The 72,089-nt window shown below is 42.7% G+C and overlaps 1 protein-coding gene across 1 annotated transcript; it reads left to right on the forward strand.

Moving 5' to 3' along the window:
* Nucleotides 1-30,431: 30,431 nt before the first annotated feature.
* Nucleotides 30,432-58,100, forward strand: RND3 (Rho family GTPase 3). Its single transcript, XM_020808900.3, has 5 exons — nt 30,432-30,810; nt 32,030-32,117; nt 46,555-46,664; nt 51,231-51,365; nt 56,117-58,100. Exons 1-5 carry the CDS (start codon nt 30,661-30,663, stop codon nt 56,366-56,368), a joined length of 735 nt encoding a protein of 244 aa, XP_020664559.1. The 5' UTR covers nt 30,432-30,660; the 3' UTR covers nt 56,369-58,100.
* Nucleotides 58,101-72,089: the final 13,989 nt, after the last annotated feature.

Consider the following 72,089-nt stretch of genomic DNA (forward strand, 5'->3'; position numbering starts at 1 on the left):
TTAGAGTGCTCACCACCTCCCAAATTGGCTCCATTGCCATATTGCTCTACCAGTTAAGATGTTTTTCCTGATATTCAGCCTAAATGTTGCTTCCTGTAGCTTGAGCCCATTGTTACGTGTTTTGTTCCCTGGGATGATCGGGAACAGATCCTGTATAACTATCTTCCAAGTAGTTGAAAAGTACTATCATACGATATCGTACCTCCTCTTAGTCTCATTTTCTCAAGGCTAAATAAGCCCAGTTCTTTCAGTCTTTCCTCAGAGGGCTTGGTTTCCAGTCTCCTGATGATTCTTGTCTCTCTTCTCTGAACTTGCTCCAGTCTGTTGGCATCCTTCTTAAAGTGTTGTGTCCAGAAATGGACACAGTACTCGAGATGTGGTCTAACCAGTGCTGACTAGAGGGGGACTGGTAGCTCACAGGATTTGAGACTATACTTCTATCAATGTATCCTAAAGTAGCATTTGCCTTTTTTGCAGCCACGTCACACTGTTGTCTCATATTCAGCTTTTGATCTTGAAGAATTCCAAGATCTTTCTCACTTGCAGAATTGCTGAGCTAGGTATCCCCCATCTTGTAACTGTGCATTTGAGTTTTTTCTAGGTGTAGAACTTTGCATTTATCCCATTTACATTTCATTTTGTTGTCATCAGACCAGGGCTCAAGCTTATCAAGATCTTTTTGAATTTTGTTTCCGTCTTTCAAGGTATTACCTAATCCACACAATTTGGTGTTGTCCACAAATTTCACAAGGATTCCCTGCACTCCCTCATCTAAGCCATTAATAAAAATGATGACGAGCACTGGACCCAGTCATGTAGTATCCGACTTGTTACCTTCTCCCAGTTTGAAAGAGCCATTGATAAGCACTCTCTGAATACAATTCCATAACCAACTGTGTATCCACATGACAGTTGTTCCATTTAGCCCAAACCTAGTTATCTTACTAATCAGAATATCATGGGGCATTTGGTCAATTATTGTTGTTGAATTAGTCCGCAACAATGCTCCATTACTGAGAGATCTTGCCCAAATTGATGCCAAAGGAACTCCCACAGTAGTAGACTTTCCGCTCATGATAAAAGGAGATTATTTCCTCAAAACTGACTGCAAGTTCAACACCTAGTTAACACTCCACCCTTGAAGTCCAAGGTTCACATATCACTCTGATCTCCAGCAGAATGCAGCCTCTAGCTTCTTTTTAGGCCTCTAAGGAACACCTGTTCCAGACATGCTAATGTGCTGGCTTTTGGCTTAGATCAGTAGATGTTTATTATTAAAACAAAGATAATTGGGCAATGGAACAAATTACCTAGTGCAATAGATGAGTCATTTTCCTTCAAGAGTTCCAGAAAGAGTTGCTGGGGGTGGCGAGCCCCCTGTGACTCTAAACAACACTTAAAGCCATCAATTCATTCTCCCATATTTTGCTTCACAAATGAGAGGATGATTTTACATGCTCAGAGTTGTTGTGCAAGTTGGTACATGCTTCATACTTCTTCAGATTCTTTGCAAGCCTGAAGCTATGTTTTTATTTTGTTTTTTAATGATAAAAATATGTAAAGGCAGTCAAGTCTACAGTAAATTTTGAAAAAGAACCTGATGGTGTAATGTAGAATTTTGTTTTCTGCTCTTGTACCAAGCAAGGGCCCTCAAGTACAGCCTGGTTTTCCTGTCCAATTCTGACCATCGGATAAGTAGACTGTCACTGGGCAAACTTAAACACAACAATAGGAAACTCTCTGCATAAATCAAAATGTACAAAACAAGCCATGCGGAAAGTTAGGCTTTCAGTGGAATTTGGGGAAAGTCTTGAAATGGTGTCATGACGCCTTTTATCTTTCATCTGTTCCAAAAAATATTGGAACTACAACAGCGGAAAACGTACAACTTTCAGATAATTTCTAGCCATATTTGATACATGTGTCCTCTAATCCACTTTACCAAAGACCCTCCCTGAATTCCCATCTCCATGTACCTATGCTATCTTACACCTGTATCACCGTGAAAGTCCTACTCATCTCATTGATAAAGGCAAAGATTGGTGTCACTATTTCAGGGTAAAACAATTCTTTCTGTGAGCTAAGTAAGGTTGGCGGGGATGGTTGTTAGAAAGGATAACTTGAAACTTCCACTTTGCTAGAATTTGTCTTTTACCCCTCCTCTTCCCTTACTTACTGTACTCTTCCTTCTCCCCCAATGTTCGCTGTGAAATATCTCACACTGTAAGATCCTAACATTTTCTGCATTTCATCAAAAGGAAATCACACTGACTAGCAATTCTTGGAACCCCAAAAATTTAGTAAATTGAGCATAACTTTTTATCTGTGTCATACCGCCAACCTACGGCCAAAATCCTGTTGCTTAGCATCGGACGTTGTACAAGATTTGGCCCACAAGATCAGTGGAGATTGGGTGGGTCAACACCTCTGCAAGATCTGTTGATTCAAATGAGCCAACTCTAAATATTACTTACTATGCTAAAGTAAGTTGCAGTTAATGTAAGCCAATTTGAACAAATAAAACTAATGGAAGAGTTAACTCCTATTGTTTAACATAGGAAGTTGCCCCCATTCATTTGATGGGTCTACTCTAGTGAAATTTGCTACAAGAAGCAACAGGATTTTTGCCAATATATTGCAGTACGTACAAGATTGGAATTCTCTAATTTCAATCTTGTCATTAATAATAATTTAAATATCTTTCTGTGATAACGCTGCAAACGGATGATTATCACAGCAGGAGCTTTCCACATCTCTGCTACTTTGCAAATGAGTTTTTATTGTTTTGCAGTTGGTCATTAGATGGTGAGCAAACACTTTGTCCAATTGCAATAGCTCAGTTCTGAAGGTCTGCTCGAACTCTGTAACTGAAACACTAATTGAGCTTCTAATACTGTGCTGTTGTGTAGAGTTTGTAGGTACCCAGTGTAGTGTAGTGGGTAGAGTGACAGAATACATCTTAGGCCTGGGTCTGAATCCCTGCTTAGTCATAGGAACTCATTGGCAAAGCCACGCCTTAAATGTCACACTTACCTTGAAAGCCCTGTTAGGGTTTCTATAAGTCAATTCCAACCTGACACCACATAACAACATGTAGAGTTTGACCCTTAGTGTGCGCCTGTCCTTTGTTCTGTGAGGAGAAGAAGGATGAGTTGGTGGTGGCAGAGATGTACTCATGCTCTCATTTTTAAAAAATACCTAAGTTCATATTTTCCTGCATCTGGACTGCAGCCCTAACAATATGTCCTGATCAGGACAAGAGTATGGATTGACTACAAAATGCTTCAAGTTTAGGCAGTCCTGCATAAAATTGTTGGTATATTTTTTTCCTTAACTTGCTCAAAATTGTGTTGCCTGCCAATGATCTGTAAATCACCTGGTTCAATTATGTCTCGAAAGAACAGATATAAACACCAAAAACAACATATAAATCCTGGTCAAACACAAAGCTTCAACCTGGTTTACTCTGATTTGACCCTCTCTGTTTTTTGTGTGGAAGCTCCTCTTACAGTAAGGAACATCAAAATGCTCTTTAGACACAATCCACAGCATTTTTACCCTAAAATAAGTCAGAGTATCAATCAGAGACTAATGCTCTGTTTGTAGTTTGCAACTCATTTTCTGCACAAGAACAGAAGCTTTCTAGATTTTGGACAAAGAGAGTGGAAGGAGACAAGGCCAACGGGACTATTTGTTTCCAATCAATCCTATTTGCTGTGTGGAAAAAAGAAATCAGGTTTTTAAAAGTTGGCTTTAATCCACTCCTTGTGAAACACTCTATCTCAGGCACATACTGATGCAATGTTGTATGAATTTGTAAAACTGTTGACAGAATGCACTACCCTGTGAATCATTTTCACAAAGAAATTCAAATCATCCCTTAGAAAAAAATTCTGGTTTACACCTTTCTTCCAGTTATTTACGCAAGACCTATGGTCCCCATGGTTACCCAAAGGCAGATGCGCAACTTGCTATGTAGTATAGAGACAAATAGCACATTTTGAATTAAATCTGAGAAATCCACTCATTGTATACTATTTTAATTTGCTATTTGAGGTACCATTCAAACAAAACTAGCTTGCCCACTTTATTAACATACACTGCAGAAAGGCAATGTGTTCTTCTTTTGAGGAAGCACTGATGTTTTACCAAAATGTAATACAATAAATACAATGGGTTCATACATGAACATAAGGAATAAAACAGCAGAAATAACTAAAATTTGTTTGGGAAACATCACAAGTACATAAAATCACGGCTCCAAGTAAACTAAGCGCTTTAACGCAAATAAGACAACAGTGCCAAAAAACCAGCTGTACATCTACCTCATAAATCTAGTGGCATTCATCTGATTTTTCTATATGCCGAATGAGCAAATGTTTTTAAGCATGCAAAATATCTACAGAGAAAATGAGTTCACTGATCCAAGAGATGTCTAACATGGCGCTCCCTTGCACTATTGTGCCCGCAGACACCTCTCTTGGTGCTTCTCAGGTTCCCTGCTCCCTTTTAAAATTTTTATCTTTAAAAAAACAACACCAAACATCTGTTTTAACTGGGCAGGTGACATTTCACAAAAATAATCCACGATCTATATGAATACCTCTGGGCCCCATGTGGACCAACAAAAGCATTCTCAAAAACAGTGGGTGACTGCAGCCTCACATTTTGTTTTGAAATATAATAGTTCAAAAGGGAAAAGTAAGGTAGGGTGGCTGGGAGTGACATACAGGGCTGAGGTGTGTCTATGTGTGTCTGATCTATGATGTGTGTACTTGCGCGTGCATTTTTCTTAGGATGGAGAGAATAGGAGTGTGGCAGGGTAATTTGCTTCTCCTTTTGGGAGCAGGATATTGGCGCAGGGACCTCTGGCAGAGCATCTATCCCCAGCCCAGGGCTCGGGGAGTGTAGGCAATTCAGCCCCCGCCCAGGGCCTGAGGAACTGAGACAAACCCTCTTGCTATGGGACAGCCCAAAGCTTTGCCTTGTTCTCAGGATGGTCAAAGGCAGACCGGGGCAATGACCTCTACATGTCAGAAAGGGAGCAAAAGGCAGTTGGGGAGTAAAGATATCAAAGAGATACTGGAGGCAGAAGGGGGTACTTTGGAGTCAGAGGAGAAAGTAAAGGCTGAGACCTCAGACTGGGAAGTACAGACCAGGTGAGAAAAGGACCCAGGACTGGGGCCCTCAGAGGAGGAGGAGGAGAAGGTGGCAGAGAGTGCTTGGGGAGCTTCCCAGCAAGAACTAGGCCAAGTTTACCCAGCTGATGAGGATGGGAAGGAAGATCTGGTGAGAGGGACTATATAAACAAAAAAGAGTCCTAAACAGAGGAGAGTGCCAAACCCTCCTCCTCCTCCGCACCCATATTATTATTGGGGTGAAAGAAGTAAAAGGCCAGGTCAGTGATGACAGACAGAGGCAGTGCCTGGGAAGCCCCCTTGACCCAAAAAGATTGGGGACCTACTGTAGTCTTTTACATATGAGATTGTTTTTACCCTTCAAGGGCTACAGCCAATAAATCCATGTGTCTGCAAAGTTCTTTGTGACCAAGTTGATTGCGGACATATTCCAGGTGCTAGGCACATTGAACAAAGTCCAAATAAATCCAAGGTAGGCTTGGCAGGGCTTGCTTTTCTCGTAAACACTGATACAACAACGATTGTGGCAGAGTTTAATGTTATGTGAAGAACAAGCATAATGTATACCTTAAAAGGGATGTGGAACATGGAGCCCTGCAGAGGTTGTTATACAACATCTCCCGTCATTCTCATCATTGGTTCTGCTAGCCATTGTAGTCCAGAACATTGATTCTGGAGGCCCACAGGGTCCCCGAGATATTCCTGTATTAAAATATGAACAGTCAGCAAATGTTGGGCTAAGTGTCTCTTCTTCTGTCTCCCAAGAACAGATGTTCTTGATATTTCTGCTGTGATGCCATAGATTGTTTTTAAGCATTAAGATCCGACTGGCAGCATATTCAAAAAGGGAGTATTGAGTTCTTTATCACTGTGAGATTGTAATTGCCTAGGGAACCAGGCCCTACCACTGTGTCAGGATGGCTTTTATACATTTATGATTAATCACAAGGTCATGTCAGGAATTTCATCAGACAAGTCTGACAAAAGGAAAAAGTTGGGACAGAGTCTACGATAGGAAACAAGAATGAATGTGGGAGGAAGGAGGCAACATTCTTTCGCACTTCAATGGGTGGTAAAACACATGGCTTTGCCCTCCCCCACTTCCAACCCATCCCATTTTTTTCTGAATAAAAAAAGTGAGCTCGTTTGCTTTGCAGATTCATGTTCAGATTTTTGCAGGATAAATTCTATATTATCAGAAGCCTAACATTTGGTTTGCAAAACGTAGGGAAGTTTCAGCTGTGTTACTTTGGGAATATATTTTCCATCTTTTCTACTGGCAAAATGAGAGCAACCTAAACTATATCAAACATGTTGTCGGAAAGGAGAGAGGGTCTGTACTCCCCTTGTATTAACATCGCGTTTGATGAGATGGGCATTTGTCCTGCGCAGTTTCTGTGCATTGTGAAGGCAAGTTGGTTCAGTGATGGTCTAACAGAGCCCAAAAAATACCCTGTTTCCCTGAAAAGAAGACCTAACCTGACAATAAGCCCTAGTATGATTTTTCAAGATGCTTGCAATATAAGCCCTACCCCCCAAATAAGCCCCAGTTAAGTGAAACCCCGCCCACCACCATTGTGCAGCAATCAGAAGAAGATGACAGGACTGTATTTGAATAACTGCAGATTGTTGTACATGAAAAAAATAAAACCTCCCCTGAAAATAAACCCTAATGCGTTTTTGAAGCAAAAATTAATATAAGACCCTGTCTTATTTTCCGGGAAACACAGTAACAATAATTCACTTCCCCTGCCCCTCATTCCAGGTCCAGAAAACCACCTTTTGGTCAATAAAAAAACCACTTTCTATTCTTTTATTGACTGTCTCCAAGCTGATTCTACAGAAGAATGCAACCTCCACAGGTTTTGTCAGTCTGAGCATCATGAAAGGATAACAAATGACTTTTTATCTTTTTATCGCCAGAGAACGGAAGGGGGATATTGTGGGATATTTTTTGCCTCATATGCCACAATAATTCAGTTCGTTTTGGATTATGTGCACCTTGAGTTGGATGGCTATTGTTGGGTCAACATTTGCTACTCTACCTCAGGCAGCAAAATTTCTTGGGTTGCCTTGCAACTATTCAGTTTCTGGTCTGGACTGGAAATATGGCCTGACGTCATAAAATAAACTGTGAGTTTGGCAAGCTTAAAGATCTAGCAGTTCATACAGATTTCTGTCTCTGATGTAAATTATATGATGCCAACAAAATATCTTGTGCAGTTTAATGATTGAAATATCCTGCAGTAAGTTTTTAAAAATCTCTCAAACGTGTCTTTAAAGCAAGGGCATAGTTTGACATTTAAAAAAAAAATCAAAGAGCCACTGATTTGTAAAATATAGTCTTAATTGTCAATTAAGTCAATCATACTTACCTCATAAAATTCCTGAAAAATTATTTAGCTTATCTGTACAAGCCATACGTTGCTATAATGTATGGCATGGTGATAGGTTAGTGAAATATCATATATGCATTACAAAATCTCTGATGTTTCTACTGTGTGCATTTTTCAAAAAGAAGACATTTAAGATTTGATTGTAGAGGTGGTTCCGATATGGTGAAGCCAATATAAGGCCTATAGTGTGCCAGTGGGAAGTGCTGTGATAAACTGCGAGCATATGGATCAACTACAAATGCATATGTGTGTATACAGCCAAATTGAATTATTTCCTCACTTTTGTTGACTCTTCAGCTTAGCTTCCATCACAGATTCTAGAAGGGTGTTTTGGAGTTCTAAAATAGGTCTGTAATAGTTAGCATGCACAACACACTGGAAGTCTTAGCTCATGTGCCATCAGGAAATATTAGAGATGCACCAGGGACAGCTTCCAGGACAGCTTCCTTTTCAAACCGGAACGTAGCCCATGAAGACTTCCAGCTAGGCCTTTCTCCAGGTGAGCCACATTTAGATATTTGTAGGTCTGTCAGATTGAACTGCCAAAGTGGAGAATAGGGGATTGAAGTCCAAAAAATCCAAATAAGACATCATTAGGGAATATGTTCAGGGATGTGGTGGCGCTGTGGGCTAAACCGCAGAAGCCTTTGTGTGCTGCAGGGTCAGAAGACCAGTAGTCGTAAGATCGAATCCACGCGACCGAGTGAGCTCCAGTCGCTTGGTCCCAGCTCCTTGCCAACCTAGCAGTTCGAAAGCATGTAAATGCGAGTAGATAAATAGGGACCACCTCGGTGGGAAGGTAAACGGTGTTCCGTGTATAGCCGTGCTGGCCACGTGACAATGGAAACTGTCTCCGGACAAACACTGGCTCTATGGCTTGGAAACGGGGATGAGCACCGCCCCCTAGAGTCGAACATGACTGACTAAAATGTCAAGGGGAACCTTTACCTTTACCTTAGGGAATATGTTCAGATCTTTCAAGCTTTCCAGGGAATTCTGTCAAGTCCTCAGTCTAGTTCATTGTCCAAACTGCATAGACCTTGCTTCCCAAATCTAGTTCAAATTGAAATTCATTGGCATTCTTCTTAATAACAGGTCAACATCTTGTATTTCTTTTCTCATCACTCGTATTATAAAGATTTTCTGAAAAATAAGTGTAATGATCTTGATGCTTATTGGAAGGTTTAAAAGCTGGTCATTACAGAAAATTACAAACACTAATCTGGTATTTTGCAAGTGAATTAAAACTCCTACTTTCCTTCTTTCTCTTGTCTTTTCAAACTCCCAGGTAATAAAATTGTACACTCTTTGCTGAAGCCTATGCCATACATAGTTACCTCTCTAAAAGGAGATTTCAAGTTATGTGTAATCTAAAACGATTCACAGTATTCCCTTTTGTTCATCTAATCTCAAAACTGGTGGTGATGTGGGACTGAAGCCAGAGTGGGAAAATGCCGTCTTCTTTTTTCCTACTTCCACTTGAAGAGCTGCATTACTATGACAACCACTGTACACTTCAGTCGGAAGGCTTTACAACATAAATACTTTTATGCTAAAGTGTTTCCTGAGAGGAAGCTTAGGATAATACAAGACTCATTCTATTATGTAACTTGCTTATTCAAGGTCTTGATTTTAAACAGAAAACTCTTCTGAAAGCATCACACTGAGTATAAAATAAGGTTCAGAAGGAGGAAAAGAGGTAAAAGATCAGCCGTATATTCAGGTGACACCTCACAAAATAGAGGTTGAAAAACAGAGACATATAAAAGGCTGCATGGTGTGGCTTGTCCTCTTAATTATTGTATGAGAAGCCAATACAGCATTCCATAAAGCCAACTCAAAAAAAATAGGGATGTCCCAAACAAAAAATTATAACTACCATTCACACATGTTGAAAAACAGCCCTGACCGCGGTTACTTCTCAGGCGCGTGAGGCTTGGCATCCTTTTTCCTGCAAAACACTGCAAAAAAGTAATTTTGATGTGAGTGTTGCTTTCAAACATTTTATTGTTGAGTTTTGCCAATACATGGACATCAACATGACACTTTAGAAAAGTATTTATGCACCTGTGGATGTGAGTGCATCATAACTGGATTTCTTGCAGTGTTTGCTGCATGTGTATGTATCATTAATGCAGAAGGTGGAAAAATGCTAAAACATAGTACCTGAAATCAATAATAAACTAAGCATGCCTTGATTCCAGAATTAATTATAAAATGTATTCTAGCTAGGCTTGAAATCTGGAAGGACCAAAACGTAGTGGAACAACAGCGCAGCAGTCTTTCCCCCACACCTTATGTCTCAGACTCAACTTGTCAAAATTGTGTAGTTTAGATGTTGAACTAGAATGTACAAAATTTCAGCAATAAAACATTTTGAGCAATCATAGGCTGGTGACTCTTTTACTCTGGCCTACCTCTCAGATAAGAATAAAATGAGGGGGAGGAAGAGTTGGGCACACATCTTTGGGCAGGAGTGAAATGTAACTAATAACACTCGTGTGTAGTCAAGTCAAATTCTGACTCATGTCACCCTTTTCAGTGTTTTCCAGGCAGAGAATACTCAGAAGTAGTTCACCATTCCCTTCTTCTGAGGACATCCTGGGACTGTACAGCTTCCCCAAAGCCACACAGGTTGGCTCCTCTCTGGAGGTACAGTGTCAAACGCCCAACCTGTGGAACTATACTGAGTATCCACCCAGCCTGAAATGTAACTAGTAAATAAAAAAATAATAAGATCTAAATGTTCCCTTGGCCATCTAACAGAACATCAATGGCCATACAATATATTCGCAAAGGCTTTCATGGCCAGGATCCAATGGTTGTTGTGGGTTTTCTGGGCTCTTTGGCCGTGTTCTGAAGGTGGTTCTTCCTAATGTTTCACCAGTCTCTGTGGCTGGCATCTTCAGAGGACAGCACTCGCAAAGCCAACTACACCAGAGCACAGAGTGCTGTCCTCTGAGGATGTCGGCCACAGAGACTGGTGAAACGTTAGGAAGAACAACCTTCAGAACACGGCCAGAGAGCCCGAAAACCCCACAACAACCAATGGCCATTCAGTAAATGGCCATTCGCAATGACCAGATAGGTGGGGTATTAATAATAATAATAATAATAATAATAATAATAATAATAATAATAATAATAATAATAATAATAATAATAATAATAATAATAATAATAATAATCAGCATCAGCATCAGCATCAGCATCAGCATCAGCATCAGCATCAGCAGCATCAGCATCATCATAATAATAATAGGAAATATAAAAAATACAAAGTACATACACACACCTCTCCCTCCCTCCCTCCCACCCTCTCTCAGCATGTTCAGACTTTTTTTTAATCCAAATAGCAAAAGTTAAAAAATAATCTAGTTTCAGGAGAGTAAGGTTACGGTGTAGGAAGGACCTTGGAATCTTATTAAGTGTGTCTCCAAAAGCATCTGAGATATAGCAGCATGCATCTGAATAATTAGGAATATACTCTAAAGGAGTAACATGCACATACCCTTTTTATCAAGTTACTCTCTCCGTGGATTATACACTCAAAATCAAGATGCTCATCCATTTTTATTAAATAAAGAACTTGTTATGCATGCTGTACCTCTTGGAGAGTGGCTTGGGAATTATTTAATACATTTCGGGTGTAAAATCACTACACAAGAGTGAGATTTCTCAGAAGATATGGCCCTGGGCTGTTAGATAAAGTATACAGTTTTCATCAATATCAATATCCCTTATTTTGAGCATCTTCTTGCCTCAGAGGCATATTTCTTTCTACACTAGAAAGACGTGGGCTGCTTCCGAAAATTAGAAATAGCCTTAAGGTGTGTATGATTTTACAGATGGTAGAACACCCTGTACATATAATTGGTTCTTTCTATCAGCAGTGGCAGATTATACATAATGTAAAAGTGATGTATTAGCAGCAGGCTCAAGCACGGCCATTTAATTATATTTCTCTTTGTGATGCCTTAATCTGTTTCAGATAAATACAGCATGGCATTTCACTAACATCCTCATTTGACCAGACTTAGAGCTTATTTGGTTGAAAAACTGCAAGGTCTTACATGGCTATAAGTCATTTAACACACTGGTTCTTAACCTTGAGTTACGCAGGAGTTTTGGACTGCGACTCCCAGAAGCCTTCACCACCAGCTGTGCTGACTGGGGTTTCTGGGAGTTGCAGTTCAAAAGCATCCGAGTAACAAAGGTTAAGAACCACTGATTTAACACATCTATTCTTGACTTCCGCTCATGGAAACCATCATGACGGCTAATCTCACTGGAACTTTTCTCCATGCAAATGACCTCACGTTGGGAGACAATATTTGTCAATAAAAATTTCTCCAAATTTGCAACTCTCTTATTGGAAATAAAAGTAAGTTTTGATTTTATTTTATTTTTTGTTGCATGTAGAAGGAATTGAAACAGACACATTTATCCGTCCCTCTAGACTGCATTTTGAGCACTTCAAAGCAAAGTCTCGTCTGATTCCTTGCGCTGAATCCAAGTTGCTGCCTCTTTTTTTTTCTTTTCTGGGAGACATCTTTACCATCTATGTAATAGTTGCAGGCAAATACAGCATGGTAGCCTCCATTTTAGAAAGAATTTCTTGAGTTTGATCAGTGCAGAGGGGTGAAAATGTAATTTCGGTTCCTTATTTTGAAACGTTCATGAAAATTCACAGGCTATACATGCAAAAGGAGATGACTTGAGGTCTAAATTTTTGAATGAGAGCAAAAAGCAAACGGCGTTCCGTGTCTAGTCACGCTGACCACGTGACCATGGAGGATTGTCTGCGAACAAACACTAGCTCTATGGGTTGGAAACGGAGATGAGCACCACTGCCTAGAGTCAGACATGACTGGACAAAATTGTCAAAAAGCAAAATGGTCAGATATCCCCATTCCTACATAGACAATTAGAAGATTTTCAAAGCAAGTTCATGGGCCGAGACATGATTAATTCAAATGGTAAGATGTTTCAGGTGCTCCAATAGTTTCCTCTGAGTGAGGTTACTGGTGATTAGTATTATTTCCTTTGATGATTTGTGCCATCTGCATGTATTTGCAAATATACAGACTAAGCATAGATGGAGATTTCACTGCTTAAACAACACTCCAAGAAACAAATCAAAACATGATGCTCTACTTATCAGTTTTCTACTTATCAGCTTCTCATACATGCCACCAATTCTTTTTTAAATAATTTTTTATTTTTATAACTATAACATAAACATAAAATACACAAACCAAAATATAATTTAACTGTGCTTCCCACCACCATAGACGGGACCTCTTGCTGTAAACTTCTTCTTCCTCCATCTATATTCTTCTTCTATGGTCCTCTTCTCCAGCACTGCATTGATTCTTGATTTGGAGCTTTCCCTTGTTAACACATATTCCAATAATCTGTCCCATATTTCATAAAAAATATATTTTTTTCAACTCTCCTTTCTTAACCTTTAAATTACAAGTTAGTTTATCATTTATAGCTATATTCCATATTTCATTTTACCATTCACATACCATATTTTCAAATGATAAAAGCAACACCAAAGCACATTCAAAGCAGTAAAGTACAACAATCTATTAAAAACAACAACAACAACACTTGGTCACTAAGAGAAAGCTTGCCTGAAGAGAAAGATCTTTGCCTGTGTATGGAACGACAGCAAAGATGGGGCCAGCCTGGCCTCCTGTGTGTGTGGGGGGGGGGGAGTTTCAAAGTCTCGGAGAGCCAACAAAGAAGGTCCTCTCCCATGTCAGTCACACCTGTGAAAGTGCCAGGATCAAGATGATCTTAATACCCAAGGAGGGTCATAAAGGGAAAGATGGTACTTGAGATATCTTAGACCTAAGCTGTTTAGGGTCTTATAAGTTAGAACCAGCTCTTTGAATTCTGCCTGGAAACAGATTGGTAGCAAATGGGAACTGCTGGGTGATGTGCTCCCTGTCACCAGTCCCTGTTAGCAATCTGGCGGCTGCATTTTGGATCTGCTGAAGTCTCCACAGGCCGAAGGGATCTATGCACATTACAGTAATCCAGCTGGGATGTAACTAAGGCATGTGTCGCCCTGACAAGATCAGCCCTTTCCAGGAACAGGGGCAGCCAGCACACTCATTTTAACTGTGCAAATGCATTCTTGACCACCTGGGCATCCATGCTCAGAGACAATTTCCCTCTCCAGTCCCTTCTAAACTTGAGAAAAGTTAGCCTTTTGAGGAAGTGTTTGTAGAGCTTTCACATTTGTCAATGGAGATGGGGGTATTTGTATATGAATACCCCCACAGAGGTGGACATAACAAGGATCCCCCCCCTTGGGGTTGGACTGTCCATTCACCCTTCCACTGCTGTTGCGGGCTCTCTGCTCCCTTCCTATTGCTTCGGAGCTCACTGTCGACTAGCTACTCCTGGCAGGAGGCAGGATGACGAGCCTCCCTGCCATGTCTAAGAGTGGCTAGGCAACCGGGTGCTACAGAGTGATTGGAAGGGAGCGTGGAGTCTGTGCATGGGTATTCGTATTCAAATATGAATACCCCCATTTCTGTATGTGCTGTCCTCTGAAGATGCCGGCCACAGAGACTGGCAAAACGTTAGGAAGAACAACCTTCAGAACACGGCCAAAGAGCCCGAAAAAACCACAACAACCACCCCGTCTCTATTTGTCAAGCCATATTTTCTTACTAATGTTTAGAATTTTTAAAAAATTCAACTAATGGTTGCAGGTCCTAAAGAAATTCTGGAAGACTCAACCTTATGAGTGTTGGTATCTGGAAGTAATATGCAAAATCCACTCTAAGATCTTTTAAGAGCCATTGAAAGTAGATGGCAACAAATGATCCATTTGTTTACATCATGCCTGTGTGAATGGGCTCATAGCTGAAATCCTGTTGCTTGTCATAGGACAGTACATTGCAACTGGAGTCACACCACTGAACCAATGGAACTTCTGGAGCAGTTGGCTTACCAAATCCATAATGATTTAACAGGCCTACCAAAGTTGAGACTTCCTGTGCTAAGCAACAGGATTTCAGCTACTGATTGGCTACATTATAGATTTAAAAAAAGCTCTCCATTATGCTTCTTTGTTGTTCCATGGTTCTATTATGTACCAATCACTGTTTTCACAATATTGATTCCAACAGGAGTTCGAAAATTAAGCCTGAGATGCATTCAGTTAGGAAATCTCCCTTGCCTCACACTATGTATGCCAAAATAGTACGCATACAATTTTTACCTCATCATATCGGATGGCATGTAGAGTCTTTCTGTGTGAGTGATGTGCACATGCACTTCTGTACAATGAGAACATTGCAAAAGCACTGTTGTTGGAATAGTGTTGTTGTTGTTGTTTAGTCGTTTAGTCGTGTCCGGCTCTTCGTGAGCCCATGGACCAGAGCACGCCAGGCCCTCCTATCTTCCACTGCCTCCTGGAGTTCTGTCAATTTCATGTTGGTTGTTTCGCAGACACTGTCCAGCCATCTCATCCTCTGTCGTCCCCTTCTCCTTTTGCCCTCACATTTTCCTAAAATCAAGGTCTTTTCCAGGGAGTCTTTTCTTCTCATCAGATGGCCAAAGTACTGGAGCCTCAGCTTCAGGATTTGTCCTTCCAGTGAGCACTCAGACTTGATTTCCTTTAGAATTGATAGGTTTGTTCTCCTTGCAGTCCAGGGGACTCTCAAGAGCCTCCTCCAGCACCACAATTCAAAGGCATCAATTCTTCGGCGGTCTGCTTTCTTTATGGTCCAGCTCTCACATCCATACTGTACATCACGACAGGAAAAACCATAGCTTTGACTATGCAGACTTTTGTTGGCAAGGTGATGTCTCTGCTTTTTAAGATGCTGTCAAGTTTTGTCATCGCTTTCCTCCCAAGAAGCAGGCGTCTTTTAATTTCGTAGCTGCTTTCTCCATCTGCAGTGATCATGGAGCCCAAGAAAGTAAAATCTGTCACTGCCTCCATATCTTCCCCTTCTATTTCCCAGGAGGTGATGGGACCAGTGGCCGTGATCTTAGTTTTCTGATGTTGAGCTTCAGACCGTTTTTTGCACTCTCCTCTTTCACCCTCATTACAAGGTTCATTAATTCCTCCTCACTTTCTGCCATCGGAGTGGTATCATCTGCATATCGGAGGTTGTTGATATTTCTTCTGGCAATCTTAATTCCGGTTTGGGATTCCTCCAGTCCAGCCTTCCGCATGATGTATTCTGCATATAAGTTAAATAGGCCTGGGGACAATATGCAGCCTTGTCGTACTCCTTTCCCAATTTTGAACCAATCAGTTGTTCCATATCCAGTTCTAACTGTTGCTTCCTGTCCCACATATAGGTTTCTCAGGATGTAGACAAGGTGGTCAGGCACGCCCATTTCTTTAAGGCCTTGCCACAGTTTGTTGTGGTCCACACAGTCAAAGGCTTTTGCATAGTCAATGAAGTAGAAGTAGATATCTTTCTGGAACTCTCTGGCTTTCTCCATAATCCAGCGCATGTTAGCAATTTGGTCTCTAGTTCCTCTGCCCCTTCGGAATCCAGCTTGTATTTCTGGGAGTTCTCGGTCCACATACTTCTGAAGCCTACCTTGGAGGATCTTGAGCATAACCTTGCTAGCTTGTGAAATGAGTTTGAACAGTAGCAAGATCTTTTATCAGAAGTACTTAGTCAATGTGCAGAAGTCCAAATGTGTGCCCATAAAATGCAAGACAACAAGCCTACCCACAGTCCTACCAAACTTCCTTTTTTTTTTTGCAGTCTTTTATTAACCCACTTGCATATACTGGTAACATAGACCAGGGAATGTCCACCAATAGATGAGAAGCAGTTACAACCTGGTTAAGGCCCATGTTTATCAGGTGACACCTTTTTACTAAGTTCAAAAGAACTCAACTCACCATAAATGGGTAGGGACATTTATTGAGCAAAGGTCTTCTGAAATGCATTTAAAAAAACCAACCAACCTGTAGTTTGAAACAATTTAGAGCCACCTGCAATTGCATTTAGTTTATATGTAGCATCATTCTTTGCATTTTGTCCATATATCACAGCAGAGTCTTGTCAGATAAGGAAAGCAGATATACACAGGGACTCTGAAAGTCATTTGTCATAATGACTTGCATGCCAATTAAGAGACACTTATTTTATTTTGATCGATCGATCCACTGATTGGTTTATATGTATCAGCAGAGCTGAGGGCAGGATATAATCAACAAAATCACTAAAAGAAGCTGATGGAATGTAAACATTTCTCAACACTGGAAACATTTGAAACATTATAATACAGTCTAAAAATTGTGAAGACATGCGGTATCAAATACTGTATATAGGTTTCTGTGCTTTGTACGTTTATGCTTTTCCAGTAAGCCTAATGGCACAAACCACTGAAATGCTCCTCTGGCGGGCACCCACGCAGAGGCCATGCCCCAGCTTCCTTGCCCCTCCTCCTCCAGGTACTGCCTCTGAGGGGGCACCCACTGGAGGACGCAGGACTGGGGAAGCACCAAACACCTGTTCAGCAGAAAAACAAAGCAGCACAAACCACCACTTCAGCAGTTGTGCCCATCTCTAAAAGGAACGATTGCTATTTTTAAACATTAAATGCCTCCTGTCCCAAGGATCCAGAAGGCTTCCCCAGTCAAAAGGGATTCCTAGGGAGCCTCAGGAGTGGGTGGGTTTGACAACAGGAAACTTTTAGTTTGAATGAAAAATAAAAGGTCAGGCTGATGACATAATCAGCTGTAACACAGGCAGAACTGCAAGAACATACCACTCTTTTTCCATCTTGGTAAACAACTTCTGCCACTTCCTTTCAACCCCAATGTTGGCACTACATTGCACCACACTAATGCTGTCCTGCACTACCAGGCAAGGATATAAAGATACCCATTTCCTGATGGGGTTTTATGTGCAACCTCACATGCTGTCTGTAGTTTGAGTTACTTGGAGGCACTTTTCTAGGCTGGGATGATTGTCTATCTATCCAGCACTAACCAATAATTCCTTCCAGTCTTTGAATTCAAAGTGAGTCCCACCTCTCTGCTGAGTGTTCTTTCTCCTCTCTTTTCTCAGTTAGTGGAAGTTGTTTATTTGCTGTTGATCTGTTCAATTGGCTACTAAGTATGTGTGCAGTTAAAAAAAAGCAAGTAAAAACAAGCCTGTAATTTCAAGAAACTGTAAGTAAAGAATTGTTTTTTACTCTTTCTATTATAAATTTCTCAGAGTCAGTTACTAAGACTTTAAATGCCAATTATGGAGAAAGGGGTGGACTCTGGTGAACATGTACCTATTCTCTTCTGTACATCTACTGCACAGCAAAAGGACATTTTACCAGAAATTCAAAACTCTGCAAAATTTTCCACCTAACCAGCAGACCTATGGAATATCTTCTGGCTTCACTCCTAACATAGGCCTTGCATTGTCAATGGCACTTTACATAACTAAATGAGCAATGTTTTCGCAAACTTCAAAAGGCTGTCACAATGGATATTTTTGGTAACTTGCTCTGTAGGTAGCAACATTCTCTTAATTTTTACTAATAACCCCCGTGTAATTAACAAAAATGAAAGTGAAACAGGAAAGATTTGGAAACCATATAGAAAAATGTGCCTCTTTGAATAGGGAATGTTTGGGAACTCTACTGCAGCCTATTATTTCTCATTCCATTTTAACATAAAAATAATTATTTTGTACTCCATCAGGACCACCTCTTTAGCAGTTTCTTTCTCATGAACACAGCTTCAGTTATTCTTCTACCAGATATTTCTGGAGGATCATTCTTATTATCTTTATAAATACATCTATACCAGAAATCTTAAGACTGATGTTCCTTTGTTTATAGATTTTAGGAGAACTAAAATTAAGTTTATAGCTGACGCCCCAGCAGCATTCTTTCTTATGGAACAACCTCAACCCTTTCATTATTTGACTGAAATGATACAGAAGGAAATAAGTGTAATAATGAGCAAGTACAATGTTTTTCTTTCTTTCTTTCTTCTTTCTAAACTGTAGTTTCCACCTGGATGCTTTTGTGACTGGCACTGGGTGGATACAGCCAGAAGTGATTATGCTAATTTTAGATGCAAATCAAGAGGCAGTCAGTCTCATACTACAAGCACTATTATCAGTGAGTTTATTAGATGTATAAAAAATCTTCACACAAATTACCAGGGGCAGTGAGAGGATAGAGGGAAAGCTGGGTCATACAGTCTATTGTATAAACAAGCTATCATCAGTACAAATTATTCCAGCACACAATGGGAGCCTTATGGATGGCTATGTAAAAGGAGATTAACACTGAAAGCACACATGGGCAAAACTGAATTTATCTCATCAACTGAAAAGAAGCCAGTGTTTGGAAAATCCTAATGGCCCTTATATTTCCCACCTTTTCCCAACAATGCATCATATAGGAACTTTACAAAGATTAGTTTTTGATCATTTTAACAAACATATTGAAAATAAACAGTACTGTGTTGCTTTAAGTTCCCATGTTACATTAATGCTGGTTATTGTTAAATGTATATCCTTGTCAAGGTGTGGAGGGGTAAGAAGACCTCTGCGAAATAGACATTGCTGATATGGGTCCTGTGTGTAGAAATATACTGGAATTGTCTATATTATAGCTGATTTATATGGATTGAAAGATCTTGCTAGGCTTGAGAACTGGGCTGTAAACAACAGGATGAAATTTAATAGAGATAAGTGCAAAGTTCTACACCTACAGGAAAAAACCAAAAGCACAGTTACAAGATGGGGGATACTCGGCTCAGTGATACTGTGAGTGAGAAGGATCTTGGAATTGTTGTAGATCACAAGCTGAATATAAACCAACAAGGTAACAATGTGATGCAGCTGCACAAGAAAGGCAGCTGCATTAAGAGAAGTATAACCCCCAAATCCCACAAGGTTCTGGTCCCCCTCTATTCTGCACTGGTTAGGCCTCACCTTGAGTATTGTGTCCATTTCTGGACACCACGCCTCAAGAAAGATGCTAACAAACTGGAACTAATTCAGAGGAGGGCGACAAGGATGGTCAGGGGGCTGGAAACCAAGCCTTATGAGGAAAGCCTGAAAGAACTGGAAATGTTTAGCCTTCAGAAAAGAAGACTGAGGGGAAATATGATAGCACTTTTCAAATACTGTACTTGAAAGGCTGTCATACGGGGGGGGGGGGGGAGGATGTATTCCCGATCAACCCAGAGAGATGGACATGTAATAACAGGCCCAAGTTACCAGAAGCCAGATTTAGGCTGAATATCAGGAAAAACTTAACTGTTAGAGCAGTACATTAATGGAACCAATCACCTTGGTAGATAACGAGTGCTCCAACGCTGGAGGCATTTAAGAGAAAATTGGACAACTGCTTTGGTTTGGATTCCTGCATTGAGCAGGGGGTTGGGCTTGATAGCTCTATAGGCCCCTTCCAACTCAATTAATCTATGATTCTATGCTGCTGTGAAATCCAAGAATCAAGATCATGTTTCAGCCACCTTACACATGAGGACCCTGTCAGCTACATGAAGTAGCAACCCTGATTCAGCACCACAAATGTGTGAATACTAAAGATGGCTATGCCATGATTTAACAAAAAATAAATAAATCCGGGTTTCTCTTTTTCATTTTCATGTTTACCAAAAATAATTTTCCCACACATGAATGATTCATATTAACAAAAGGGGCACACACAAACACTTTGCATTCTTTTCATGTTTCTCTCTTCAGTTTAACTTTTCTTTCACCCACTGTCTGTGAAATCTCCTGGGAAATTATTCATCCAATGATGTTGTGACACCTGCTAGCAGCAGCCAACCAGAATGTCCAGAAGAAGGGGAGTGGGAATTTTGAATCTGTAAAATAGCATGAACTGATCAGAAGGGAACCTCCTCTGCTCTTTCTTTGCTTCAGTTGTTCCTTGTGGGTGTGAGCATCAGGCATCCCATGTTTTAGATCAGTGGTCCTCAACCTTGGTCCTCCAGATGTTCTTGGACTACAACTCCCAGAAGCCTTCACTACCATTTCTGCTGGCCAGGATTTCTGGGAGTTGAAGTCGAAGAACATCTGGAGGCCCATGGTTGGGGACCACTGTTTTAGATTGTTCTGCTTGGCTGCCTGCATCTGTGCCTCCTTCCCATCATAGATCATCTCCTTTCCTGCCCTTATCCCTTGATTTTTGAGATTTTCCCCTCCTAATTCTTTGCATCATTTTTGCTGCTACTGCCAGGCAGGCAGCCTGCCTGTGTCAATGTAAACTTTTGATTGTTCTCCCTGATTCCTTTGGGGATTTTCCCTTCTCTGATCCTTTCCTTTCTTTCTTGGATTATTTTTTTCTGCCTTCCTGTTGCTACCACTGGACTCAGAGAAGACAAGCTAAGAAGAGACAAGGGAAGAGACATTATCAAGCAAGGGAGGGGAGAGAAATCTCCCCATATTCTAGTATTTTTAGTGGAGGGACTTTGATGATATTTTTTGGCTTTATTTGCTTGCTTTCTTGCTTTTCTGGGTTTTTCTGAGATGGGGCTATGTGTATATGTGTGTTTTACTATTTTTTCCCCAGTGTGTTCATTTGGGGAGCTACTTTTCCTGTTTGATTGGTTTTCAAGAATTATTATTTGGTTGATTTTGCTGTGTATTTATTCTGGTAAATGTGTCTGTTTTGGTGGAGGGGTTTCGAGGTTTTTGTTTGTTTGTTTTAACTGCTTGGTGGTTGTTCTGGGTTGTACTGTTGTCTCCTTTTGGAGTACATAGATTGATTCTCTACGGCCTTGCCTCTGCTTCTTCTAGTTCATGATTTCTTTGGGGCTATTTTTATTTTTACTTTTTGAACTGAGACCAGAAAAACACGGATGTGAGAAAATGAAATTAAATGAAATGACCCAAAGAGGCTGTCCTGTTCATGTAAAAAAGTAAAGGACCAGTGCACAAAAAGACACAAAAATGAAAGAGATCCTCCCTGAAAAACCAACCAAACTGCATTATCTAGTCTATTAAGGGCAGTTAATGAGACAAGAGTTTTCTGTTCCTGGTTCAAACTCTTAGTCCAGCACCAAGGCACTGTCACTTCAGCTCCAATCTGTCCTCCTCCAAAATGCAGAAACTGACAACAGGCGATATTAAGAAGGTGACGTACTTAAGTCCGTAACAAATAAACAAAAACCCCACCTCGGCCCCACCCCATGTCCATATGGCATCTTAAAGAACAGTGAAGTGTTTAGTAGACTTTTCTCTCCTGCTGTTGAAAAGAAAAAGGGTGTTTTCTACAATGAGAACGAAGGGGAAGATCCACACCTAGTCCAAAGTCTGATGACAAAACTGTGGTGGCTCACAGGAATGTCCAAACAATTAAAACTCTTACATGTTGTTTCCTCATGCAGCTGCCTCCTTGAAGTGAGCTAAACCACTTTGAGTTAAACCATATGGCTATAAAATGCAAACCAGAAATACCGTAGTTTGATGGTTCCAGTGGAAATGGCAAGTGGCAACTTGTACATGAAATTCAGTATATGGTCAATTTAAAAAATAGCCCCTTCTCCACTTTAAATTTCAATACTTTAAAGCGTTTCAACCTTAAAACACAGTCCAGAAAAATAAGATACCCTTCCTATATATGAACATCCCACATTCCTTAGTATAACCTGGAGCCAACATTATTCTCATGTAAATTACATAACTTTAAAAGGAGGGGAAAATCCTAGACAGATCTGGTAATGCAATGCCTGAAGAATTCATCCCACCCCCCTTCACACTTGTCTGGGCCTTGCTCATGCTAGAATGGAAAACTGAACTACATCCAAGACATGGCGGCGTGCCAAATCAAATATTAGACTGCCGTTCGTTCCTCAACCTGTGTATGCATTCCTGATGCCTTGAAAAATGAACACGCCTTGCACTTGAGATGTATGCTGAAAGTCATCTGTGGAGTCTCAAAGTTTAGATGACTGAAGTAAGATTTGGAACACAGAAGTGGAAGTCTTCTGTTGGCTCTTTGTCCCCCCAAGAAACTTTCTCCCAACTTAGTTAAAAAGAAAATCCCTCTGGAATAATTGCCATGATCCAAAATAAGCCATCATCAAAACATAGGCTGGACTTTCCAAGGAAGACAGAATGGGTTGCGACAGAGGATGATTCCAGATAAGGCTTCTTTTGGAGAATTGCTTGATCGACAGAATTTTACAGGGGGTCTAGCTCAGGTGGGTAGATGGTGGCTTCCTAATGGGCCTTCCTAATGTAGGACCTCTCAGCAATCTTGGCTCTCACAGTCCCTAAAGTTTAAAAAAAAATGAAGACAAAAACAACAACTTTCTCTTCATCCTCTTGTTGTCTCTAACAGGCATGGGGAACAATTCTGCCATGCTTTGAAAAGGACCTCAGCACCCTTGCCCTGATCCTCAACTTATTAATTACTTTTTTGGCCATTAAAGAGTGTATGGGGCCTTTCTAACCTTCCCTTTTTAGTAAAACCATTAAAAAAATTAATAAAAGCCCATTGCTCAACCTCTTTGGCCGTACCTCTTCCTTTTTAGCCCAGCCCCTTTGGGAGTGCAGCCTTGAGACTGCTGGCAGATCCGAAAAATGGTCCTCAGCCCTCCTCCTCCTGATCTAGATCTTATTGTCTTTTCTCTGTAATAATTCTGTGCTTTCCCACCCAGCCAATCATTATCTCTCACCTAGGCCTATCTCACAAGGTTGATCTGAAGGGAATGGAAAATAAGAATAAAGGCAGATTTTTTAAAAATTAAATTTCAGATAGAATCCTTTTTTGATTCTACCATATCAGTATTAAAAATTACAGGTGTTAATCTTCATGCAGTTTCTCAGGCTGAGAAACTTTAACATTGACTAGATTTTCAGGAATGATGCAAGTGATCTTCAGCTTGACCACAAGTTTGGGTATTGTAGTGACTCATAATTTACTGTTTATATTTTTATCTCCAAATGCTGTTTCTTCACAAGAAATATGAAGTGTGGCTCATTGCTCTCATGACTCCATGCAATGATTATTTTCCATTCAAAATGCTTAAATCATCCAAGGATGGAAGAGAAACAACATACTGTACAACACAATCAGGTGAATGACTACACTTTATACACATGGACAGAAACAAGCTGGTGAAACTATATATGCAATAAATGTGCTCACAAGTTAGTAAATATTTCATGAATGTCAAATCCTGAATGGTTAATGCAAGCTACCCACGATACATTGTATACATTACTGAAACAGCAACATTTAGGTTGGCTCGGGCATGTCGTGAGAATGGCTGATGGTTGGATTCCAAAAGATCTCTTGTATGAAGAATTAGTGCAAGGAAAGTGCCCCAGAGGGAGACCACCTCTGCGATACAAAGATATCTGCAAGCGGGATCTGAAGGCCTTAGGAATGGACCTCAACAGGTGGGAAACCTTGACAGCTGAGTGTTCAGCCTGGAGGCAGGTGGTGCATCATGGCCTTTCCCAATTTGAAGAGACACTTGTTCAGCAGGCCGAGGCAAAGAGGCAGTCCCAAACCCAGCAAAATCAAGGAGCTGGACAGGGGACAGATTGTATTTGTCTTCAGTGTGGAAGGAATTGTCACTCTCGAATTGGCCTCCTCAGCCACACTAGACCTCTGTTCAGAGCACATTACCATAGTCTCTCGAGACTGAAGTATGCCTACACACATGATGCGTTGTTTGACCAGTGTTGTAACACAAGACCAAAACCACGATGTGACTGGTAATTACTTGATACGAGGGAAGAATTGTTTGACATGTTTATTTACGGTATTTGTTAGATATTGGTTGCATTTATATCTGGCCTTTCCTCCTCTCCACATTATCCTCACAATAACCAGGTGTGTTAGGTCAGGCAGAAAGAGCTTGACTTGGCCCCAGGTCACCCAATGTTACATACGTAGATGAGCAGGATCATAACCTTGAATCCTCGAAGTCCTCATCCAACACACCAACCACTGTACTCAACTAGATCTCTGAGTAAATATATATAAATATACAACCATAATGATGCATAGAAGTCTCATTGATTGGATTGACATACCAATTAATGCTGTGTTGTGTGTTATATGGAAAACCGAGGGAATTTTCACAAACATACAGAAACTGAAAACAAGGTGAATTTAAGCATGGGGGCTGTCAAAATACATGATACACATCAACACGTTTTTAAAAGAGGTATTCCCCCAAATTATGACAAGCATGCATTTGTCAGAGCATGTGGTTTCCTCATCTCTGTATCTTACATTTAGCATGCATTGATTTATAGTAGGTCAGTGGCATATAAATGCAGGCTTAATTTGCAAATCTGATTGCTGAGGCATGTATCTCTGAGGACATCCCATTGTGGAAAGTAAAACAGCTTTATTTTAGGGAATATACATTCTGCATCATGTTAATTTGACCCCCAGATTCTATCCTATGCTAAAGAGCACACAACAACTATTCACGTTGCTCATTCTTCTTTATTTCCATCAGAAGCAATCCAATGGTGATTCTAAACTAGAAGGAGGGTACTGTTGTTGCCTAGCAGACAGATGCCTTAATGTGTTCACAGTCCTCATGTGCTTTGGGAAGGCTTCTTCATCTCCCTTCTTAATATTGCCAAGGCAAGCCCACTTCGCCAGAGATGCCACCAGTGCTGGACAACATCAAGGTTATGTAATCACAGGACCATATCACCAGCAGGCCACACATTATGAAATTTGTACTTGTGGCCCTGGCCAAATCACATGGAACTATCAATGGCAGGGTCCTAATCATGTTTCTGTCCTGCTGCCTTGCTTCCATATCAGTTTAATTGTTTTCAGTTAAATTTTGTTGTTGTGTTTGTATTTAATCTTGACTTTACAACTATTATGTCCATTGTTTTAAATTGTTCTTCGATGATGTATTTGTTTGAAGTGTGGCCTTGGCTGCCAGATGGGTGGTAAAAAAAGTCAAATAAATAAATAATAAATCTTAGCTAGGTTGTAAGCCTCAAAAAAAAAAAAAAAAAAAAGGTCTTATTTCTGTCTTATGAACAGGAAAGATATATTTTCCGACACACAAAGGGAGCTGGGAGCCACATGCCACATGACAAAAAGCCTTATGACAAAATTACTGTGTCACTTCACAAGAATGTTGAAAATAATTTGACATGCTGTTTCCTTATGCAGTAGCCTCCCTAAAATGAACTAAGTGAACTCAAACTAAAAGGAGGACCATGACACTATTTGATGCCTCTGCTAGCATTGCGCCATGGCCTTGTGCTTTGTTGAACAGAGTGCTCATGTACCTGTATAAGTTCATGTTATATCTGAGAGGAATCTTAAGAGTCACTGTCAGTCTGAACTGGCCTGAATACAAATTTTGCACAAGGTCAGTCACTACATTTGGCAAGAGAAACTCAAATGAGTGTGAAATGAAAAACTTTAAGAACAAATCACTCCAGGACTTAGAAAAGTTATTTTTCTGACAACACTATATGAGAGAACATTTCTAAATTCTGCTTCAAAAGAGGGTATGGGTACAAGATGGTAAAGGAAAGACTCACTGAGAGGTTTTTTTTAATGGATTGTTGGGTCTTTTAGCTTTTAAATGTGTTTTAGCACTGATTTTATTTACTATTTGTAATATATTTCCCTGTTTTAAAAATTGTGTATTTTCTGCTTTTAAATATTGTCTTTTTAATAATATAAGCTGCCCCAAGTCTTTTTTAAGAAGAAAGGCCAGATAAAAATATTTTAAACAAACAAAAATTTGAGGCAGGGCTGATTCAGCTGAGCCATCAAGGTGGCTACCTAAAATCTCTGTACACACTGGCTGTTTCCCAGTGGGCATGGCCACCATTCGCAGGCCCCCAAACCAACAAATATCTAGGATCATTTTTATATATGCTACTTCTCCACACTATATTTTGTGGTTGGCTTGGAAAGTGCCCGATCCTCACCTGGGATGGCACTGGTAAATTACTAGCTAACCATACGCAGGCAGGCACCATAATTAAGAATCAATGGCCAGATTCCTAATAGTATCCATATAAGGTTTGCACCGTTGGCTGTGGCTACTTGTGACTAGCTAATAAGGTAGGCCAAGGCATATCTCAAATCAGGCATGTGACTAAGCACATAACTAGGGTAAAATGAACTGCTGGATAGCTCAGTGGGTTAGACCTCTGGCTGTGGAGCCAAAGGTTGGGAGTTTGATTCCCCACTGGGCCTCCCTGACAGGCGCTAGACTTGATGGTCCATAGGGTCTCTTCCAGCTCTGCAGTACTAAGATGACAGATGATCTAAGATATCTCAGCTTCTCAACAGTTAGTCACTAATAACCATGGCAAATCACACATTATGGTACCTTATACCAGACCTGGGCAAAGTGCGGCCTGAGGGCCACATAAGGCCCGCGAGCCGCTCCCGTCAAGCCCGCGGACAGTTTTGAACATCAAAACCATTTATAGCTTTTTTTTTTCCTAAAGTCGATCAGTTGTTTATCTTTAACATACTGGAAAAACCTCTTTCGTATTTGTGAAGATTAACAAGTTTAAAATAAAAACCATCATAACATCACTGTTTCATACTATTTTTAAGTAAAGTTGGTTCGGCCCCTGAACACAGTTCAGATTTTTCATGTGGCCCCCTCTATAGAAATTAATCGCCCACCCCTGCCTTATGCAAACACTGATAAGATCATGGCTAGTGTGATAAGTTGGATTGAGACTTGGGAGATCCAAGTGGAAGTCCTTACTAAGCCACAGTACTCCCTGGGTAACTTTTCAAATTGGCCTGTCTCCCAGAGTTACTGTGCAGATAAAGTTGGATGGATGTGAGCTGTGTAATTATAGGGAAGACAACACAGAAATATAATGAATCTATGAATATGCAGTAATCCCAAATTCTGCTACCTGCCATGTACCTAATGGGTATGTGAAACGACCATAAGTGGTACTAACATTAAATGTAATAAGAATGACACTTCAAGGCAAGATATCAGAGACTGTACATGACCTCATTTTTTTAAAGGAATGTGTTCCTGATTTTGAGGAAGAAAGGACAGTAGAGCAGACTCTGAACTGTGCTCTGTAACTTTAGTACCATCCGTTCTTAAATGAATAGAAGTGACAACATGGACACAAGAGGCACTTCCTGGTTAGGGTGATCCTGACCCAGCTTTCCTTAAGGAAGATTTGTTCTTCTCATTTACTTTGGCAAAATACATTATACATATTGTCATGCCAAACCAGTGTTTTCTTTTACTGTAAATAACAAAAGAACGGTGAGTTCCTTCACCGTTCTGACTTGGGAAACAAGCAGCTGGGTTTTTCCAGGCTAAGCTGTTGGCTTGATTGAGGCAATTCATTCTTTCTCTCTCTCTCTATTCTGCTTATACAAGATGCCTTTTGCCTATACAGTATCAGAGTTTTTTCTCACCCTCTTTCTGCCACAATCAAGCCTTGACACTGATGCACGGATTAAAAATTAATACCTTTATCCCAAATGCTTATTATTCCAAATGAAACTCCATGGAATTCAGTGGCAAGACTGCGACAATTGGCAACAGTAGTCAAATGCAACTGAGAAAATCATACACCAAATACACAATGCCTTCTCCTGCTTTGCTTTGAAGACATGATAGGCCACCCTTTAAACTGAGCATCGGTGTCTCCATTTCATCATCCTTTTCCTGTATCCAACAGCCCATCCCCTAGCATTTAAGGCCATTTGTACCGTATAAGGCACAGTGGGTGGCCACCTCAGGCAGCAGATTTTGAGTTACACAGCACAGCAACAAATGGTTAATCAATTAACATGTCATTGTATTTTTACTGATAGGGGCTGGGAGTGATGCTTGTGGCCTCTGCCCAAACAACTTGGCTACTTTTAGCCAGTTGTGGGCAAAGAGTGACCTTGAGGGGGCAAGTTGCCTCTTTCATCAGACTCGCCTGGCCCCTGCCAAAAACAAACAATTCCCTAGAAAAATTAATTAAAGCAAAAGGAGAACTCCCACACATGAGGGCTTCCAGGAGCTTCAATGAACTAACTTTTCAAATAAAGTAGTGGGGTTCACCTATACAATTTAACACCCTACCCAAAAATATTAATCTCACCCACAAAAAAACCCCATTCTAGCCACTTCTGGGTTTGCTCCCCCCCACGCACATACCTTATTTGTCATTTTTGGAGGGCCATGTGGCCTCTTGCAGAAAACTGGCCCCAGGACCTGCCAAAACTGTGCCTCCCTGCTTCAAACACTGGTTGGCTTGGCTGGGGGGGGGACATCATTTGCTGCTCACCAAATGTCTCAGGTCAACCCTGCCAGCATTTAACCCCACTTTGACTCAATGAAACAAAACAAAACACCACCCCAAACCCCTCCGTTAAGCAGTCTTTTTTCTTTCTTTCTTTTCACCTCTCAACACCTCTTCACCCCTGGAGGTTACACTGCACCCCGCCTTTGTGAAACAGCTGGGGAGCGCCACTTCAGCACCTTGCCACATTTTTCCAGATGTTTCCCCCTCTGTCCAAAGGCAGCAGCCACCCTTCCTTCTACACAACCTCCTCAGCGGCAGAAAGAGGACGGTAGCTGCGTTGCCTATTAAAACCAAGAGTCTTGTGGGCCCTTGAAGACGAAAGCAGTGATCCCAGCATAAAGTTTCCGAGACTAGAAGAGTTCTCTCCATCCTAGAGCAAAAATAGGGGATCTTTCGTTGGAGCCCTCAGCCCCAAACTCAGCACCCTCCCACCTTTCTCCCCACCTCCTCCCGACCGGATTCCTACAACTGTGTAGGAAGCGGGTATCAAATGGGTCCGGTTCCCCGGCCATTCCCGCATCTCCAGAATATTTATTTATTTTTATTTATTTTATTGGCTTTCTACCCCGCCCATCCAGACCAAAGGTGTACTCTGGGGTGAGGGATCCCCTTCCCCTCGATCCACCACGGAAAGTAATCGATCGAGAGCTCTCTGACTATAAAACTGGCTCTCCGCCCCTTTTTTTTCATCAGCATTTCTCGGCGTCCTCTCAGCCCACCGCGGCGGCTTGGCCGCAGAAGCGTGTTGTCCTCTTCACACGGCAGTCTGCCCGCAGCGCTCTCCGTATCCGAAGAGGGCCCGATTCTCGCGGGAGAATCTTATGTGGCTTTTTAAGCGATCCCCTACTACGCGGCAGAATACAAGCGGGGTTTGTCACCCTCGGGAAGGCGGGAGGACCGGCGTCCATGCCAGGGTGAGAGACCCCCGGCTGAGTTTAAAAGAGGCTAAAAGAAGCCGCTCTGCCTGTCACCCCCGTTGCCGGGAATCCCTGGAGTTGCACTTAAAACGAGGAGGGGGGGAATAACGTCTGGGGTTAGGGACTGACTCCACGCTGATGCGAGGAAAGAACTCTGCCCCCCGGGACCCCGAAGCACGGTCGCTGCCCCACTGCGACGTGTTCCCCACATGCCACGGAAGGAGCTGTTTTTAAGTGGGGTCGGGCTACAAAATGCCCGCCCATGAAGTTGCGGGCAACGGGTCTGGGCCGCCTCTGCTGGGGCGGGCGGCGTGCCATCCTCCGTGGATCCTAAAGAGACCCGGACGTGAGCCCCTCCAACACAACCCACCGCGCTCACTTCCCTCTTGGGGGTCGAGCGCAAGACCCACAGCGCAAACTGTCCCTCCGAGGCAGGTTTACAAGCCCGCCAAGGAACGGGACTTCCCTCCTTCCCTCCCTGTTCCTGCTCTGCCTCCTTCCAGCCCCAGCGCTGTTCCTCCGCGCCGCTGGTCCCCTCTAGAGGGCGCCTTGGGGCCGGCCGAAGCCGGCGCGTGCCCCCCCCCCTTTGACGGGCTCCATAAAAGGGCAAGAGGCGGGCCGCTCGCGTTCCCTCCGGGAGCCCCGGATTGGACGGCGGCGGACTCATAAAAGCCGGCAAGGCGGAGGGGAAACAAAGCAGTTGTGTGAGAAGCCGGAGACGGAGCAAGAGGAGGCGGGAGCGGGAGAGGCTTCGCGGCGGGAGAGGCGGACGCTAGACCTCGTCCGGCGCTCGGCAGCGATCCCGCGCAGGGTTTCTTCCCGTTCCTTGGACTTCGGTCGCTCATCTCTCCCTCCCTCCCTCCCTCCCGTGCCCCTGGCGAATTGCTTGGTTTTACTCGAGGGCAGGAGAAGGGCGAAGGACACCTCAATGAAGGAAAGAAGAGCCAGCCAGAAATTGTCCAGCAAAGCCATCATGGATCCGAATCAGAACGTGAAGTGCAAAATCGTGGTGGTGGGGGATACCCAGTGTGGAAAGACCGCTTTGCTCCACGTCTTCGCCAAGGACTGCTTTCCCGAGGTACGTGGGAAACCCGCGAGGCTGACGGCTCGGGGATGGTTGCGGGGGGGGGGGGGAATAATCCGGATTTTAGTGAACTTTTCTTGCATTGAAGCCGGGTGGAAGGGGAAGGGAGAGCAGACCGTTTTCACAGAGGAAGGCTCTGAGACGTCCGGTCTCCTGCCCAGAGAGAGCCCACGCGTGCCCCTCGTTCACGCGCGGGGCGAGGGTGCCGGAGGGAACGAGCAGGCACAATTCAGCGTGCGGCTATTTAGTGGAAGCCCCAGCGCAGAAGATGCTCTTTAGGTGGCTCTGCAGTAAGAAAAGCCCTTGGGTCTGTCAAGAGGGACACGACGGGATTATCCTCAAGCCTAGCGGGTTCATCTTCAGAAGTGGCCGTGAAACAAAACGCGGAGCGTGTCCGTGGAACTCTGCTGTGCCCGGCTCTGCTGGAGCCCCTGCTGCCCTGTGAGACACTGGGATGGGGGCTATTGTCCCAGCATCTCCATTCAGGGCTTTCTGAGGACCCAGCAGTAAAGCTCATGGAAAACACACACACACACACACACACACACACATACACACACCCCGCAGTTGGGCATTACTTCTGAGGAGACCATTGCTGTGCAAGGCATTTGTACCGGCAGTGTTACAAGAATGCTTTTTTTGGTGTGAAGTGCACATGTGTGAGGGAGAGAGATCGACCCACCACACCTGCACACCTTAAATGGGATGCACACTTTAGTCAGTGCAGGTTCTCCATCTGACTTTCAGAAATGCCAAGAATACCAAATCAGAGTTTCTTGACATTCCTAGCATTTCTGAAATTCAGATGGAGAACCTGCACTGACTAAAAAGTGCATCCCATTTAACGGGTGGCGGGGATCAGTCTTTTCCTCACATGTGTGCCCCACACCCCAAAAGCATTCTCAAACACTTAAACCCGCACAAGTGCCTTTCACAGCACTGGCCTCAGAAGTAATGCCCAACTGTGAGGGTTCCATGAGCTTTAATGATGGGTTCTCCTAAAGCCCTGGATTGTGATTTAGAAGTGTAGTCCCCACGGAAGTGGGGTGGGTGGGTAAGAGTTAAATTAGGGAGGAGAAACTCTGTTGCAACTCCCCACTCTTTGATTCTGTTCCCCCAATGTTATAATGAATGTGTGATTGATTTCTAAGTGATAATAATATTGTTCTTCTTTCTCTTTCTTTCCTTTTATTTATTTATTTTGGTTGCTCAGAACTATGTACCCACTGTGTTTGAGAATTACACAGCCAGTTTTGAAATAGACACACAGAGGATAGAACTCAGCCTCTGGGATACTTCTGGTAAGGGATCTGCTGCTTAACTGGAATGCCTGTTTTGTTTCCATATCGTTCTGGTGACTCATCCGGATTTTGTGCAATGACTGTAAACCGTGGCTAAAACCTCTGTTAACACCCTGGCAAAACTATGTCCTTCCTTAAGTGTTTTTCCTTTTAAAAAAAGATTTCCGCCTACAATGCTGTTGAACGCAGTGACTCTTCTCATCTTTCCTTCCCTCTTTAATATAAAGCTATTTCTGTGTCATGATGATTGCTCTAGTGGTGTTTACCTGACTTCCCCCTCCCCTTCCTTGTTCTGACTCTTAAAAACGTTCATGTGCTAATTAGCTGAGCAGATGGGATAAGGTTATTATGGCCTATCGTGAGTCTTTCATTTTAATATTTGCCACCACTGCTGCGAAAGTCAGCGTGTGTTCTCCTTTTGGTAATATATGATTATACAGAAACAAGAAGATTAGTAAGTACACAAATGCCTGAATATGTCGAGAGTACTGTAACATATAGCTCCAGTCCTCTCCATGTAGATTATTGAAGACTTCCTCCTGTGTTTCTCTCCGGTTTCGGTGGTGGTGTGCATTTATGGGAAGACGTTCACTGAATGTGATCAGTCCCAGTGGGCCTAAGGAGGAGAGTAAAGTTACTTGTGTGCTTAGGCCACTGGAAGGGTTTGGCTGTAAAACGAGCAGGTGGTGAGAGAGCTTTTAAAGCCAAGCATGACAAGATGACAGAATTTCGACAAGAAAAACAAACAAAACAAAAAAATCCAAAACCAAACATGACATGGCACTTCAAGGACTAACTGTTATATTTTAACGTAAGCTTTCATGGAACATTATCCACTTCTTCAGACATAATAATTTGGAATATAGAGTCTACATAGCAAAACATCCTTGCAAGGCTCTAAAAGACCACGATATTTGGTTGCATTTCACACCAAGCAATGATTTATTACTTCTGTTTGGTATTTTAGTCTGGTTCTATAAACAGCATGATTAACAGAAGCAAAAGAGCAACTGCATGTGGTAATGTAGAGAATGGCAGACTTTACCTTCGATCCTTGTTCTGGAAAGATGGGTTTGATAGTTGTGAAGGAAAATAACAGCAAATAACATAATTATTACATTTGGCAATGACTTAAGAAATCTTGGCTGATGTTTAATCCATTGATATGGGTGTCTAGGATGTGTGTAGATTTTATCTCAACTGATAACAGAAGTATGTATGTTTGTTGTTTTACAAAGAGAAGGGAAGGTTCTTTATGTCCATGATAGGAAACACCATCCATGCATGGAGGCAAGTATAATTAGATACTGTTGAATAATTAGATGCCATGGTGGGCAGATAATCTTTAGTGGTTGGTGACTGAATGATAGACCTGCAAAAATGTGTTGACTTCTTATTTCAGCAGCAGCAAGAAAAACAAAGCATAAGCCTCCCCCACCCTAAGATAGGCATAGAATTCTTGGTTTGTTGCAACTTATGTAATTCCAGTTGCAGAACACAGTCAATAATTGGCTGCATCAACTTTTGGAGCCTCTATTTTGGACGCTATTCCAATTGGAAGTTGACATCTTAGTGGAGAATTAGTGAAGGTTTAATAAAGCTGGAGTTTGCCCACGTTTGAGTACAAAATTAGAAATATATCAAGGTGCCCATCAATCTGTGTAGCTCAGTGTTGACTCTGAGCAACGTGGGGCCTTTCCTGTGATGTTGAATCACTCATCAAGCCTAGCTAGTATAGCTAAGGGGAAGGAATGATGGGACTTGTGATCCAGTGGCATCTAGAAGATCACATGTTTCCATTCCCTGGAGTGTCTGTCCTGAGAATGTATTTCCAAGCTTTCAGACCATTTGTTCCAAGCCCTGTCTGGAGATGGGAACTTCTGTATACAAAGCATAGACTCTGCTACTGAGAAATAAGCCTTAATTTCCCCTTTCCTTTAATTGTTTGGCCTACTGCACTGGAGATGATTGCTGTGGCTTGTGTGTGTTTGCATGCTTTATTGTACTATTTATCATCCATTGCTTGTCAGTCCCATATTTTCCCCTTCAGGACTTCTTTTGCCTTTCCTGTAGGAAGTACTGTGATGTAACACAGTACTTCCTACACGCGATAGCTGCTGTCCTGTGAAACACCCTCTCTCCTAAGGCAAAAGCAATAAGATGGAAAAACAAATCAAAAGATGCAGCTTGTCAGTGGGAAGGGAGATAGGTTTGAAATAAGGAGAGAGGAAGATAACCAAGGTCTGTTATCTCTGAAAGGGTGCCTTCCAGAGGCCGAGCCATAAAAAAGTTGGCACCATTTAGCAGTAAGGGCTTCACAACTGGAGGAACACATGTAGTCAAGCACAGCATTACACAGAATATCCAGAAAGGACTTCTGACAGGATGCTGTAAAATCAGTGGCTTATAGCTTGCAGATATTCTGGCAAGGCCACCGAGGGCCCCACTGACATTATCTCAGGCACCAGTTCTGGGCGAGTAACGTTTCAAATGAAAATGAGTTAATAGCAGAAATGAGTGAGGCGAGATAACGTGAAAGGCTGTATCAACTAAAGCCCAGCTGGATAAGAATCAGGTTCTTTTCTGACTGCCGGCTCTGCTGACTCGGACTGTTGGGAATCATAGTCCAAAATCTCTGGACAGCGTTATGGAGAGTAGGGTGGAGGGTAAGAAAATGTAGCTGGAGAACGACTGATCTCTACACACATGCAGATGCAGAGTGCATTACATTTATCCTAAAAGGCCTCTTCTAAAGCCAGCAAGAATTTAACTTCCTATTCCGTGTTGGCAGTTATATGCTGAGCCTTACATTTTTAGCTCCTGCAGAGAAAATCCATTGACTAGGGAATGAGGGCTATGGAACTCAGTGCTTAATGGCGGAAGAGTTAAAATCCTCTCTGTTTGGTGGCAATTTGTGGCAGATTAAAGAACCCTGAAAGAGTGCACGAGGGCTCCCAAGGAGATAGAGACAAAGGAATGTGCAGGGTGGTGAGAGCCAGTTGCAAGGGAATGCGAGGAGGGGAGGGGAGGAAGAGCTCGCTGGGTCTCATTACCTAAAGTCTGCAAAGGCAGGAAGGGGAGGAAGACCACCCAGGGCGGTAGCCATTCCTCTCAAGAACAGAGCTGCAAAATCTTGCTGCGGAAGAGACGCTGGCCTTGCAGTGCAACAGAAAATGCCATCGCCTCCCTATGTGGCTTTGCAGTAACCCCCAGGAATGGGAGATAATGCTTTTTTTGGCAGCCGGGGGTGGGTGGGTGGAGTGGGGGCTGTCTGCTTGGTGGTCAGAAGACCGAAACCACAGAATTTGTTGGTGGCACAAAGGACGGTCCTTTGGGAGCTGAAGTTAAAGAGGGCATACAAAGATGAAAGTGGCATGCCCGGGCTTGCCTTGTAAATTTGGCAAGCCTGGTAGGGCTCTTTTGAAGAAACCACAATTGAGGTCATTCCATCCCAAGAGCACATAACTACTGCTGGCATCACTGGAATGCAGACTCCCAGATGTGGGTGACAGCTGGGAGGCCTGGGTGGCAGATCTGGTTTTCCGTCTTTTAGTCTCTCCCCACCACCGCCACCTCCTTGCTCTGGAATGCTTGCTGCCTTTCTCAGGACTCAACTCTTTAGCCCTGCCCCATGGCTGGAGCAGAGCAAGCGTGAAATGCAGAGGTGTGGGAAACAGATACGAATATGTTACATCTGAAAGATCTGCTCCTACAAAATGAAATCAATCCCTTTCAGAAGCTGTTTTCTGTTCTGAAAGTCGTATGTGAAAGCTTTTTTAATTGTTAAAATCCTACTGATCCTAGTCAAATCGCTTGTTTGGGCATTGGCTACAGCTGACCCCTGCCGTTCATTCCTGCATAAATTAACTACTGGGGGTTCCTATTATGTGTTCCCAAAATGTATTAGAACCATTCCTTTCTGGTCTTTGCATGAATTAAAGCACAGGGTCACATTTGCAGATAAGAAAATGATTTGATATGAGTCTTCAGAAGTCCCAAAACAGATTCCTAAGGGTCTGTGATTCTGCATTTTTCTTCCTTCTATCAATTGGATCCTGAACACCTGTTGATGATCTGGGTCTCAAATCTTGTGATTTCCTCTACTTTGCAACTTTTGCAGCTTTCTGGTTCTAGAGATATAAAAATTTAGGCCCATGTGCCATTGCTAGTTCATGTTAGAGGAGAATCATTGACTCAACTGGATTTAGGCTAGTGTTGACTTACCATTCAGCATTGTTTCAATGGGTCTGTCCTTAGCCGGGATGAGCAATAGAATATTGGCCCCAAAGTACAACTTCCAATGCAGATATACTGTACCCTGACCTACAGTTTGTGAGTGCTGAGTTACTCCTCCTTGGAAACTTGTAAATTAATAATCCTGTGTTAGTGTCAGTGTGCAGAGGTAGTTGTAGCTGGTTCTTATCTAGCACCAGAAAGATATTGAAGTGTCAGTGTAAGGGAGACCCTGATGACAAACTCCGGTCATGTGTCAAAACCTATATGTGTAATATATGTCAAGATAGCACAGTCTTATACATGCCAAAAGAGAAGTAACACCTGTTCAGTGAGACTTATTTTCAACTAAGTGTGGACAAGGTTGCAACCTGGCTCTACTAGTGTGAGTAAGACCTCAGGCTGGAATCAATTGCATACATTCTGCAGTGAGGTATCACTTTTAAAGTGGGTCACAACTGCAGTGCCCAGGATAGCACTAAAGATCAGTGGCAGCCATAAGCCTAACATGTTTGGGACTTGCTTATGGACTGTCATTTGAGCCAGCCATATTAGAATAGCAGAACTGCTTAAAAATTTCTGAACACCACCAGAGTCTCTTCCTGCATATTGGATGGATGTGATTTTGGATTTCTGTTTGGGGAAGCAGTGGTGTTAGAGTGTATAGTAAAAAAAAAAGAAAAGAAAAGCAATTTGAACATACTCCAAAGTTATATTATTTGAACACACACACACACACACACACACACACACACACACACACACACACACACACACACACACACACACACACACACACACACACACACACACACACACACACACACACACACACACACACTTTTTTATGGATTTGATATTGGGTACTCCCAGGAGACATTACAATATATGACTTTATTAGTTTCCAGGGTTTCCATTACATAAATATGTCTATTTTCTATTGACCTATACAGTACCTTCTATAGACATTTCTGAAAAAGTAGTGTTCTCAATTAATGTATGTTAATTGTTGCTTATCTATTATTCCATGGATTAATTCTGCTCTTGTTGTAACTGAGGGCAGTAGCAAAGGTCCATAGATGAAAGAATCAAAGTGAAAATCTTTCTACTGTACGTTGTGATCTATGTCCATATATGATTTGGTTGAAAGTTGAATGGTACTCTAGCGTCTTTTCCTTGGAAATTGATCCATTGTTCTGTGTATAGCTCAGCAAAACAAGCAGGCATCAGTGAAATGGCAACCTGCAGTTAAGTTTGAAAGGTTGGCAGCAAAAGTGAGGAATCTCTGGCATTCCCAGCGTTTGGCCCGCAACTCGCAATCCGCTCTACCCAGTGTGGCGAGTGAAGAACTGTAGAGCTGTAGACCGGAATATATGGACAGGCCAAAGCTTACTCAGCTTCAATTTACACGAGCTGGTCAGCCTTTTTAACAATACGCCACAAGTTCTTTGTGCTCAGTTCTTAGTGTGCTGTAGTACATGTGTAGTCCCTAGTGTCTTTGTACGATGTCACATCTGTCTAGAAAATTGGGGACTAGGCAGCATTGTGGCATGGGAAAACCATGAATTGCTTGCTCTAGGTTAAAGCTAGGTCTAGTTAAAGTGCGTCCTGCTCTTGTTCAGTTGTTCTACAAATGCCTGATGCCCACACCTTTTTGATACCCGTGTCACAGATTGGCCATTGATACTATAGTACCATTGGGTGCCTACAGTGTGCCTTCATCCTACACTCCAGAAGTGGAGTTATTTTACAACTGATATTTTGGTGTTATGCAAAGGATCTTAATGCTGTAGATGTAGAGTTGTGACTTAATGCAAATGGAAGAGGGGGATGTCTCCCTGATGTTCCCCTTCTTCCACTGCAGAATAATTTTCAGTGAATGATATATAATTCTTCAGTTACATTATATGGCATGCCATAGTTAAAGATGAGCTCTTTTTTTTAGTAAAATCATTTCAGAGTAATATTTCATTTGGAACTCAATGCACCTTCAGGATCTAATAGAAGCCATAAAGATTATTGACCTGTTTCCAGCTTCTGTTGAATATCCTATCAAAGCTGAATTATGTGTTTTATATTTTCTCATTAAAAATGACTTTTAAAAAATATTCCAATTTCACAGTTGCCCAGTAAACCTGTGTAGCAAAAAAATACTATCTACCAGCTTAATGATACTCGCTTTGTGTAATGCACTGTAGAATACTGAGGAAGGCTGAAAAGGTGAACTTGGGCTGAATATTCTCATCAGGAATATTCATTTGTTAAACCTGGCATGTAATTCAAACCCAAAATCTTCTCCGAAATATTACTGCTTCTACAATTATTATACTCACTCTCTCTGCCTTTCAGTCTAGGTGGAACAGATGGTAGATGAAACAGTTTCTCTGAAGCCTTTGTGGAAATCCCAGAATTTTGGTGTATTCTGTAAAACAAGAGCTTAACAATTGTTGAATGAATGTGAAATGACACTGTTCCTCTTGTTGCTCCCAGCAGTTGATTTGCTGAGTTTGGCATTTGTTAGCTGAAAAATTAGCAGTTAAATCCAGTTTCATTGGAGTGGGTCTAGAGTAGACCTATTGCAATGAGCAGGATTTGTTAGTCTGCACTTATACAAGTCCTGTGGATGTTGATGAGTCAGCTTTAGGTAAAGGTAAAGGTTTCCCTTAACATTTAGTCCAGTCATGTCCAACTCTAGGGAACAGTGCTCATCCCTGCCTCCAAGCCGTAGAGCCAGCGTTTGTCCATAGACGGTTTCCGTGGTCACGTGGCCAGCACGATTAGACACGGAACACCATTTCCACTGAGGTGGTACCTATTTATCTACTTGCATTCTTACATGCTTTCGAACTGCTAGGTTGGCAGGAGCTGGGACAAGCAACTCAATTCGTTGCATGGATTCGATCTTACGACTGCTTGGTCTTCTGACATTGCAGCACAGAGGCTTCTGCAGTTTAACCCCCAGCGCCACCACGTCCCGAGTCAGCTTTAGCTGGCACCAAAATGGGATTCAGCCCTAGGATTTTTGATCTTCTAAAAATCTCGTGAGTCACTGGATACAAGAAGCTTTACATCATCAACAGATACCAGCTTCTTGTAGAGCATCTGAGTTAAGTGCCTGTTCTGAATCCAATAAATGACCTTTTATGTTCCTTCCTGTTTCCTGAAAATGTGAAAGATTTGTCTGATTCCTCTCCAGGACTCAGTGCAATTGACTTCATGCCTATCAAAATCATTGATTTAAGATCCAGCCACCTACACTTAATTGGATTTAAGGAGCTCTTTTTCCAAGTGAAACCTTGGAGATGAACATGTCAGCTGATAACAGGCCAGCTTAGGGAATTGGTGAGGGAAATTAGGAGGCAGCTTTTCACTCCAAGGTCACTGGCAGATCTCTGACCTAATGAATGACCATGAGTTATTATGATCTGTCATTACATGTCTGCCACTGGTCTGTGACAAATGGAAGCTGTGGCCTTTTCTGCTGCTTCAATTAATAATGCAGTACTATTGAATGTCATTGGAAAAACTAAAAGCAGCAAAGGGGGTGGTTGGAAAGACCTCTGCCTGGTTTGACTGTTGAGCATGAGATATCTGCATTAGGCATATTATGTTTTTATCATCAACCACATCACAGACCAGTGATCACAGGAGGGTATGTTTAAATTCTCATTTATTTTTGTGCATTAAAAAGGAGTAAGTGCCATGTTAGGAGTCAAGGGGAACCTAGCATCACTACAATGACTTGTTTCAAAAACGAGCGACAACTTCTAAACGCTGCTTTTCTGCAGCCCCATTGGTTCTAGGAGATGTCTCCTCTGCACTGAAACTAAATTCACAAAGTTTCCTGGGAAGAAGAATATCGTGTTTGTACTTCCGCAGGGACATGAATGTATTTCCCCACAGACCCTGCGCCTGAGAGATCTGAGAAACAGGAACTGGAAGCAGGGCCTTCTCAGCTGTGGCACCTTCCTCCTCCCCAGGCCTCCTCTCTCCATGCCTTTAAAGCACAAGTCAAAACAGAGCTTTTTAAGGAAGCCTTTGGGGAGGTTCTCCTCAGTGGACTGAATGTGTGGAGGCGGAGGAGGAAGGGTTCTTCTTTGCCGTTTAACAGTTTCTTGCCAGCTGTCTTTTCTGATCTTTGCCTTTCAGAATTCATTGTTATGATTTTTGCTTTACTCTTATTGTACACCAGCCAGAGTAGCAATTTGTAGATGGGCAGTATAGATATACTTTGGCCATCTCATGAGAAGAGAGGACTCCCTGGAAAAGACCCTGGTGTTGGGAAAGTGTGAAAGCAGGAGAAGAAGGGGACGACAGAGGACGAGATGGATGGACAGTGTCATCGAGGCTACCAACATGAATTTGACCAAACTCCGGGAGGCTTGGCGTGCTCTGGTCCATGGGGTCATGAAGAGTCGGACATGACTAAACAACAACAAGTATAGAAATTGAATAAATAAGTAAATAAATTTCAAACAGACTTACTCAGTGAAAGGACATATGTGACTAAATATAAGATTATGTTGAGTGATGCTACCAAATCTGCTAGTAAGGAAAGGATTCCCTGTAGTTCTGTTATGGTCATTGGCTTTGTTTTGTCAAAATCAGTGGAAGAGGGGACAACGTGCTGTTAAATTAATGATTCCTAGAGGTGGACCCATGGAAATATGTGGAATCAGGCTAACTTAAGCCTCGTTGATTTCACTGTCTCCAAGCTTGACTAAGTTTGGAGCCGGACCATCCAAATATTTTTGCATCAGATACGAGCCCAGATAGAGAATGAGAAGGATGTGTGGCTCTCTAGAAGTTGTTGGCCTGCCATTCCCAGCAGTCCTGTTCAGGGGATGATGGGAGATGTAGGACTGCCTCTTCCTCATCCCTGAGCTTTGCTCCCTGAACATTTGGTTGGTTGAAATGGTCAAATTGGATTGGGTTGGTGTAAAAGAAAAAAAAAAACAGAGCAAGCTTGCCACAGAATTAAGCAACTTAGAAGCATATCCTAACATCAGAACTCTATAATGGATATTCACAGTTCCTGTAAACTTGACTTGTGTGTGTGTGTGTAGCAAAATCCGGCTCTGAATCTTTGTTGGAGGTACAATGATTCCATCAATCTGTGCATGCAGTCTGTGCATTTTCCGTGCTTTGGGCATGATTTCAAATTTTCTTAAACCATCTTGGGGGAAAGAGTTGGAACAGAGTGCTATTGAGCGGCATTGAACAGGGTCTGTTTAGACTTGATGCGCATTCCCAAGATTCCTCAGGCTCTCCGGATTTTGTTCTGGTAAGGAGATTGGAATGATGAAATGCCCTATTGAATTCTATCTCTCTCGGCTTTTGTTCCTAGGCTGTTCTCTTATTTGGCAGCAATAAAGGATGCCACTATAGCTGTCTGAAAGAAACCCGCAAACGTATTCCTTGTGAAGCATCTGATTTCTATGTCCTCTTGAAGGATGCACTTAAAGTGTCTCATTCATTCCCTCACATTCTTTCCCAGAGAAGAATGCCAGCTTGTCTTGTTTATGTGAAAACTGGGCCTGCTTGTCTCAGCATGCTGCATGGTAATAGCAGGACATATTCTCTCTCTTCCCCCCCCCCCTTCGTTTGGCTTGGCAAATCTAGTCGCAGCCCTGACTACAATGTATATGCAAACCATCTGTATTGCATGTACATATATGGTGTGTTAGATCTCCTGAGGAGCAGTGACTGAGCACTTAGGTATGCCTCTAATGAATGATTTTTTTTCTGGGTGAGGCAGTTCATTCTTCTCTCAATCAAGTCATGTCTCTGTCCAAATTTTAATGATTCTTAAAAGCGAAGGCTTATCCTGCCCGTACCTGCCTTCAGGAATCTCCTGATGAGAGAAGGCAAGGTGGCACCCATGCCTAAAGTTACGTGATCACTGTGGGAGGAAAGGACAAGAAGGTCGACACCTGCCTTATGTTCTGAAGTTGACAGAGGTCAGTTTGCTGTCAGCTTTTTTTAGCAGGATGGTACATCCTGCAAGAATACTGTGAAAGTACTGCGGTGTGCACACTATAGAATGTAATAAGGGTGTGAACCTTTGACTCTCCTGACATTGCTGGACTCCATTTCCCATGAGCTGGAGCCAGAACTGTAGACAGAAAGCATATGGAGGGCCAGAGTTGTTGCATATCTGAAACATACCATGTAGAGGGTGTGTACCAACCCTCCTCAGACTGAAGAAGCTACTTGGATGAGTAGCGAAATGTTTCAACCTAACAAGAAAGAAGTCCAGTTGCCATGACTCAACTTCCAGATAAGAGGAGGTGTCGCTTTAACACGCCAAACACCTGTTTATCCACTAAACGAACCATCTCTAATATTGTGCTACACCAGTGCCTAATGTAGTGGGCTAGACACAACAATATAGCGTTGTAAGGCCAGGCTTAAGGTCTCTCAGTGCCTTTATATGAACCATTCATTGTATGAGACCCTGACAGGATCTACCTTTTTTGGCTAACCTTCTGGCCAAGCCAAAAATTGTACTCACTGGTTGCCCCTTACCCACCCACCTCCTGCTTCCACTGGCCTTTCCAGTGTGATGGGTGTGATTCAAGGGCTTAGATGCAGGCTCAGATTCCCCCCCCTTTCCCCTGTGAAATGTACTGGGTGATTGTGGGCCAATCACTCTCTCACTGTCTCTTAGTCTGGCCTATCTCGGATGGCTGTTCTGAGGATAAAGCAGCAGAGAAGAGAGGAGAGCTATGCCTTGAGCCCATTGAAGGAAGTAACACATTGCCATTTCCCTTGGTAGCATGAGTAGACAACTTGCGGGCCCTGTACTGCTTCCATCAGGACCAGGCTGCTGAGCCAGTGGTGAGAGATGGTGGATGGAATAATTCAAAACAGAGCTGGAGAGAGCCAAAGTGGCCTAAAGGGAGTGCTACATGCCTTTAAGCAGCCATGCCCAGTGCTCTTTGGTCCTGGCCAGATCTTCCGAAAGGAAGCCTTTTCTTCAGCAGGAGAACCTGCAGGAACGGTCCAGCAGTGGGAAGGGGTCCCTTCCATGCCACTTTTCCTGCTGCTGCTGACTTACTCATTTATTTTAAATATTTTTACCCTACTTCTCGAAAGGATTAGAGTAGACATCGTGGACAAATGATTTATTTCATGGACAACAAAGCAGCTTCCGGTATCCTCATCAAAACAGCCCACTGTCCTTGTCATTATTGACTGACTGGGCTCCCTGGGGAGAACAAGAATATCCGTAAATGGCTGACATAGGCAAGTGTAGGCAGCTGGGCTGCCCCGCCCTCACACAATTCCTTCACACTAGCCACTTGGCATTGCTGCCATTCACCCAAGCCTATATTCCTCTGGGGAAATTAGCTATGAGGTTACTGCTGTATACATTGCACACATTATGGTGAGGACGTGCCTGACGGCAATACAGATTTGCCCAAGTATACCGCTCCATGTTCCAGTGGCATCTTGCAGAACTCAGACTGGTGGTTTATATACTATCTCTTCCGCCCATTGCCCATGGCTTTCCTGAACCAAGCAGGACTAGATACTGTGCTCGGAAGAAGGAAATGGCCCCTTCCTGCAGATATTTAAAAAATCTGAATGAAATGTTGTGTTCAGAATTGAACCTTGCATTAGCTCATGCACAGTAGCAGCTTTTCTGAATACGAACATAGGCATGTGATTAGAGGTCGCTGAGACTTTGGAAGAGAATTGCAGACTAGCTTCTCTTAGCCAAGGCTTTAGTCCATATGTTCCTGTTTTCTTCACAAGTAGCATTCTTCAAATTCTTTCCTTGTGATCCTTAATGGTCCAGCTGGACTCTTTTCAAATGAGTTCCTTTTGCTGTTTACCTTATTACACCCTGAAACAGCAGGAGCTGCTTTGCAAGGGGAGGGGCGCAGGATATTTGGTACAGAGTGTTTTCTAATGCAGTTAAATTGTACTCTGTAACAGCCTTAGAAATCCTGTTTTCATGAATCCTTGGATGTTTTAAAGGCAGTCTGGCTTCCTAGAGTAATGAGTGAATCTGATCATCTAACAGTGCACGCTTGGTGCTACCGGCAGCTGTTTATGGCTTATATTGAACTTACTTTTCCCAAGCTTGGATCCATTGTAGCTGAAGCCTCTGTACTGCAAGGTCAGAAGACCTGCAGTCATAAGATTGAATCAACGTGACGGAGTGAGCCCCCCATCGCTTGTCCCAGCTTCCGATTGTCTTCGGACAAACGCTAGCTCTATGGGTTTGAAACGGAGATGAGCATCACCCCCTAGAGTCGGACACAACTGGACAAATTGTCACGGGGAACCTTTATCTTTACCGTACGCATATCATCAGTAAACTTGGGCGAAACCCAGGATGTGCAAAATGACTTCAAAGAACATGCTTCTATGAAATCATAGAATGATTGAGTTGGAAAAGGCCTATAAAGCCATTGAGTCCAACCCCCTACTCAATGCAGGAATCCAAATCAAAGCAGATCTGACAGATAGCATGTTCCGAGACTAGGTTAGGACTGGGGAAAACAGAATAAGGAGGACGGGAGGGGGGAAGAGGGGAGAATGAAATGGGGTATTGAGGAAGAGGGCATGGCTGGTTGATTAGCTGGGATCCTGTACATGAGTACTTTGCAGTACCTTGTTTTGAGTCTTACTTGGCAGCCTTTAGCAGGAAATGTGTCTTTAAGATTGCATTCTGTTGCTCCAGGTTCTTGATAGATACCTTTCAACTGTTGAAAACTACTTAAGTCATGGAGGTACCTTGAGAGATGGCCTGTGCTAGCAAGCTTTTCAGTTTCGGTAGAAGTTGCCAAAAAGGCTAAAAGCAAGGCTGAAACTTCATACCATAAAAGAAGTTCCCTGGAAGGAAATTCTATTGAATTCTAGCAGTAATAAAGATATGGTTGCTGAAGAAAAAAGATTCGAATTCCTACACATATGATGTACACATATTTATAATTGCATATGAACATATGCATTGTCATGCTTTATCTTTGTGAAAAGAATGGGATGGATTCTCAAGGTTGCCAGCTTATTCTTGCACAGTGTTTGACCCAGCAAGCAGAATGTTGCATCATAAAATCCATCAATGTTACTAGTTCTGATTGTTCTATTCTGCTACCAGATTCTGACACACTGTAGCTGGGGATGTCTTTTGCTTTCACCCCCTGCTAGGGTACTTCTAAGAGACATCTAGTTGGCTATTGTGATGAATGGGATGTGGGACTGGGTTGCCTCTTGGCCTGATGCAGGAAGTGACCTGCTAAGTAGTTCCAGTTCTTGACAACACAGGTGTGTATGGTGGCTTAGAAACCTAACAAAATGAGCAAATCTAAAGCTCCAGAAGATTCTGAAGGGTGCTGAGATAGGAAACATAACCTAACTTAGTTGCCATGGGCCTTCTATAATCATGGAGGTAGAACATGTGGCTGGTGTCTTGGACTCCCAATTGTCACAATCATCCACCATTGACTGTGAAGTCTAGGGCTTAGTATGGAAGTCCAGCTGCATATGGAGGGCTGTGTATTCCTCAGTCCTGTCCAAATGAAGATGGTTTGTTTTAAAAGCTCATTATTCTCTTGGCTGTTTTCTTGGAAGCTTCAGGAGCAACGCTGGAGCATTTATGCTAGTGGAGTGAAAAGCTTCACCAGGTTCTTCCTGCAAGACTGTTTTGAAAACAGCTTTGACACTGTTGGATCTAGGTCCATGGGTCTAAATGTTTTAGCTGCCTCAGTTTTTAACCATCTACATTAATCAAAATGCTTGGTTGTAGCCTGGCGATCTGTGCGCCCATGGGTTGACTTTTGTGCTGATTGACTGGACTTAAAAAGAGATATGACGCCTGTTTCTTTCAGAGTCAGCTTCAGTTAGCTTTGACCACCAGAGGACACAGATTCCTTCTAATTTGGATGGTGGAGAATAGAAACTGAAAGTTGGGGAAAGGGAGCTGGAATAAAGAGCCACAGGAAGACAGACGTGTAGCATCAGAGCCATGGAGACTTACGTTTTTGGACTGCAACTCCCAGAATTCCTCAGAAGACATGGCCAGTGGCTATGTTGCCTCAGGAATTCTGGGAGTTGTAGTCCAAAAACAAGTCTGTGTGGTTCTAATCGGCATGTAGGCCATGTCGCAAGATCTTGTGGCACTTTAACAACATATATGTAATGTTTGTTCTTCACTCATGCAATTCTAACAGATGTTACTCATTTTTGACAGGATCACCTTACTACGATAATGTCCGCCCCCTTTCCTATCCGGATTCTGATGCCGTCTTAATTTGTTTTGACATCAGCCGCCCAGAAACTCTTGACAGTGTATTGAAAAAGGTAAGTGTTTAAGAGTGACCATGGATGGGGATTGCAGAGCTGTGAAATGTCCCTGCTTCCCCTCTCTGTTTGATTTTTCCTCTTGCTACTACTGGCAGCAGCGAACAAGAAGTTTCTTACATTTTTGAGAAAAAGGCCAAGAAGAACAGCCTCCCAGAGAACAAATGAAGAGGGCTATAGAAGAAATTTGGGAGATCACTGGGCATGTGTGGTCCTGTGAGGGGGCATGCATGGCCCTCAGGTTTCTACCAGCAGCTCATCTTGTCCTGTAGACAGTTGTGCCAACAAGATAAAAGCCCTTACTGTACGGCAATGTATATACTGGGATAGAATATGTGTAGAAATACATCGATTTAGATAAAAATATGTTTGGACATGCAGTTTGTAAGGAAATACCATTCTTCTTTGAAAGTCCCTCCCCCCCCCCCAAATTTTGTTTTTAAATTAGTAAGTTAATGTGCAAATAGAAGGGACTAGTGAATAAACACATTTGAACTGGATTCGATAAGTCTAGCTGTTCTCTGGCGACCGTTGCTTCTAGGGGCCTTGTGTGAAAGACTTTTCCTGGCTAGGATGAGATTGGCACTGCTTTCCAACCCTATTGCTGCCTGTGGATGGGGCCTCAGGCCTCAAAGCAGCCAGGAACGCTATTTCCTCAGATTCTTGGCAGCGCTCGAAGCTGTTCAACCGGCAGACGGCTTCCTGCTGTCCCTGGAGACCATAAATCTAGAGCTGGGAGACCGATGACACTCCAGCCCTTTTGGCCTCCAGTGCCTACCAGGCCACACCTGTTGAGAGCGCTTGTGGGAGCTGTAGCCCAAAAAGTTGTGGAAGGCCAAAGGTTCCTCTGCTCCTGCCATAAAACCCTGCCGTGCATACATGTGACCATACCTTTGGGACCCTTACAGATTCCCTGCTGCCTCTCGACACAAGAAAGGGTCAGTATTTTGCCCCCCACACACACACACAAAGAAATCACTAACTAAGCTATCCACTACTCCCTTTTCCACCTTTGCTTCCTGCCACCCATTTCTGTGATATTAAAAAAAAATATTAGTCATATCCCCGTAATCACTGTCCCTGCCAAGGTCAACACAGCTTTGGAATCAGGTTTTTCTGTTGTTTTGAAGACCTAACCCTGACCTACAGAAAATGGCCCTGGAGAGTAGGAAGAGGTGAGACAAATTCAGAGTTTCTTGGGCAAATACACATACCTCTTGACTGGTGTTCCTACTAATGATGCTGGCTTATGGTAGAGATTTCCCTGCTTAAGAAGAATGCCACAAAGGCTTTGTAACGTTACATTTCTTTTATATTAGGGCTCATCAATCTCTCTCCTCTCCCAAGGCACCCCTAATTTCACTTTTATACAGTGGGGTGCTTCCAGATAGGGGACAGTCCCATTGGAAAGGCATTGCACTTTTCCTTTCATCATGGATTTCCTCTGATGATTAAACAGACAGGGAAAAAAAGAGCTTTAAAAGCTTTATATTAAAGACAACAGGGCTTAGGGGCATTTCTGGACTGCACTTTTATCATGGTCTCAAAGTTTTATGGGGATACCATCTTCAGTTTGGAGCACTCCTGTTTTCCCTTTTTGTTGCCATCTTATTCAGTTAAGGGGGGGAGGCAAAATAACTCTGCAGCAACTTTTAAGCATGAGCTGTCAGAGGCTTTAGTCTCAAAACAGCCTGAAATGTCCCATCAACTGCTCTGAATGTGCAGTTGTGATTTCACAGTTAGCGCATCTTCTAGAAACACCCATGGAGCTCTGGACGTTCAGATGCCTGGATTGTTACCAACATCTGCCCTTGTGTTTCACTTCCCAAAAGATATTGGTGGCAGGTAACGCTGCAGGTCCCCACACTTGTTCTGTGCTCGTCTCAAATTAGAGGTCTGAAGCACAGGGCCTGCACTCTGTGCTACATAACCTGGACTGAACAGTGGAAGCATTTTAATGTAAGCATTTTAACGTAAGCCTTTGGAAGCCTCAGGACAAGGTGGAGGAAGAGCTTCCCTAGGGCAAAAAAGGAGCTCTAATGAGACTTTGAACCTAAAGGGGGATGGGAAGCTTTTAATTACCTTAAATTAAATGCTTCTGGCACCTGATCCGGGCTAGGTGGCACAAAGTTACACAAACGGTATTTTGCCCGGCTTATCCATGCCTTGAAATAATACAGACCTGTGTACTTGAACTCCATCATTTTCAATGAGTCAGTAGTTACTACATATCCTGGACTGCATCTCCTTGTATACCCCGCGATTAATACATGTTCCATAACATGTCCAGTTCAAGAAGTGCTGCTGTGACACTTTGATGGCAGTTTCCCATATGAATATGCTGCAGCTGGAGAGAATATACAGACTGTGCTGCATCTGAGGTTTAAGCTTTGCCCTGAAATGCAAGTTAGGTTTCACACAATGCAAATAATACTGTGTGCATGACATAGGTTAAGACCATATTTCCATCTAATTATATATTTCTGCTTATAATTGGGGAAACTGTTTAAACATGCTTTCAGAAACTCCTTTGATGATATCTGTTCTGTCAGTTGAGGCAGTGAATCATAGGGAAGGAGTAACTCATGCCATGGCAGCTGGCCTATCTGGAAGGGATGTTGAGGCTCACATTTCATGTATTTGGTTCCTCTCCCTCAAGGCTTAATGCCTCAAGTCCAAGAAGCGGTAACGTAGAAATGTAAGACATCTAGTGACAAGAATAAGCACCGTTTTCCTAAATATAGCTTTTGGTCTTGTATGAACTGCCTTGGGTGTGGAACCGGAAGGGTGGGATGTAGATGCTTGTATTAATGAGAGCAAAAGGCAGAAGATACACCAGGGTGGTTCTCTCACATGCACAAAAATACACACATACCAGTCTTAAGATCTTCAGGTTATATGTATGTCTAACCAAGAGTAGAAAAGTTCCTCTCTTTTTTTTTAAACAACTCCCAGAACCTGCTCAGCCAACTGGGGAACTATAGGAATTGTAGACCGGAACATTATTTTTCTCAAACTTTGGGTCTGACTCTCCTCTATCCTTTAAGCCAGTGGTTCCCAACCTTGAGTAACCCAAGTATTCTTAGACTGCAATTCTCAGAAGTCTTCACCACCAGCTGTACTGGCTGGAGTTTCTGGAAGTTGCAGTCGAAGAACGCCTGGGTTACCCAAGGTTGGGAACCAGTGCTTTAAGTTGAAAGATTTTTTTGGGGGGGGGGGATAGAACCTAAATTAATAAATACATGTAAATACATGTGCACATGCCTATCAGGAGGGGAACTGCACCACATTCCTCTTCCACAGGCAAAGGATCTTCAACTTGGAACATAGAAAACCTGGTACAGGATCCGCTTGATGCAAATTTTATCTATGCCATTGAGACAGCTGATCCTGTTCTCTCAGTGAACCTCAGGAAACAAGGTTGCTCAGTTGACCCACATGGTGGCAGCTGAGGGCATCAGTCTGCCAACTTGAAGTCTTGAAATAAACTAGTCCTTTCCTCTTTAAGCATCCGTACATTCAACTGAAGGTAAAGAAAGTCTTTAGGTCACTGGGTAAAGCAGAAACAAAGTGCTGCTTATATACTACCCCACAGTGCTTAAAGCACTCTCTAGGTGATTTATAATTTAATTATACAGACTACACATTGCGCCCCCCCCCAAACTAGCTGGGTACTCATTTTACCAACCTCAGAAGGGTGAAAGGGTGAATGAACCTTGAATCCAGTTCATGAGCAGAGCTTTGGCTGCATTACTGCAGTTTAACCACTGTGCCTTGAGGTAGACCTGTGTATGTTTACTCTGTAGTAAGTCTTGCAGTGTCCATTAGCCTTGCTGTCACATATAGTTTTGGAAGAGGTAGCGTTAGTATGCGGTAGTTATATTAGGCAAAAACAAAAGAACAATAAAAAATAAAGACAAGAAAGTTATGGCACCTTAAAGTCGAACTGCTAAATTTTAATGTGAGCTTTCATGAACAAGTCCATTTCCTTAGACATAAGAGTGGGACTATAGGACAAATATTTATACATTTATACATGGTCCCAGTCTAGAGACTAGATTTGGGCAAAAATGGTTGACCTGGCAATGACCCTTAAGTTCCCCTCCCAGGAAGAATTGTTCGTTAAACAATGATAAAGTGGCAAAATTAATCCCAGGCTATAGATAACCAGCAGGAACATGGCATTGAGTGTCTCTAATAATCAATGGGGCTTGTCAGGTAGCACTGATTAGGTAGAAAGAAAATATAGGTGAGATTATAGGAGATACAATAAACATTTTATATTTGATAGTGGTCTACAAAACGTTGAGTTGTATTAAGACCATTAAGATGTGTTTTAATCACATGTATATGTATGTCATGTATATGCAGCTGCTAGGTAGTTCATTGAAAAAGCCCAGTCAGTTGTTAGCTGGTTGAGAAATATGAAATGTTTGATTTAATACTTATATTGCAATTTTCAAATGTTCCAGCTTAACAACCATGAAGTGTGACTTTCCAAAGCATCTCGGTGTCTTAAGAAACTCATTTCAGTGGGATTCTAACAATGTTTTTTTTTTTTAACAGTGGAAAGGTGAAATCCAGGAATTTTGCCCCAACACGAAAATGCTGCTGGTTGGCTGCAAATCTGATCTGCGCACAGATGTTAGTACACTAGTAGAGTTATCCAATCACAGGCAGACACCAGTATCATATGATCAGGTAGGTGCAGTGTCACACCTTGCTAATTAAGGAATGATGTTCATTTCTCACTCCGTCCACGCCAGTGATTCTTGCAGCACACTGTAGCCAGAAGTGCCAACTATATTACACAGGTTATCATTGTTCATCATCACTGCCAGTAGTCAGCAGGCAGTGCCTGGATTCTTTGGTTGGGTCTTGTAAGATACTGAGTTGTATGACTTCAGGCAGCCGTACCTGCTGGTAAAATGTGTGTATTCTGTGCAGAAGATAGCAAGTTCAATATCTGGTATCCCCAGGCAGGCCTGAGCAAGCTTCCTGCCTGAAATCCTGGAAAACGACTGCAAGCAGGTGCAAATAACCCTGAGCTAGACTGAGCAATGACTCGGCTGTGTATTGAGCTGCTCCCTTTGGTCCTGAGACTCGGCAGCACAGCTCTTGGATGAGGCCATTAGGGAAATTGGATGCTGTGCTGCCAAATCGTGCTTGAAGAGAGTGAATGCTGTGATGTGGGATGGTGTGGAGCTGAAAGATGGGGAAGAATCTGTATGATGGTAGAATCAGGTATATAAGGCGAAAACACTTCTCAGAAGGGACACCTTCAGCCAACCAAAGTTCTCTTCACCAAGGAGCAGATGATCAGGCACTTGATAACACAGCATATCTGTGTAGTTTACGCTTCATCTCATGGATGAACAGGTTGTGATCATCCAGGTACTGTATAGTTAGACTTTGTTATTGTCTGTGCTAGGAGTTTCTGTCTAACAATATTTGTTCCTGGTCCATCAGCACACACCAGTTCTGTGCTGTCCTCCATTTCCTGTGTTGTTCAAATGGGATAATTGAAGGAGGCATTGGTCCCTCTGACTTTAAACATGTGCTTCTCCCTGTCCTTTTGTAGGGAGGGAGAGAGCAATCAGTCAAACCCTTTTCTGTGCATTCCATCTGTGTTTCCTATAGATTTGTGGCAAAGCCAGAAAACAGAGACCTCCTGTTTTCCTTGAAGAGCAATAATAACCTTCTATGTCTGTGTACAGTAATATCTTTTAAAGAGGGCACTGGATGTTAATTGACGTGAAACTAATTGCAACCCTTCAACTCCTCGTGGGGCTGTGGCATGAAACCGGCATGGTTTTTAGTTATTCACTTATTTTACTGTAACACTCCACAAATGGAAGTCCAGGGTAAGAGTGGCAGTCAAATTCCGCTCTTCCAAGCCACTCACATATCCACATTAACTTGAAAGCAAATTCCCTTGAAAAGAATGAATCTTTTACTTCCAACCAAACGTAGCTGCTCTCTATAAGATCAAGAGTTTCTTTCAGGTGTTGGTGCCTTGTGTGTTCAGTATGCAGTCATGTTTTTACACAGAACTGCCTTTCTCTGTGACACAAGTTCTATTTTTCATTTTGTGTTCTGGAAGGATTAGACTCTGCATGCTGAACACTTCAGTTCTCGGAGCATTTTGGTCCACTGGTACTTGTCAGGCCACTTGGTACATTTTTTTAAATGTCCCTTTCAGTGCTGATCCCAGACAAAGCTTTGCCATTTTATTACTCATCATTCATATCCCAAGAACTCGGTCCGATTGAATGGTATGCAGGCAAAAAATTTAGAAAAAAATTAGAAGGTTCTCTCCATGACTCTTCAGTCAGCTGAGATGTCACATTTCTCACCACCCCCAACTGAAATGGCATACTTTATACTGTATTCCTGAATATAAAACAAATTAACTGTGCAGACCTATATGTATCTACTCAGAAGTAAGTCCCATGTACTTGATCAATCCATGTAGGAATGCAGCTGGAGACCTTCCAGGTGATCATGATCAAAACTCTCAGGAGCCCCACCCATGCTGGGTGGAGTTTATGGGAACTGCAGTCCAGTATATCTGGAGGGTGTCTGCTGTAATCCCACCAATGCCTGCATTATTTCCAGGTGGGGTAAATTATTGCCTGTGGACTTGCTGTCAGCCATCATGCAATAGCTGTTCATACAAAATTCACACAAACCCTTTGTTCACCCCTTTGTTCATGCAGAAGAATGCTGGGAGAAGACGCTTAGCCAGTTTATAAGGTCTAGAAAGTGCACAGGGTGTAGTGTGGCTTCTTGGTTGTGGCTTCTAAGTTGTATGGTTTGGCCTTCACTCAAAGTTGAAGGTATGTTGCATGACAGCAGTCAACCACAGGCCTCTGGGGGAGCTGCGTTTTTGCGGCTTCCAAATCAAAGCTTTCTGTAATAACATGCAGTAAATGTGCACCCCATAATATATTTTTTCTTCTTGGTGGTGGTTTCCAATATAGTGTTTCTGAGGTTAAGTTCCCTCAATGGAGATTAATTGACTAGGATAATCCAAAACCATCTGTTTGCCACTTAAGCCTGTTAGGACACAGGCTGTTATAATACATGCTGACTGAAGGCCCCCCCACCCCACCCATCATCTTCAGCTCTAAATACTAAGCTAGCACAATGCTCCAGTCTCTCAGTAATTGCTCCTTTTGGTGAAGGTCCTCAGAATTCCATCCCTGCTTATCTACCCACCCAGTCATTTCATGGTTTCTAGATGTGTTCCAGATCATTTCAGTTGGACAGGATATTTGACAGTGAGAAAAGGACATGAGATATTTCCTAACATCAGTGGCAAGCAACATTTGGGATATTTCTGCCTGAGCCCATAAGTGGTCCTTGTAGTTCTTGACCCCTCATCTGAACTCATGAGTATTCTACCCATAGTTATTTTTGGTGTTTAACTCCCACCATCCTCTAGCCAACAGAATTGCTGATGATTATGGGAGCGGTATCTAAAACTTGTTTCCATCTTCTGCTTGCACCCTGTAATAGGAATCCAAACAGCTGCTTTTAGATTAGCTGTTTGTAATAAGCACGAAAACAAAAATCCCGAGGCACCATTAAGACTAACAGATTTACTGCAGTGTGGGCTTTCGAGGATTACAATCCACTTCCTCACAACTCCTTGATTTTACCCTTTTGCAAGAACCCTGTGTCCAGAGCTGCTGCAGGCATCCTTTCTCTTATTTCTCCAAAGGCTTTTGGTTAGTTTGAGCAAAATGGCTGGCAAGGAAGGATTCTGCAATATTGATGCAAGGGAAGAGGAAGAAGTACGATTGCGAAACAAATTCTCTCTTGATATATTTGTCAGTTTTGAGTTAATTCTAGCCAGTTTTATCTGGAAGTAAGCCCTACTAATTTGAGTTTGATTCCCTTCTGTGCCTCTTTGACTTAGTGATCCATAGGGTCCCTTCCAGCTCTGCGGTTCTAAGATGATGATGATGATGAAAATCAAGCTTCTCTTTCTCTGTCTGTCTCTTTCACCTTAAGAGACTTGAAAATACCCTTTTCACCTGATTCTCTCTGGTTGTTTTGAGTGGTTACTCTCATCACCCCTAATTATTGGCCAAGTTGCTGGTGGCAATGGGAGTTGTAATCCAAAACATTTGTAGGAGACAACATTGAGGAAAGCTTGCTTAGCACCTGACCACTGGTTGTTTGTTTTTTTCCTTTTCTTTGAAGCTAGTTGGGTTTTTGAGGTCAGCTTCTGAAAGGTATAATCAAAATATATTAAATTTTTCAACCTGTGCTAGGAAGGGAAAAAAGTAGACTGCCCAAACCTGAAAGCCTACTCCAGTTCCTATGCAGACAGTGGTGTTTGTATCACAATAATTGCAACACATTTTGCTTTGCAAATAAAGTGCCTCTATATACCTCACATATATCCTGCCAACCTAGCAGTTCGAAAGTATGTACAAATGTGAGTAGATAAATAGGGACCACCTCGGTGGGAAGGTAATGGCATTTCATGTCTAGTCGCACTGGCCATGTGACCACGGAAGATTGTCTTCGGACAAACGCTGGCTCTACGGCTCAGAAACGGGGATGAGCACCGCCCCCCTAGAGTTGAACACGACTGGACAAATTGTCAAGGGGAACCTTTACCTTTATATACCTAAAGCTGGATCCTTCTAAACTTCCTCAATTGGCTCCTAGGCCAATGTAGCATGGTGTCCTTCTTCCCCATCATTCCTGCCCCTGCCAGAGATGCTTGTGTCTCTTGAAGAAGATCAGCTAGTGGAAAGGACTGGTGGGAATCTTGTATTAGAGTTACTTATAAACTGCTGTGTAAATGACTCTGCTACTAAGTTACTCTGCCATAATTTATCTTGAAGTTCAAATGGATAAATGTTTCGTTTTGTGCCATCAAGTTGCATCCAACATATAGCTACTGCCTAATAGGCTATTTGAGGTATCTGAGATATTTAAGGAGTAGTTTCACCAGTCCTACCCCATCCAGTTCATGAGTTTCCGTGGCCTAGTGGAAATTCATACCCGGGTCTCCAGAGCCCTAGTCCACCACTCTACCCACAACACCACACTAGATGTTACAGATACAAATAGATCCTGGAGTTATGTTTCTACACTTTAGTTTTCCCCGATGGTCACATTACAGGTTGCTATGGTGTATGTTTATTTTCTGGCCTGTAAATTCAGTGCTGAAAGTCATGAAAATATTAAACACTAACTTTGAGTTCTTACATTTGATGCTTGCTTGGAAGAAAATAAAGGCTTGAGCACTTGCATTGTTATGAACTTGTTTCCTTGTTTAAAAAAGCTTTTGATATAAAAAGCAGCATCAAAGAATAATTGCACAGTCAGCTGTCATTTAGAGAAGGGGAAATGTAAGGGACAGATCATATGAATTAAATAAAATTATGTTTAAATAAACAAATGAATAATTTTTCTCCATTTTTCCATAGGGCACAAATATGGCCAAGCAAATTGGAGCAGCCACTTATATAGAATGCTCAGCCTTGCAGTCGGAAAACAGTGTGAGAGACATTTTTCATGTGGCTACTTTGGCCTGTGTAAACAAAACCAATAAAAATGTGAAGCGGAACAAGTCTCAGAGAGCAACGAAGCGAATTTCGCACATGCCAGGCCGGCCAGAACTCTCTACAGTCACCACAGACCTACGAAAGGACAAAGCGAAGAGTTGCACGGTGATGTGAAGGATTCTGTCACCTAAACGGAGATGGAAAGGACAATATGTTTGGGTGGGATAGGTGAAGACTCAACAAGACGCGCCCAATGAAAAGGGTCTGTAGTGTGGCCATGCCAGTGCTTCAAGGCCGTGGTTTACCCTCGGTAGGCAAGAAACTGTACTGGGGGAGTTCGGTATGTAGAGGAAGCAGTGGGAAGTGATGGATTCTGAAGGGATGTCAATATTACTTGGATGAATACCAAATACAAAGAAAGCTCTCTGAATGTGCAAAAGAAGTAAAAGGATTAGTGGCGCTTGAGGAAATGATGTCCTGGATGATACTTATTTTTAGATCTATTTTTGAATACTGGCTTCGATTTTGATTACAGGATAAAATGTTGCTTTTAAAAGTAAATTCAAGATACTCCTACCCTCTTCGCTGTGAAGTGTGATCCTGTAATACTGTTTGATTCCCTCCCACCTCCAAAGAATACAGTGGCTTTTGCTTTTCATTTGTCCTTAAAACAGGAAGGATTGGTCATCCAGAGGAAAACACTTGTGCTAAGTGTCTTAAAGTACAGCTTCCATGAGATGACTAGAGATGGAAGAAATCAACCAAATTAAGTTGAAAAGAGGCTTAAATCAGAAACTTCTGATTTAAAAGAAAACCAGAAGAGAACGGGGAGGGGCTTCAAATGGCTATATAAGAATAATTCACAAATGCAGACTCTCCCTCTTCATCATTGTGATTCTACTGAAAAAAATTGATAGTGGCCTAAGAGCTAAATTATTGTGATAGCATCTTCATAAAGGAAATTGTATACTATATGGACATCATGGGTTGAATTGCAAAGCCTAAAAAAAAAAAAGGAATGGTGCTAAGATTTAGTTATAAAAACAGTCCTTAATTAGAATGGAATTTTAGTCTTACTGCCCTCCTAATAGTCTCCTTGAGTATGAAGGAGGCCAACCTCAGCACTGTGTATGGGAAGAAGTGCTGTTCTATGATTATTTTTTTTCTACAGTTCTGTACTGGGTGTTTTTTGTTTTGTTTTCTAAGCTAGCACATGAGCCAATACATACCCAATTATCTCCATTATGATGCATCTCTAAGAATGGCAGACCATCTCCTGTTACACATTGCTGTTCCCGTGTAATGAGCGCTCTGAGGAAATGGGGGAGGAGGGGCCTGGAAAACTGTGGAACCTTTAAGGGGCCTCAAGTGGAAACTGGATATTGCAGTAATCCTCGAGGTCTAATGCAAGCATATCCAGACAGTCATCATTAAACATTACTTGTGTGACCCACATTCTGTCAAATTCCTTTTCCCTGACTGATGACTATTGTTACATCCACTAAGCCAGTCCTGAAAATAGTTTACAGATGTTGTTGGGCTTTGGAGGACCGCAACTCTGCTGAGAGTGTCTCTCTGGCTTGTTGAATGCAAGCATTTCCCGCTCAAATGGCTTCATTTTTGAAGTACGATTGCCGCAACACCACATACAAACAAATCCAAATACATTGCGACCATTATAACGCTTTTGATCGATGCATTGGTATGCTTAAGGCAGTATTAAAAAAAAAAACCCACTAGCTGGCAAGTGCTTTCTGTATTTAAGTATTGTAAAAAAAGAAAAAAGTTAACTGTTAACAGAACATCCATCACTTTCTAACAAATGTCGGTCACTTTGTATGTTTGGTTATTGTTTCTGCAGTATTTATTTTTTCCTTTTAAATAAAAAAAAGTTTAGTCGTTTAAATCTCTGTGAACTGTTCCATGTTTCCCGGTGATTGGGTATGTTTCTTAGCCTGCTGGTTGAATGTGGCAATACAGCAGAGCAAAGGTGCTACCATATGGTTGGTGAGCCATACAAACTGGTGGCCTAACTCTGTTTAAATCAGATTAATAATAGGCGCTGATTATTCTTTGTCTCTTTCCTTCCCTTTCTGCTGTCGGCTAGGGACAGTCTGTTTCCCCTGAGGTCTAATGGTAGCCTTACCTCTCTCAGATTAACTAGGTGTGTCTGTTTATTTAGAGCTATGCATCAGAGGGCCTGACTACAGGAGACACTATTTGCATGGTTAGTTACGTGAATAGTTTTAAGAAAGTAAATAGCAGGAAAGATCTGGTTTGGGACACTGGTGTAGGGACTTTAACCTTGGCCAACCATTCTAACCAATTGATATTTTGATGGATGTCACAGTTTTCCCCACTGCCAGCAAGCCTACAGATAGCTCCCAGTGAAACCTAGCACCATCACACACCACTTGACGGGATCCACTGGCAAGCCCACATAGATTTCATCTTCATTATTGTCGGAGGACCACATACAGATTTTCACATCAAGCCTCTCGCCCCACTGTCCTTCCCTGTATGCTTTTGGTAATGTTTGAGGAAGAAGACCTCTGAAAAGGTTCAGAGATTGCACACGTTTGTTGTACCTTTTTGCTTGACCCGGGAAAGATCCAACCACAGTGTGCCCCCATAATGTGATGCTGGATTTGCTGTTTGTTAAAGGGCCAGAGCCATTTCATACTACAATACTGCAGTGCTTTTAGAAAAGCAGGCATTGTTTATCTGTAATGTGCCTCTGTTGATTCTGAGCCAGGCAGAGCAAGAGAGATAATTTACATGCTGGAGAATGTGACTGGAAATGTAAAAAAGCAACAACCTGATCCTTGTAGTTAGATTGAATCATCATTCTCTTAACGGATACATTCTGAGAGGAAACCCTCTTTAAGTGAAATTGATGGGTATTGACTGGAATTCCTGATAATCCCTTAATCACTTCGTGGGTGGGCTAGAGTTAGCACTTTTCAAATTTCAGATTGAATGGCTTTGAATTACTCGGGTGGCCAAGCAGGAAATCCAACTGATATAAGTGGAATTTGGTTGCTAGGAATATTTACAGTCTAATTCTTTTTGACTGCAGTCAGAAAACAAGCCTACAATAACAAGTGTTTTGCCAGGCCATCCTGCCGGTGCAGTCTTGTGGGTTGGCTTTCTTACAGCAGTAATAGCCTCTTGCTTCCAGATGCTGCCTCAGGTAGATGAGCTGTGTCATGCCAAGTTAAGAATAACCATTTATACAGAGATTACAGCTAGCAAGGCAATCTGCAGCTGGTCAGACATTACTTCACTTGCTAATCATCGGATGCTTCCTGCTAAGTCAGCAGTCACATCAATCAGGGATGCTATCTCTTGGATAGCACTGGAAAGCATTATTTTGAAAACGTGCTAAAATCTTACTTTGGGCTTTTGATCCAAATGTGGCCATTTCCAATTCTGTCCCAAATGTTAAGCTTCCACCTCCCATGGGCTACAAGCTTAAACCTACTTATTAAGGAGTAAACCTTATGAGCAACTGAGTAAGCATACACAGTGCCTATTTAGACAGGTAAAACACCCAGCCTATGTTTAAAAAAAAAGGGTTGCTAAATTTTGTGAAATAATATGAAACTGAAAATAATTTCCACAAAGACACAACCGAAAAGTGGGAAAAGCTCCTGCATAAAAGGATACTAAATAACCAATAAAAACTCTGAAGCCATGTCCTCAGAATCATCTGAATTAGAAATGGATTCAATCTGCAGTTCTTTAATGCGCCACAAGAGTTTATTTTTGTTAATGCAACCCTCAGGAGAAAAAAGGTGCTTCCTTTACACGCAAGACAAGGTTCCCCCAAGCTAGTGCCCTCCAGGTGTGTCAGACTAAAATACCCATCAAACTGTTGGAATGATGGGAGGTATATTCCAAAACAGCTGGAGGTCACTAGCTTGGGGGGTGGGGGTGGGAAGGCTGATTAAAAGCAGCTAGTTTCACTAAGGAATTAACCAAATGGTGAAGATAAGGGTGCCTAAGGAGGTGACACTTTTGCTGGAGACTACAGGAGATTTAAAAGCAAGGTACATGTGAAAACTAACAGGATGATTGCATTTTATTGGGCAGCAGACAATTGTTGTTTTAGCCACCTCATGGAAATACTTGGCACTAAAGTTTTAAAACTGCACTCCTTACAGATGCTAAGGCCTACAGAATCTGGACACAGTAGATGTGCACAGAAAGAAGTGGTCCATTTCACCCATTTTTAAAAGATAGTCATCTTTAATCTTTTAAAGTTGTTTTTGTAAAACACAATTGGCCAGAATCCTATGGGCAATTTACACGTGTATAAGAGAAGTCATGTAATTTGTGGTGGCATACGTCCACTCCTTAGTGAGGTGCTGGTTGTGCTCCTGGGCATATACACAATTGGGCGCACAGCTGAGGAATGTGACAGGCACCTCGTTCATTAATGGCAATTTGCCACCACCGCTTACATGCCTTCTTTTATGCAACCCTAATTTGGTAATAGTATTCTGGCCACAAATTTGATTTGCAGAAGAAACTCGTGCTGATTGGGAAATGTTTATTATAATACTAAAAATATTAAACAAAAAACAGAGGAGGAGGAGGAGAAACTGTTTTTGAAGTCGCTGGTTCATTAAACGACTATAGTGATCATATTGGCACATCTGGACTGGTACACAACATCCTTCCCTAAATGTCTTCATTCACCAGGTGGTGAATGAAGAAACCTATATTTTCTGTCATTATTTTTAGTCCTCCACTACCAGGCATACGTAGAGGACGGCACTAGCACTTTTCCCTCTAAAGTTAAAAACAATTGCCCCCCTACAGCAAGCTGGATTGCGGGACTTATTTCTCCAAAAAGAAATCTATTTTTAGAAGAAGTTAAAGAAACGCTTGGCAGAACATTATTATTTCGAAAGCAGAAACCTTGGCAGCTTCCTGGATTCTTGTGCAATCCTGGCGAGAAATGGCTTAGTCTGTATCTTTGGAAAAAACGGTTGGGATTTACAGAAATCCACCACATTCTTCAGCCTTGAGGGTACTGTAAAGCCTTTGTTTTTCTGCTTGATTGTCAAATACTAGGGAGAATGATTTTATTAAGAATGCATCCTCGTTACATACCCACTCATGGTACCTTTGTTGCTCTTCAGGGCCAGACCAAATGTACCTCTACCTTTGGGCCTAGCAGTGGCCAGTCAAATACGCCTGGAAAGGTCAGAAATATCATATGATACAGGCCAGAAGTGGCAACTGCTGCTACACCATGGGCAACTCACCCACCCCCAAAATGGTGGCATAATAGGATAATTTTTCCAGGAGGAGCACATGCCTTGGTTTCAAGCTAAAACATATACTCTCCAAAAGGACTATTCAGCCTGAAAACAAAGTACAGTAAATGCTTCCCACATGCCTTGATTGTTTCTCTCAAAGTAAAATTGGTGGTTTACTGTCACAGGCATGTATCCTGAGGCCAGTGCTATGGAATTTAAAAACAAAGTGCACAGTTTCTTTGTACCTTGTGTTAATGAGTAATCACTGGCCTTTTGCTTCCTTTCCACGTAAGACAAGGTTCCCCCCAAGCTGGTGCCCTCCACACAGCCAAATTTCTGCAGTCCTGGTGGGGTACAAAACTGGGTGATTTTGTTGCCCACACATTGTATAGATTAGGGTGGGGGGAAAGCCAGTCACATGCAGCTTCCTACAGCACCCATCAGATTCTTGAATTAAAACAGGACAAAGCTGTCCACATCTCTGGCAGCTTATGTTGCCATTTTCATATAATTCCCTGTCCTGGAAGATAGAGGGTATTTTAGTTTGCCCAAGATAAAAATGGGCCTCCACCCCTCAGAAGTTGCACTTTCCTGAATTAGGTGGTTATTCTCTAATTTTTGCCCTGATGCCCAATGTCAGGCATTGGAACTATAAGGATTAGCAGTTACGGACCACACAAGGCCCAGCCCAATCCTGCAAATAAGGCTACCTGGTCCAGAAGTTGCCTGCCCTGCAGCAAGAGGATAGATAGGATCACTGATAGTCCAGCTTAATAAAATAATGCCCTGATTTGCCAAGCTCAATCCCTTCCTCAAACTGGCTCTCAAACAAAACGGGGTGAAGTTCAAACAAATTTCAAATGTTAAAATGATTAGACTATTTTTGACAAGGAGAGGTCTATTTTCATTATAGTTATCTAGGTCATTTTCTAGATCTTCCATTGTACACGTGGTGGGGCAGAAACTGCTTGCCAATATGGGTTGTGTTTGTTGAATTTCTCCACAGTCACAGAAAATGTGTCCTGTGTCCAAGTAGCCCCATTTTACTTGGTTATTCTTTGATCTTCCTACTTCACTTTGAAGTCTATTAAGTGCCTTCCACATGGTCTGGCTAGACTGTTGTCCTGGTGGAAGACACTCTTCAGCTTTCATCTGTTTGGCAAGTTGTGTTGTTCTTAGTCTAACCTCTCCCAAACTGTAATCCACTCCTTTTCTTATTTGATATGACTTTGGCAAGAATATTTTGATCTTCTGGACAAATCTCATCGTACAGTGCAACATTCGTTTCTTTCTATGTAAATGACCACCACTTTTTTTTCAAAATGAGCGGACACCTCTAAGAAGCCAGAAATCCTATTTAATTGACTTTTTGTTGTGAAGAACTTCCTTTCCAGACTCCCAATAATGTGTTGTCTCTCACGCTGAGCCACAGTGAGGTGGTGGCTCCCATCTCCACCCTTTGAAGAAAGTGGAGCCAAGCACCAGTGGTGTTTGCCTGAGTGACCTAAGAGGCCACTGAGGCCACAAACTGCCTCTCCCATCACAGCTGTGTCTCACCTGAAGAGGCTACCAACACATAGCAGCCTCTCTCTGTTCAGATAATAACATTTCCACTTTAAAGAGAGGATGGGGATGGGGTGTTACAGGGCTGTCACACTTGCCTCAGTGAGCATGAGCTCCATGCGCTTTAAAGTACAACTGAATACGGCAATAGTTAACTAGACATGTTGGGTGTTGCCTCTGCCACTCACATTCCCTCTTGAGGCAAGCAGAACCTTCATTGGAATGTTGTCGAGACCAGAAAGGAAGGCGTAATCTCCTTGTCCATCTTCTGTAATCCTTGTGATTCTCAGCCACCTTGACAACTGACACTGATGAAACTATAAGGCATCTAGCTTTGTCTTCCCACCATTGATTAGCCATGAATGTTTGTCTAGGATCTCCATACTTCTTGATAAGAAACAGTGTATGAGAACACAGTTAAAAGGTCCATGGCATATACATCAAGTGTGGGTAGGCAGAATGAGAGATTGAGAGGGGATTTAATGCTTCTGATCATGTTTGGGGGTCATTGATTGATTGGCTGACTGGTTGACTGACACCCCATCATCTACCAGAGTTTTTAACCCAAGCAGCTTAAAACTTAATTTCTAAAACGTACAGTACATGGTTGAAAACCAGTAATACGTCATAACAAGAATAGGGGGATTTGATGAGTCAACATTTATGTAAATTCCAGTAAGTTATAATACTAAAACAGAGATAAAGATGAAGTTTGAAAACACCTCTGTTAAAATAATAACAATCAGTAATTTCAACAGGACAGCACATCTTCTAAACACCCTTGTTAGTTTGTAAAACACACCGTTAAAACACACCCAGCCTTTGGAAGACAGGCAGTTGCCAAAACAGTTGCCTGACGAGAAAGGTCCTCCTGATTAAAAAGATGTGGAAAGAGAAATTCAGGCCATCTAGTTTTATAATTTATAAAGAACTGCTGGATAGCTCAGTGGTTTAGGTATGGGAGTTTGATTCCCAACTCTGCCTCCTTGACAGCAGTTGGACAATGATCCATAGGGTGCCTTCTAGCTCAGACGTTCTAGCATTGTTATTATAATATTATTATCAGCACAGATATGAATTGAATAGCTATTTGTGAGGCAGGTCTTCAAAGTAAGTTTTTGCACATAGTCGTATTTTTTTCCCTTCCTCCAATAGGAGAAATTAAACAAAAACAGAACAACTCAGAGCAACCTCAAACAAGCAGGGATAACACCACAACGTGGAATTTAAACTAGCGTGGGATTAATTACAGTGCAAGGAAAGCCTTTTGCACTATAACTGCCACTTTTTGGTTACCTTTATAAGGTTATGGCTTCACTAAACAGCGGAGGAGGAATATCACTTGATTCAATTGCTGGTTTGTGCTGCTGCCTCATGCTCTTGCATTAAGGTATCTTTAAAAAAATATAATAGACAGCAATTATTCTCGTTATTGCTGATAAACAGATAAGCATTAGAAATACTGATATTGCAATTAGAGATGGGCACAGATGAGGAGGTGGGGCAGGGATTCCTGTAGCATTCATTGCCTTTGAGTGGCCAGCTGCTGGAGGAGGCGGAGAAGGGAAGCCCAGGCTTCTGCCCTGACTGTAAGGTCACACAATGACAGGGAGGGACAGAGCAGTGCACACCGGCTGGTGAGTGGAGGTGCTGGCCAGGAGGGTGGGAGAAAGGAAAGTGAGGCAGTTGTGCTGGCGCGCAGATGACTTATGAAAAAGGGGCACAAAGTTTTTCATGCCCATCTCTAATCATGATAGCCGGAAAAATATCTAGATGCTTCTGGAAGTCTTGGAAATTTCAGTGTATTAAATGTAAGCAAATGCTTTCATTGATGCCCAGTGTCATGCCGTGGATAGAGTGATGAACTAGGACACTGGAGACCAGGGTTCAAATCCCCACTTAGCCATAGTAACTCACTGAGGGGTGGAAGTGGTACAACCACTCCTTAAATACCTGTTACCTTGAAAGCTCTATTATGGTCACTAGAAGTCGGTTCTAGCTTGACAGCAAACTTTCAGAAAGTAACTTTCCAAACTCTGGGATGTGGTCATGTTAGGAAGCATTACCGTCATCACCTAAATTTGCTTTCCAAAGTCACCAGTTTACATTAGTTATGCAGCCTTCTTTTCAATCATTAACTGTCCATGGATGGCTGGAGAAAAGAAAGAGGATATCAAATGCCTTTTATGATATACTTAGAGGATGAAATGATGTATGAGATAGTCCTGGCTTAAGAGTTAATTGTCTGTGGACTTACTGGATTATTGAATTCTTTCTTTCGACCACTCTGCAAAGAGTATAATTAATTTCACTTAGCAGTAGAGGCACCCCGTCTAATGACAATTTTAACAAGCAGTGCACAAGGCCTCTAACTAGAATGATTTCTATTCTATTAACACATCCAGAGTACACCTGGATCAAGGCCAGTTCTCAAGAGAGCAGACCTGAGCATGGGCAGGCCAACCCTACATATTACTTCGGAGACAAACTCCATTTTGGTGCAACTTATCATATTTTTCTGTGTATAAGATGCCCCCTTGTATAAGACACCCCCCCCCAATTTTCTAATCCAAAATTAAGAAATCTAAGTGGACCTTAGCAAGTGTAGGGGGAAAGGGATGAAAGCGCTGCAGAATCGCTTTGATCCCTGCTTTCCCCTCCACTTGTTTTTGTTCTCTCTTCAGCTTACTTCCATGTATAAGACGACCCTCAATTTTTAGTCTAAATATTTTAGACAAAAGTATAGTCTTATACATGGAAAAATATGGTAGTTTCCAGCCAGTGAGCACAGGACCTCACCTTGGTGGTGTACTCTTTTGCATGTTTACTCAGCACTGTTTCATAGTCCTAAGTATGTAAATTAGTTTGGGGTGCTGTTGGATCTGTCAGTGTCAAACAAGTGAGTACTGGGTGCTTCGCCGGACAGGCTGGAGGGCCATTTCCCTGCCCTGAATGGGGTTCAAGTAAATTCTATTGTGCTGAGTGCCTTTCACTAGATGGACTGATATAGCTTATTTGACCCTATCTCAAGGTACATAAGCTGACTGCAGTGATTCATCCCTTCCCCTTACTGTAACATATTGCATGTAGGACTAACTGAAGAGAGTTCTAAACTCCAGGTGATGCACACCAGACCAACAGCAACTAAAACAGAACTTGCCTGGTCTCCCTTGGCAAGGAAGGCTAAATACTAATTGGGCTAGCACGGTGAGAAAATTCTGTAGCAGAATTATGAGATATTTAGCCTTACAGACATAATTTTAGAAGATATCTATGAGACTCTTCAGAACGACTGTGTGTACTGTATCCATATGAACTAGGGCGCAGGGCTGTCATTGTTCTGTAATGAGACTTTGGCTAAAATCCAGTAGTAAGTTGAAATTAGAGTAGCCCCATTTACTTAGTGGAGATTCAGTGAGTCAACTTCTCTATAGGTTCCATTGATTCAATGGGCCTACTCTAGTTTCAACTTACTATGGGATTATCATGCAAGTTTCTTTTGTGTCTTTTGGATGAACAAAGTGTACGCATTCTGGCTTGTATATGTGCAATGCTACATATAGATCTGTATTTGCATCACGGCCTCTAAGTAAGGCTGAGGATTCTCATGGTGAGAGGCTCAGGTGAACATGATCACTCAATGAAAGGCTCTGTTCCTGTTACATCAAGGCCTAGGTTAAATTGTTTTGCCCACCAATTACATCTGTACACAGTGCACATTCGATGGCTATGTGACTTAAACGTGATGGGTCCATACATGCCTATTCATGCACATGAATGCACAACCAAAATAAATGGTTGTGCATTTGGAACAGGATCAGGCTACTCCTGCTCAGGTTTCGTGTTTTAGAGTTGAGCCTGTTAGATGTGTGTTCTGGATCTGCTAATATAATAGCAAACAAGACATACAGAGATTTTCCTTGCACACCATGTCCTCTGAGTAGTGATGGCTAGTGAGTAGCGATCCTCCCATGAATGTTATGTGGAAGGGAACAAGGAATACTGTATATATATATGCAGCATATGTGGCAGGAAAAAGGGTGGCCCTCCAGATGTAGATAAACCACTACTGCCATTGTCCTTCTTATAGTTGCACTCCAGCAATAGCTGCAGGCTACAGATCCTAAAGTTCTGGCATACAGGCTGCTGGATGCCTAGTGGGCTAATCTGTGGACAGCACCTTGTATATATAGGAACAAATCTATGCACACAACTTATATTTGACACAGTTTTGAATATCATTAATAAGAAACATTGGCACTGTGCCCCTTGGTGCACTCACACATATGCCTGATGAACTTGAAAAAATGGCATTTAAGATGCAACAATCCAGCCCATGTGGTCTTAACAAGGGATTCGCGTACATCTGAAACAAGTAAGAGTTCAGAGCAGGGGCTGTGGCCTTGGAACACATCCATTTCAAATAGTCAGCAAATCCTTTTGTGATTTCCGCCAAACCTGAAATGATAAATGCATTGCCTGGATACATGATTAGAGTTAAATGGGCCAGGCTACTGAGAAGGAACAGCCTGATTAAATATTGTACACCAAGAATTGAGCCACTATATAAGCTAATGGAAGTGTAATAGAAAATCTAATAATGGCTTCTATTAATATTCCATCAAAATTGTAGGCCACAAGACTCATCAGGAATGAACTATCTCTGGAATATTATAAGAAGGAAAGAACAATTTGCGCCAGAAAACATAATATATATATTTATTTATTTGTTTGATTTATATCCCGCCCATCTGGTATATTCTACCACTCTGGGCGGCTTACAGAATATCAAAACAATTAAAAAACATAAAAACATTAGCATACAACAATAACAAATAATGCAGGAATAAATAAATAATAAATAGCAAAGGAAAAGAAATCAGTAGTTGACAGGAGGGAAGGCCTGGATGTACATCCATGTTTTCAGCTGGCATTTCAAAGTGCCCAGCGTAGGGGCCTCGCGAATCTCTGGAGGAAGATTGTTCCAAAGGCGAGGAGCCACCACCGAGAAGGCCTGGCTTTGAGTCTTTTCCCTCCGGGCCTCCCTCGGTGTCAGGCTTCTCAGCCTCACCTCCTGACTCGTGCGGGTGATCCGAGTAGATCTTGGTGGGAGCAGGCGCTCCACCAAGTATTGAGGTCCTAAACCATTTAGGGCCTTATAGGTAAGCATTAGAACTTTGGATTCAATGCGGAAACAGATGGACAGCCAGTGCAGCTTGGCCAAAACAGGAGAAATATGTTGGTGTTTTCTCACTCAAGTAAGGAGTCTGGCCGCTGCATTCTGCATCACTTGAAGTTTCCGCATCAGCCTCAAAGGCAGCCCCATGTAGAGCGTGTTATAGTGGTCTAATCTTGAGATTACGAGTGCATGTACCAAGGTAGTGAGCGCCCCCATGTCAAGGTAGGGTCGCAGCCAGGCAATCCGCCAAAGGTGGAAAAAGGTGGTGCAAACTACTGACGCCACCTGGGTTTCCATGGTGAGTGTTGGGTCCAGGTGTACCCCAGGCTGTGAACCCGACTCTTAGCAGCCAGAGTCACCCCTCCAAATGTGAGAGAGCCACCCAGGCCACCAACTCCAAGGGCATCCACCCTCAGAACTTCTGTCTTGTCTGGGTTCAGCCTCAGCCCATTTTCCTGCATCCACTGCAGTATGGCTCCCAGGCAGCGCTGGAGGACAGGACAGCATCACCTACAGTTGGTGAAAAGGAGATATAGAGCTGGGTGTCATCAGCATACTGATGACATGAGGTTCCACACCCCCTGATGACCCCACCCAGCAGTCTCATATAGATGTTAAACAGTATTGGGGAGATAATCGACCCCTGTGGGACCTCACAATTGAGATTCCACGGGGCTGAGACATTCTGTCCAAGCTGTACGCTCTGGGGGCGGTCCTCCAGGAAGGAGTGGAGCCAGGCAAGTGCCAGGCCACCGACTCCCAGCTCGGAGAGCTTCCCCAGGATACTGTGGTTGACGGTATCAAAGGCCACCGAGATGTTGAGGAGGACCAGCAGAGATGTTTTGCCCCTGTCAGCCTCCTTCAACAGGTCATCGTACAGGGCGACCAATGCCGTCTCTGTACTGTGGCGCAGCCTGAAGCCCGACTAGAATGGATCCAGGGCATCTGTCTCATCCAAGTGGGCCTGAAGCTGATCAGCGACCACCCTCTCGACCACTTTTCTCATGAAAAGAACATTGGCGACGGGCCTATAATTGCCAACCTCATCCGCCGCCATATTAAGTTTCTTTCTAATGGGCCTAATGAGTGTCTCCTCAAGGAAAGACCCATTTATTATTGCTGTGGCCCATTCTGTTGTTTTCAGCTTAGCTGCTTTGATTAGCCAGGCCGGGCAAGGGTCAAGGGAGGAGGTGGTGGTTCGACAGCGATCAAGCACCTTGTCCACAGAATCAGGCATCACAGGGTGAAAGGAGTCGAAAATCACCGGGCAAGACGGAGTGCTGGACATCTCTATTCGACTCACTGTATTTAAAAAAGGAGAGAGCTCCTGGCGGATGGCCTCCACTTTAGATTTTAAAAAGGCTGCAAACTGGTCAGGTGAGAAACTAGGGGGAGGCCTATAATCTGAACCAGTTCCGGATAGGTCGGGCACTATACAGAATAACTCCGCCTGCTGGTTGGATGCTTCGCTTATCCGGTTAGCGAAGAATGATCAACATGCAGCCTTTACCTTATTCAGGTAAAGGTTAGTTGCGACCTTAACAGCTATCCAGTTATGGTCTGTTGGGTTCTTCCTCCATCTACGTTCTAGCCTTCTCCTTATTCGCTTCATCACTCGAAGCTCCTGGTTAAACCAGGGTGCTGGCTGAGCTCTACGACGGAGAGGGTGTTTAAGCATGATTGTGTCTGTGGCCTGGGTGGCAGTGGCAGACCAGTTGTCCACCAGAGCGTCGACAGGAGCGCTAGCCAGGTCAGCCGTCAGCCCTCTCATGACATCCTGGAATCCGACCGGATCCAGTAGTCTTCGAGGGCGGACCATAGAAATAGGTCCCTGTCCCTGCGAGGGGGGAGAGCCACTGTGAGGTTACATTTTATTAGGTGGTGATTTGACCATGACAAGGGGACTGACATGAGGTCCGTCATCACCAGATCACACTCGCTCCAACTGGAGGAAAAGACCAGGTCCAGTGTGTGACCACCCACGTGGGTGGGGCCGTTGACATGTTGGGACATATTCAAGGAAGCCATGGTTTCCAAGAACTCAAGAGCTGACCCAGATGCTTCTGCCCCCGCGTGCACATTGTAATCACCCAAGACCAAAAGCCTCGGGGATCCCAATAGTGTTGCGGAGACAAAGTCAGTCAACTCCGGAAGGGAAGTGGCTGGATCGCAGGGAGTGCGGTAACCCAGCAAAATCCCAATACCATCCCTGGCCCCAATCGACACGTGGAGTGTCTCTAGACCCGGCTTTACCATTGAGGAGCGCCTAGTAACCTCCAAGCTGGATTTATAAACAATGGCTACTCCCCCCCACCCGTCCAGTCTACCCTGGTGCTGGACAGCATAACCGGACGGACAGACAAGAGCCAGGGGAGGACTCCACTCCCCGCTGATCCACGTCTCAGTTATGCATGCCAGGTCTGCATTCTCCTCCAGGATAAGATTGTGTATCACCTGGGGCTTGTTGGCTATAGACCTGGCGTTCAACAGTACCAGAGTTAGAGTGGAGGGCTGGTTGGGCTGGCTATCTCTATACTGAAGGTTGGTCACAGTCTCAGAACAACAGACAGCCTTCAAACATCTGTTCGTTGTTCTTGTGACATAAGTACGGACTGCGCCAATGCCATATCTCCCTTTACCTGTGATCACCGGGATGTTAAAAGGCCCCTCGCTGGGCAAACAGGTCTTCCATTCCCTGTCAATAGAAAAGAAAGTAAAGAACAGAACCCTAAATAATACCACAATTTAAAGAAAAGTGCAGGACAAATACAAATACAAAAACAATATTATACAGTATTATAATTAAAATCTCAATACAAGAGCCCCATATATAAAATTAAATTAAGAAACACCAAGAAGTTACCCCCCACATATAGTCCAGGTCTGTCCTCCTCCACCTCTTAATCTTGTCCTTTTAAGTTTTACTGGTCTTGATGTTATTGGAGCTATTTTCAAAGTTGTTAAAGTTGATGTTATTAGCAGTAAAAACAGTGGAGTGAGGGTGTTATTCATGGGTTGCATCACATAGGTCTTGAAATTGAGCATAGGGAGCATCAGGAACAGTAAAGTCCAGGCAGAAAGATATTCAGTATCCAGCTTTTCTTTACCCTTACTTAAGAAGGAAGTGTGGTGTCTCCGTAGATAGTCCAAGAGCAGCAGGGTGAGCATTCCAATTCTAGGAAGAAGGCTGCCATTAGGGAACTCAAGATGGTGACCACCCAGCCGAGATCCACAGTAGACAGCTCTCTTTCCTCCACCGCCACCCAGAAATTTTTCCCTGCCGTCCTGCCACCAGAGCCTGGGATGGTCGGTTCCACCTCACAACAGCCAAGACTTTCAGGGCTCCCAGACCTCAAATCCGCCTCAAATCAGGCAAGCTCAGGAAACCTCGTCGGGACGGGGGGGGGGGGCACCGGGCCTGCAGTCTCCAGATCTCTCAAGTCCTTTCCCCTTCAGTGGCAGTCTCCGCTCCGGGCTTGGTCTTGGTCACAAAAAAAACGTTCCCCCCAGCGCTCATCCACCTCCTCCTGAGAAAAAGGCTCCCAAGCCTCCAAGCTCCGCACTCCGCCAAACAGCTGAAGCTCCACAGCCGAGCCTCAGCTCCAGCCCCGCGTTTCAGCTCCAGCTCTAGCCCCCGCGGTCCCATTCTCAATCCAGTGACCGACTAAAAAGAAAACGAGGAGGGGGAAGGCAGACCAGAGAAAAGTTTTAAAGAAAAGGAAGAGAAGAAGAGGAAAAATAGTAAAAGGGGCCCAAGAGGGAAGCTGGTGCGGTGGAGAAAAGTGCTAGCCAACTGCCGCCGGCACCATCTTGGGGGGAAAAAAAGCTTGTGCTTTTCTCTTATAGCAAGTCAGGTCAAGGAAAGAGACTTCAAATGTAATTT

Source organism: Pogona vitticeps, chromosome 1, assembly GCF_051106095.1.
Source record: "Pogona vitticeps strain Pit_001003342236 chromosome 1, PviZW2.1, whole genome shotgun sequence".
In the NCBI taxonomy this organism is placed as follows: Eukaryota; Metazoa; Chordata; class Lepidosauria; order Squamata; family Agamidae; genus Pogona; species Pogona vitticeps.

Bases quoted from the DNA above. Each gene is read 5' to 3' on its own strand.
- RND3 (XM_020808900.3), top strand. From the start codon at position 30,661: ATGAAGGAAAGAAGAGCCAGCCAGAAATTGTCCAGCAAAGCCATCATG. The intron at 32,118-46,554 runs GTAAGGGATCTG...CATTTTTGACAG, and splicing joins CAGCCTCTGGGATACTTCTG to GATCACCTTACTACGATAAT. The intron at 51,366-56,116 runs GTAGGTGCAGTG...ATTTTTCCATAG, and splicing joins CACCAGTATCATATGATCAG to GGCACAAATATGGCCAAGCA.